We start from the raw sequence: 72089 nt of genomic DNA, 5'->3' as shown, positions 1-72089 counted from the left end.
AAGTTCTAAGCAATGTTGTGTGGCTAGTATGAACCAAACCTCTACTCCTACCGAGTGCATGACAATGCTGAGTAATGTAGTGGATGCCGAGTATCAGAAGGTCACCGAGTCAATTCATTGAACCCAAGTTATTTACTATTGGGCTGACTTAGTAATGTTTTGTACACCTGTGTTTTGGCTGACCTTGCAATTGTAAATATTGGAATGGTATATATGTAATATATGATATCATTTGCAGTATGGTATGTATGAAAAATAAAAGGAGAGTGATGTTTGCATGTGAAGAAGGTATTGCTATATTTTGAGAAAAGTGAAAGCGAATCAGCAGTAGAGTAAAAGGAATACAGAAAGGTCAACATGGGAGCAGAAAAGTTATATCTATCACATTAGGTGATCAATGCAAAAAGGATCTTATCAAAAAATAGTTGTAAGTAGATCCACTGCTTCATCCTAATAGGTGAATCAGTTTATAAATCCTTTAACAGGTTAGACTTAACAGTCTTTTTGTAAATCTCCTAACAAAGTGCATACTTCATTATCTGTTTGTAAATCCTCTAACAAGGTGGATCTAGCAGTCCTACTTGCTCCTAACAGGGTAGATCACTAAAAGTTATCATTATAAGCCTTAACAAGACAATTTCATACTATAGTAATGAATTTTTGTGGGTATCATACCCACCCTAGTTTTACTTTCTAATTAGAAGGTTTCTGGGTCAACAAATCATTGTGTTCAGGTGTTATGAATGATTGATCTTTCATTTATGCAGTAGATTAGATGAATGAATGATGAATGGTTAAAATGTTGAATTGCTTAAAAGTTTTATATGTTACTTATTCACCCCTCCTCTCTTAGTAACATATCTTATCTTGAATATTTCCAACAAGTAGTACATGTGTGATCATTTTTTGGGGCTTCTAATGGCAGTAATTAAGATGAAAGCTAATAGTATTTAGGAGTTTGGACATGGTAGCAATGTGTACATGGGTGATAATTGGCTCATTTCCCTTTGGGACAGAGGGAATAACAAAAAAAGAATGCTAAAGGACCAACAAAATTAGACATTATAGTGGTTGACCCATTAATGCATATCATGAAATGCATGGGTCGAACATTAGAAAAGGGTTATATAGTTCTACGCAAAATATGGAAACTTTATACGCATTGCATTAGAGGGGGATACCCTGCTTGGATTAGGTAATTTAATCACTACCATTCTATGTAGATACATGAAAGAAAATATAATTGCACTCAACTTATATTATTAATTCAAAACATACATTTGCACTTAGGTCCGCACCATCTTACATGCCATTACACCCAACTAGCAAAATTCCACGTGGATACTGTGACAAGGGTAGATGAAGCAAATAACACAATTGATAAGGAGGGATTTCTAACTTGTCTTGGCCTATCCACCAAGGTACTCAAGGCTTTCCTATAGCCTTCCTAAGGTCTTACCTTCACCTTACCACTAAGGGAATATTTCTCCTATTCCCTTACTTCACTAATCCACTCCCACCAATTTGTAACTCTTCACTAACTCCAAGGTTCAGCTTGATCCCTTGTCTTGAATTCCACCATAGCATGAACCAAGACATTCACCAGGCTTCTGTGACATGTAAGGCTTCCATTATTATGCACTTGATGATTTTCTAGGTTCTTGATGAGGTTTGAGTCATCAATTTGTATATGATCTTAAGAATCCTTGTTTATGAGAACTACTAGGGCTAGTAGCAATTAGGCCTCCCATGTAGTACCTCTCATGTTTGTAGTCTATACCTTGTCTATTTTTATTTTAGAGATACTTGATACTCTTATTGTTATTTGTACTTTGAGGTAACCCGAGGGTCAGATTTTATACTTTGATTAGGTACCATAAATGCTTTATTGCTATACTATTCAGTTTGCCATATTTACATGTTGATGCTATTTTGAGATGACAGTAGATCTGTAATGATATCTGGTTATATGGTTTATTAGACATATTTGTTGATTATGTTATGAGCTAGATTTTTTGCTATGGTTATTTAATTCATTCATATATCTTTACGCTTTCTGCAAAAATGAGTGGTGTAAATGGATTAATTAGTTATTTAATGCATTAATTGCTTCAACTATTATATTATATGCAACTGCACTTGATCGTGTGTTTAAGTGTGCATGATTTATATCCCTGGTAATGGCCTATGGATTTAGTGATTCAACTGTTCATATTTTACCAATTTCATCCCTTTATGGTCAACATATCCTTATTTTAATTTTTTAAATTAAACCTTTCAGTGATTAGTAAATATGAACTCATCTACATTATGTGATTAGACTAGTGAGTGTGCCTATGCATTTAGAGATTCACTCTATCATGAAAGTGTTAGTGATTTTCTATGATTTTGGATTTTAATCTTTTCAGATTTAATTTATGGCAACTTTGCCTTAGGTGAATTCCTATTATGGAGAATAACCTATTTTCATTCGAGTCAATTCAAAGTCTAGCTGCTATAGTTGGCTATTTACACTAATAAGCTATTCATTCAAAAAGTGAATAAGTATGGAAAGAGGAATTTAATTCCTCACTTTTCTATTTTGGATTATAGAATTTGGAGAGCATTTTCAAAAATCCTCCTCTAAAGGATTGGACTTTTGTTTGTTTTGGGAGCTATGAGGGTGGATTTTTCATGAGATTAGTCTTGTTAGATCTAGCTTGGGGAGACCTTGCTTTTCCATAACTTTCAGTAGATTCAGTGGGCTATTTATTTTATTCTACAAGTTTCAATTTTGGCCCCTTTTGCTGTCAGGTAGGGCCTTCCCATTTTATTATTTTCACTCCATTTTAGCTTCTATTTTTTGTAGCATTATGTTAGGAGGTTGAGAACTAGTGTTCCCCTCCATTTCTATTTGTTGGTTCTGCCCAATTGGTCAAGTATGAATGTTTTCCCTATTTTTGAGATGGGTGTTTGGGATTTTGATCCATTATGCTGGCCATTTTTGCATACAATGTCTAAATTCTTTTTATTTTTGATTTTTGGGATTTTTGCACCCAAAGGTCAAATGGGTTTTAATTTCAAATTTTTTGAGTTTTTGAGGTTTTTACCTCATTTTCCATACCACCCAATTTTCTCAGGTTTTCTTGGCATGAGTTGGGCCATAGACCTGGATTATCTATCTGGCTATTGGTCAGACCTTTATTGCACTTTTATGATGCATTGGGATACATGTCACATCTGTCCTCCCAAGTCTATTTTTGATTGAGTGACTTTCTATTTTGTGTTCTCATCCAGTCCTTGCATCATGATCTTCGTGATGGTGCTATGCCACACATGAGTATGTGTGCATACATTTATCGAGTGACTTGTGAGTCTTAGTATTTTGTGGTATTTCCATAAATAAGATCATTGGGGTTGTGTTGGGAAAGTGCATGCCTATGGGCACTCATCGTAGAATGAGCATGAATAGGGTAGGGTAGCATATGGAGGGGGCTTCCACCTCACAGCCTAGTGATCGTTGTGCCTATAGGGTTGGTGAAGAAAATTTAAATTAAGTGATAACTAAATGAAAATATTGGGTTGTAATAAATAACTTAAGATAATAAAATGGTTCAGGATGTGCTCATTCCATTGGGAAGTCTAAGCTACCAATATGAGCTTGGGCTTGTCGATGTCAAGTGACTCTCCATTGTGTCAGCCCCTATATAGTAGACCATTGAGTGTTTGACCAAGACCTCTAGTTTTTTCATTGTATGTGTCTTGGATTCAATGATCATACTACCTGGCATGTGTGTTAGCCATGGATGTTTGTTTTGCATGTGTTTGTGGTTGGATCATTATCTCCATTAGTATGGTCGATGTCAACCTATGGGTGCCACATGGTCAGGAGGTGTGGCTACCTTCACCACTACTAGGAACTAGTGTACAGAGATAGTTTTTCATTCTAGCATGACCATTGTTGGATGTTGTCACTTGGTACTTCAAGTTTCGAAGTATGCTTTCTTGTGATTTATGTTGTCATTGGAATGCTTGTATTTCATGTTTAGATGATGTTATTTACTGATGCATTTCTTTACTTTGATGATTAGCATGTGATAGGTGATGCTATCTACTTGTAAAATTATCTTGTGCTTTATTTCTAGCATGTTAGATTTCCTTATGCTTCTGTTGTAGCATGTGTTAGTAGTGATGTCCCTATTATTATAGTACCAATGTCTGATTAGTGGCTTGGGATGTTACATGTGGGGGATGGCTAGGGCCCACGATGGTCTTATGATGCCATTGATGGTTGGGAGGAACCACATACATAGTTTTGTTATTTTTCTCATTGTGATGTTATTTATGTTTAAATGTGATGTTGCTTTCAGTACTCTATGATATTTCCCTTCTATTCTTTTTCTTCATTGTATGATTAGATGGTTAGATGTTATTTCCAGCTTTCCATCTTTCATATATGGTTGAAGTGTTCATACCTTGAAATGTGGATCTTGTACTCCCTGGTATGGAGGAACTTTGTTACTTAGTTTTTTAATCTTCCTTCTCTATTTTTTATTGTTTGTTCTTGCATGCTTATTTGGGTTCTCATGTGAGATTGCACTTTCTTGCATGAGGATGCAATTCTTCATGTGACATGTTGGGTTTCTTTGTGTGGCTTGGCATTTTCTCACACAAAACCCTACACTAGTCTTGGGGTGTCTCGATAGTATGACCAAGGATTTCCTCACACAAAAATGCACTTCTTTTTGTGTCATGTGGCATATCTTTGCGTGAGAATCTATCATTCTATTTCCTCACACAAAAAATAGGGGCTACTTAGGCTTATTGGAGAAAGTTCAGAAGTTGGTTTTGGACACCCTTTTGGGTTTTATACCTTCTCGGTTCAAAATTGATTTCCTAAGGGGTTTAAAATATATCATTCATTATACTTAAGATATATTTTAATATATGTGACAAGTCTTTTGAGATAGGTTCTAGACCTCTATAGGCTAAGATAGAAATTCTAGGAAATTTCAGGGCTTTAGAAGTTTAGACTTAGCCAAATTTCAGGGCTTTAGGATTTCAAACTTAGCCAATTTTTAGGAGTTAGCATTTTTCTTTTAGCTTGTTTGATCTCTTATGTTTTGGTTAGTAGTGGCATTTGGAGATCCATTGGTGTTTGGATGATTGTCAGTCTTTTGTTGCGATCTTTGTGATTTGTGTATGTTATTGTCATGTGTACTTACACTTGTTTAAAAAAAAAATATCTTGCTAATATTTCAATCTTGTTCTAAGGATCTCTAAGTGGGGCATTACATCCTAATTGAGTTTTAGGTATTTAACTTCACAATCTTCCAAAAAAGTTGCCAAATAAACTTCAAGTTTGGATACCCTTTTTAGAGTGTTCCAAGATTCATCTAGTTTCAGATCACCAAGGTGTCTAGACACTGGCAAACCAAAATACACCTATTTTAAAGGGTTTTAAGGGTTTCTCAAAATAGTTCACAAGGTCAATCAAAACCCCTTCAAGATGACAACTCCAAGAATTTTCCCTTGGCCTAGTGTATTTTCACTAGTTTCTCCTTCCAACCAAACAGTTGGATTCATCATTTAAATCCATCAACCATGTTTTTTATCCATTATTTTGTTGATATTCACTTAGTGAGGTAGTCTTCTACTTGCCTAGGGATTTTATTTTAAAATGGAATACCAACTCCCAAAGATTCTAAAAATGCATATATACATAGTATGCACATTTATCTTCTTGATTCCAAAGGGCCATAGAGGTTTGAACATTGGAGCTCAAGAAAATGCCATTTTTCTTAGTCACTCAAATTATGATAATGAATTATACAGTTACAAAATTATTTTCAAGAACCTACCTAAACAAAAATTCAAGAACACAAATTAATACGCGAGAAAACTATATTATATCCTCTATCTAGCAATGTAAAACAAAAATCCCAATTAATGCATTAACATTTATATTCTACACATGCAAGATTATTGTAATAGGAAAATGCACTATGTTTACTATTTATTCCAATGTGATTCCATACAATCTCAATACCAAAATTTTACCTGTGAATGAGATGGCTTTTTATACCCTTTTGGCACATGTGGTACCTCCTGTATAGGTACAATAACTCAAAAGCTTCAATTTCTTTGGTTTTGCACAATGTTGAAAATGTTGTCAAGTGCAACTTTTACAAAATGTAAAGTTGCTTGAGCAACTTTTTACAACTTTGCACTTTGACCATTTATAGACCTTGAGATACTTGACATGAGTCTAGCAAGTTCCAAAACTAACTTCTATCACTAATTCCCAACTCTAGAGTTTTGGTCAAGGTTTAGTCAACCTTTGACTCACTCAACTAATTACAAGAAACTTGGGCATTCTAAAGACACTTCTTGACTCCCAACCTTGTCACACTTACCTACCTAATTACATGACTATAATCATACCCTTGGGGCTTTATACTTAGCCCTTATTCTCTGATGGTTGGCTAAAACCACCTAGAAGCCAAAACCATTTAGGATCTCAACTATGATCCTAGGTGCTCCTACACCATTCTCCCTCTACAAAAAAGAGACTAAGTAGGATCTATAGGTAATAAGTCCAAATTGATACCATACTTCTTGAAATTAGTTTCAGCCACCCAAGTAGCTTTTTCTGTAGGAAGATGCCTCCATTTGATGAGATGCTCCATGTAGATTTTGTTCCTAGTCCTTTTCTTCACCCTTGAATCCAATACCCTCTCAACTTGTGGCTTGTGTTGGGTTGGTAGACTAATGTGCCTAGTATTTTTTTTCCTCTTTTAGTTTAGGGCCTTTGTAAGCAACAAGATCTTTAACATTAAAAACCTTAGGCAAGTCTATCTTGTATGCATTTTAACCATAATTGACCAAGACCTTGCATGGTCCTATCCTCTTCATTTGAAGCTTAATTGGAACTTCCTTTTGCAATCTAGAGTTGTTTAGGTGCCCTAACAACCAATCTCCCACTTGAAATTGAATATATCTTCTTCCCTCATGTACCTTTCTTTCAACTTTTGATTTTCCTCTATGAGTATCTTCTTGACCTAATCATGAATCTTCTTCATGGATATGGAAAATTTTGCAACATGCCCATTTATTTCTCCATGTTCCTTAAACACTCTAATCTCACAAACTCCCTTGTATGAAGGCCATAGATAATTTGGAATGGGGTCTTGCAAGTGACTCTATTGGTACTATCATTATAAGAAAATTTAGCCAGTGTTATGACCTAATCCCATGACTATCCATACTCTTTGGTTAAGCATCTAAGTTCGTTCCCAAGCACTCTAATGATGACCCCTTTCTGGCCATCAATTTGGGGATGGTCTGATGAACTATGAGCCAAATTAGTGTCGAATCTCCTCCATAATGTTTTCAAAAAATGCTCCATGAACTTGACATCTCTATTTGATACAATGTTGATAGGTACACCATGAATTCTAACCAATTCCTTGAAGAAAAGGTGTGTTATGTAGCTAGCATCATGAGTTGTATTGGATGGTATGAAGTGTCTCATTTTACTAAATATGTCCACTACTACAAGCACCCTATCAAAATGAATTTTTGTCCTTGGTAAACCAACTATGAAATCTGTTCTTATGTATTCCCAAGGTTTATTAGGTGTTGGTAAGAGTTGATACAAGAAATCATTTGAAGAGGGTCCTTTAGCCTTTTGGAAAATAACACATTGCTCAACATATTTTATGACATCCCTTTGCATTTCTAGCCAATATTAGAGCCTACTAAAAATCTCTTAGGTTTTATTCAAATAAAAGTGACCACTCAAACTTCCAGTATACTTTTCTTGTATGAAAAGCTACCTCATAAAACCCCTTGGAAGACATAATTGATTATCTCTAAACAACAAACCATTTTTCAAGGTATAGTTGTTGGAAACTTAATATTGGAACAATTGTTGTTTGTCATTGATGTCAAACCTACTGATAGGACATATTGTTATATGATCTAAATGTCATATCTATTTGATTGATCAAGAGGATTTTAGAGATTTCTCGTAACAATAGTACCTAGAGGAAAGTTTGAGTTATGGAAAGGAAGCTATAATGGTCATTTGATTAGTTAGACTTTGATACGACAAAGTGATTATTTATATCATGGAAGTAAAGCTTAACCAAGAAATAAAGTAAAAGACCAAAGAGTGTTGAATGATGCTAGTGCCAATCGAGCCACAATAAGTGCTAAGAAAATCTAGCATTGACCGACCATCAATATCAACTGATTAAGCTAGTTGATGTCAAGCCAAAAGTTCTATAGTCACCAAGTGATTATGTGATGACTAAGTGTTAGAACTTAGTGATTGTAAAGTAATAGTATTTTGAAAGAATTTGAGGAACCATGATTTCCACCTGAATCAATTGATTTCTTGGGATATGAAAGCCATGTTGGAGATAAGATTGATGAGTTAGATCATTAAATTCAAGAAGAGGACTAGGTATCATACGTATGATCAAATTTTAAGGATGAGAATTTTCCAAAGGATGATCAAGAAGATGAATAGATACAATGAACATGTTGAACCAGATTATAAACCCTCAGATCTATAGTGATCATGGAAAATGGAAAAACAAGAATTACCTATTTTAGGAGGTATAGAGCTAAACTTTAAGACTATATGTACAGAGAAAGGTAGAACAAATATGAAAAAGGGTGAACACAAGTTTGTAAGAGTGAGTGCAAAGAAAAAGGGAATTGATTGCACATATACTATTTAAATTAATAAGTGAATCTGAGTAGATGTCTTAAGTTTTGTTGGAAGGGGAAGATTGACTACTTGAAGGGTTACCAAGTGAATCAAGAACAAAGATGATAGTGGGGATCTTATTAGTGAATCAACACATGAATTGAATAGTGATATGAACCTACAAAAGTGAGTTGTAATCATACAGATCAAAACCCTACTATTTTCTTTCTAATCATCGTAAACAATTTGTATCAAAATACTTTTAATCAGAGGTAGACCTAATATTTGTTTGAAGGACTTAATAATCTATGTAAATTCTTTAGCAAGGTCACATTCTAAATCTATGATCAAAGTCCTCTAACAAGGCCACTCCTAACAGGGTGATTAAATCCTTGAACTAGGTCATATTTAATAGTGTTGGCTCCTAACAAAGCTAATTTGAAAAAAGTTAAAAAGTGGTGACATGTTGCTACTAGTTTTTCCCAAATTGGGTTTCAATGTAAAATCTTAGTGTCAAACTTGTGTTCAACATTTCATATGTTTTACATTTTATGAAGTTTATATTTAGCACATTATGTTATGTTTAGGATAGTAATTTGTTTATCAATATAGTAGAGACCGAGCAATAATAGGATAAGAAGAACAATATATTTTTTGATGTTTAATTGTTCAAATGGTAATTATGGACCTTAAGTAACTAATTCACCTCCCCCCCCCCCCCCTCCCCTTGCTTCTTAATTATTCTGAAATTTTCTAACAATTGGTATTAGAGCTAAGTTCTTATAGAGAGAAGTTTGAAGGTACTTGAAGCTAAAAATAAAGATGAACAAGGATAACTTTCCTACATGGAAAACCTTGATGAGGTTGCATATATCTAGCATCAATGATGTTTCTATCAACTTTGTGGACAATTAGTATGTGAAGATAACAACTACTCTAACAAATAAACAACTAAAGAAAAGAAAGAACATAATCAACAAATGTTGGATATTTCCTTGGCCCTAATCTATGTCATGTTTGATGATTTTAAAGAATGTGATAGTGAAAAGAATATATTGGATAAACTAAAGACCATATATGTAGATGATGACAATGTCTTGAGAGCTAAATTAGAGAACCTAAGAGATAAATTTGATGGCATAAGAATGATGGAAGGTGAGAACATAGTGCAATATTGCACAAGAGTTAAAGAAGTTGGTAATGCTATTCATGGTGCAAATCAAGAAATCAAAGATGAAATAATGATAAGGAAGCTATTAAGGACTCTACTTCTTATATATTCCATTAAAGTTTATGCAATTCAAGAACTAAGATGTACTCAAGGAAACACTTTGACTTTGGAAGGTGTAATTGGTAGACTTATTTTGAGATGTCTAACTTTTATAACTAACACCTACTACTATTGAATATGTTTTTAAGTCACAACTAGTTCTTAGCAAAAAGAAAGGAAAATGTATAAAGAGTGATAGTCATAGGTTTGATGATGAACTTGAAACCCTTATTGCAAAAAGGTTTGGAAGAGGAATAAGTAAACTATCTTTTTTTTTCATGCAACAAGGTTGGTCATATTACTGCTAAGTTTCTTGAAAGAGAAGAAAAGGATGAGATAAAGAAGAGCAAGTACAAAGGAAGAAGAGATGACCAAGACTACAAGAGAAGCAAGGATGAAAAAGGTAAGAAATCCTGTTATATTGCTAAAGAAGAAATTGATAATGAATTTGAAAGTAATGTTGATGAAGTTGTCTATGTTGATATGAAAGAAGATTCTAATGAAGATGAGAAAACTATATTAATCTCATATGTATACAAAAATGATAGATGGATAATTGATAGTGGATGTTGACTAATGATAAAGATAAATTTGAGGATATTGCTCCATACAAAGGTGGATGTGTTAATTTTGGTAATGATATTCCATGTGTTGAAAAAGGTAAAAGTTCAATTCAATTCACTTACAAGATCAAATGTGATGATGTTTATTGGGTTGAAGGATTTAACTATAATCCGTTGAGTGTTTTGTAGTTGAACAAATCAAGTTACAAAGTTGAATTCCATCATAGGAAGGCCAAGATATATGATGCTAATGGTAAGTTGAATGGAAGTGGTGATCAAACATGAGGTAACTTGTTCTATCTAGATTTACCTAATTAGACATGTTTTTTTTTCACAACAAGAATATGTTTGGTTATGACACAAAAGGTTATGTCATGTGAACTTTGACAATTTGGTGAACCTTAATAAAATGAAGAAAGTAAGAGGATTACCAAAACTAAAGAAGCTTGACAATGCCATGTGTAAACAATTCCAATAGGAAAAAATGAACAACTCTAGTTTCAAGAGCAAAACATACACTTCTAGTGACATTTTTGAATTGGTTCATACTGACCTATGTGGACCTATTGATGTTCAAAGCTATTGTGGAGATAAGTATTTCATTCTATTTGTTGATAAATATTATAGAATGATGAATATGATGTTCCTTAAAGCTAAATATGATGTTTTTTCAATTATTAAAGTGGTATTTAGTGAGAGTTGAAAAAGAAACATGGAAGAGTCTCAAGTGTTTGAGATGTGACAAATGTTGTGAATTTATTTCAATTGAGTTCAATACATTCTGCAATGATAGAGGAATCAAAAGATGAATGTTAGCACTAAGGACCCCTTCTTAGAATGAGATAATTGAAAGAAGAAACAAATCAATAATGGGTTTTACAAGAACATTGATAACGGAGAAGAGTGTATCAAAGAAGTATTGGAGAGAAGCTATCAGTGTTGTTGTCTATACCTTGAATAGAGTACAAGTCAAGAATGGTACAAATGCTACACCTTTTGAACTATAGTATAGATATCCTCCTAATGTGAAATATTTCAAACTATTTAGAAGTAAATTCTATAAACTCAAAGATAATAAGAATGGAAAATTGATGCAAATATTGATGAAGGTATATTCGTAGGGTATTCCACCAAGAGCAAAGTTTACAAGTGTTTAAACTCTAATACTAACAAATTCATGGAAAGTTTAAATGTGAAAGTTGACGAGTTTGTAGAGAGGGGAACCTAGAGAGTACAACACATTTATATATATGTACAATGGTGCTCCTAGTACTTGAAATGAATAAGAAAATCAAGCTGCAATTTTCCAGTCGACTAGAATTGACGAAGTGCAACAATGTCAAGCATGCAAAATCTAGACCAAAACCTAAAGAAGAAAGAGATAATGAACTTGAAATTATTTTTCAACATGAACCTATTGAAGGACAAAGAAGGAGATGACTTGCGCTAGCCAAGTTTGCAAGAAGCCATCACAAACTTGGATAAATCATTGGTGATGTTGAATCAAGTGTTATGACAAGAATAAGACCTAGAGAAGATACATGTTTACTTTGTGAATTTGAGCTCAAATAAATAAAGGATTCTCTAGACAATGAAGATTGGATTCAGATAATGAATGAGGAAATTGAATAGATTTAGAAGAACAATAATTGGATCCCAATGACAAGACCTAAAGACAAAAATGTTATTGGAATAGAATGGGTTTTTTAGGAATAAACTCAATGAAAATGGTGAAGTTACAAGAGATAAGGATAGATTGGTATGCAAAGGATATGCTCAAGAAGAAGGAGTTGATTATGGAGATATGTTTGATCCTATGGAAAGACTTGAAGGAGTCAAAAGTCTTCTTGCATATTCAACCTACAAGAATTTCAAGGTATATCAAATGGATGTCAAATCTGTATTTCTAAATAGTATACTTGAGGAAGAAGTTTACATTGAACAACTTGAAGGATTTGTAGATCTAGACAAAAATAATATTGTATGTAAACTAAAAAAATCTCTTTAGGGTTTGAAACAAGCCCTAAGAGCATGGCATGAATGAGTACATACTTATTTGGTGAAGATTAGTTTTGAAAGAACAAATGATAACAATAATCTATATTTGAAGAATGGTAAGAAAAATGAAGTACTACTATTTGAAATATTTTTTGATGACATTATATTTTGAGGAAGAGAAGCATTATGCAAATCATTTGCTAATGAAATGAAGAAGGAATTTGAGATGTCTGTGTTTGGTGAAATCAAATTCTTTGTGGGATTGCAAGTATGTCAAATGAAGTTTGGTATTTTCATTACTCAATCCAAATACATCAAGGAGATACTAAAGACTTTTGGAATGGAAGATTCAAGATCAGTGAGCACACTTATCTCTATAGGGCATAAGCTATCTAAGAATGATGAATCTACTAATTTGAACTAGACACTATACATATCCATGATTGGAAACTTGTAATATGTTGTTCATAGTAGACCTGATATTGCATTAGCAAATGGGATAGTTGCTATATTTTCAACAAATCCAATGGAAAATCACATGATGGTAGTGAAAAGGATAATTAGATATTTGAAAGGTATAGAAGACTATGGATTGTATTACAAGAGATGTGATAGATTTGAACTAAAGGTACCCAATGACTCTAATTACATACGAAATATTCATACAAAAAAAGCTCTAGTGGAGGTGCATTATTTTTAGGAAATAGATTGGTGTAATGGACAAGCAAGAAACAAAATTATATTTTCCAATCAACAAATGAAGCCAAGTATATGGTAGTTGTAGTAAACTATTCAAACATTCTGTGGATCAACTAGTTACTAAAAAGAATGAAAGAAGAGATTATAGATCTAGTGGTTATCTATTGTGATAACATAAGTGCTATTACCATTTCAAAAAATCTAGTGATGAACACAAAGACAAAACAAATTGGTATCAAGTATCACTACTTGAGGGAACTAGTTCAAGAAAAAGAAGTGAAGTTAGAATATGTGCACACCAAAGAACAAATTTTTGACATATTCACTAAAGCCTTACCTAAAGAGGCTCATGAATATGCCAAAGGTAAATTAGGTGTGATTCCCTTAAACAAAGAAACTTAAAGAAAAAAGTCACATTGCATCAAATTCTCTAATTATAATATCTTATACACTGATGCAAAATAGTTCTACTTTGGGAAATGTCTAAGTTAGAAAATCAAGTACAACATAATAGATCAGTCATAGACAGAAGAAAAAAATCACCCAGACATGCAAATATCTACATAATTTAGATGTATGAAGTAAATAATACTAAGTGTCTTTGGCATTGTTGTCAAAGTGGGAGAGATATAATAAAGAAAGAAAACAAGAGGGAGATATATACTAAAGAGGGAGAGATGTATCCAAGAGGGAAAGTTATTTTCCTTAGAGAGAGAAAATCAATAAAGAGAATCTGAATAAAACTAAGGATATTGATCACTCATGATAGTGGCATCTTTTGGATTGTATGGTAACAAAGAGGCAGATTGTATTGTTGAACATATATGAATTGTAAGATACATTGAGGTGTTAGGATGTATTGAGTTATTGCCATCAATGCCAAAGAGGGACATGAAAATTAAAATTGGAACAAGTATTGTTTTGTCATTGATGTCAAACCTACTAGCAAGACATATTGTTATCTTATCCAAATGTCATAGCTATTTGATTGATTAAGAGGATTTAATAGATTTCTCATAAAAATAGCACCTAAAGGAAAGGTTGAGTTATGGAAAGGAAGATACAATGGACATTTGATTAGTTAGACTTTGATAAGATAAAGTGGTTGTTTATATCATGGAAGTAAAGATTAATTGAGCAATAAAGTAAAAGACCAAAGAGTGTCAAGTAATGCTAGTATCAACCGAACCATAGTAAGTACTGAATGAATCTAGTGTTGACTAAACATCAATAAAGATCAACTAAGCTAGTTAATACCGAGCCAAAATTTCTACAATGACCAAGTGATTATGTGATGATCGAGTGTTAAAACTTAGTGATTGTCAAGTAATGGTATTTTGAATAAATTTGAGGAATCATGATTTCCTACTAACTTAGTTGATTTCTTGGGATATGGAAACTATTTTGAAGATAATATTGATGAATTGGATCCTTAAATTGAAGGAAAGGATTAGGCATAATACCTATGATCAAATTTGAAGGATGATCAAGAAGATGAATATATACAATGCACTTATTGAACCAGATCATAAACCCTAAGATCTTAGATGATTTAGGAGAATGAAAAAAGAAAGAATTGCCTCAGTAAGGAGGTATAGAGCCAAACTTTAAGATTATTCACATAGAGAAAGGTGAAACCGAGACACACAAGGGTGAAGATAATTGTGTAAGAGTGAGTGCAGATCAAAAGGGAATTACTTACATAGATGCTGCTAAAATTGATAAGTAAATTTGAGTAGATGGCTTAAGTTTTTTTGGAATGAGAATATTGAATGTTGGAAGGGTTTCCAAGAGAATCAATAATAGATATGAAAATGGGGAGTTTATCAGTCAAAAAATAGATGAGTTGAACTGTAATCTGAACCTATAAAAGTGAGTTATAATCATGCAGATCAAAACCCTACTATTTTCTTTCTAATCATTGTAAATAATTTTTATCAAAATCCTTTTAATCAAAGTTTGACCTAATAGTCATTTTAAGGACTTAAAATCTAATGTAAATCCTTTAGCAAGGTGACATTCTAAATGGAATGATCAAAGTTCTTTGACAAGGTCACTCCTAATAGGGTGACTAAATCCTCTAACCAAGTCACATTTAACAATGTGTATTCTAACCCTTAACAGGGTTGGATCCTAATAGAGCTCACTTCAAAAGAGTAAAAAGTGGTAATATATTTATAGTGCTTTGTTTCCAAATTGTGTTTCCACATAAAATCCTAGCGTCAAACTTATGTTAAATGTTTTGTATATTTTACATTTGATGAATATTACATTCAACAAAGTATGTTATGTTTATGATACTAATTTGTTTATCAGTAGAGTAGAGACCAAGAAACAATATGATAAGAATACCAATGGATTTTTTGATGTTTAATTGTTCAAATGGTTCTTATGAACCTTGAGTAACTGATTCAACCCCCTCCCCCCATCTCAGTTATTCTAAACATTTCTAAAAATTTATCAAACTCACTATGAAAATTATTGTTAAATGATGAGGATGCCTTGTAAGCTTCTAAAAAATCTTCATCTCCTTCATAGAGGTCTTTGAATCCCTCTATAAAAATGGTTTTCAATTGAGTTTCTTGAATAGTTAAGAGCCTCTTGCTCAATGCATCTTCTACCTTGTTAGCTTGCTCCATTTTGTGCTTGATGGTGAAAGTGGATGCTTGTAAGAACTCCATTCACTTAATATGTCTTGAACTTAACTTCTCTTGTGTATTAATGAATCTTAAGTCCTAATTAATAGTATAGACCACAAAATCCTCAAGAAAAAGGTAGTACCTACACTTTCTAAGAGATATAAATTGTGCATATAACTCTAGGTCATAGGACAAATACTTGGTCTTAGCTTCATTCAACCTTTCAATGAAGATTTCCACAGGTTTTCCCTCTTTTCTTAGGACCACTCCTATAGCAATCTAACTTACATCAAACTCCACAATTCATAATTAATAAAAATTTGGAAAAACTAGGATGGGTTATGTAGCAACCTCTTTCATCAAATTCTTAAACCCTTCAATTGTTGCCTTAGTCCATACAAAATTGGTTTTGAGTCCTTCTCTAATAGTATCTAGTATGGGTGTACATATCTCACTAAATATTCACACAAACTTCCTATAGAATTGAGCTAATCCATGGAAGCTTCTAACTTTTGTTCCTATCTTAAGAATAGAAAAATTTAGGATGGCTTCTATTTTGCTTGGATCAATTTTCAAATCACCTTGGGAGACTACAAAACCTTGGTATACCAACTGTTGTTTCATGAACTTGCTCTTCTCAAGATTAATAGTAAGCTTCTTCTCTTGAAACCTTCTCAACACTATCTCAAGATGCTTCATGCAATCTTCTTTGTCTTACTAAACATGAGGATTCCATCTAGGCACACTATTACAAACTCACCTATATAGTCCTTCAAGGCTATATTAATCAATCTCATAATTTTACTTGGTGTATTTGTAAGACGAAAAGGAATAACAAGCCATTCATAAAGGCTATCTATGGTTTTAAATGAAATTTTCCATTCATCCTAATTTGGCGATAACCACTTTTAAGGTCTATCTTAGAGTTGTACCTAGCCCCACCTAGACAATCCAACAAATCCTCTATTTTAGGGATATGAAACCTCTATCTAATAGTGATAATATTTATGGCCCTAGAATTAGTACACATTCTCCACTTACCTCTTTTCTTGGGTGCTAAAACCATTATGACTGCACATGGGCTAACGTTGTTTCAAATAAGACCTTGATCCAATAATTCTTGCACTTGTTTAGCTATCTCTTTGTTTTAATCTGGAGTCATCTTATAGGTAACTTTATTAGGGAAAGATTCCCCTAGTACAAAGTCAATTTGATAGCTTATGGCTCTTTGAGGTGGTAAGGTAACTAGTGTTCCATCATAGATGATGTCTTGAAACCCCTCAAGTAACTGCTTCACTTCATTAAGAAAAGGGTAGACTATTTGGTGGTTTCTTCTTCCTTGGGTTTTAACACAATGGAAAACCCTATCCCTTCAGCATGGTTGATGTCATTCAAGAACTCCTTTCCACTCATCAAAAAGTTATGTATTGTTGCTACTTCATTATATTCCTCTTCCACTAAGGACTATATTTTTTACATCACTTCACTCTTCTTAAAAGTATTGTATTCTTCCTTCTTTGGTGTACAACATCTCTATCAATTTCCATGTTCTACCCAACAAAAGATGGCAAGAATCCATAGGCAGCACAACTTACAATATTTTGTCACTATACTCCCCTATGGAAAACTCAACCCAAGCTTGTTCATTCACTAGCACATTGTGTATGTTATTCAACCAAGTCACTCTATAAGGATGAGTATAAGGTTTCTTAACAAATTTTAGCTTCTCCACTGCTTCCTTTGAGATGATGTCATCACAAGAACCTAAGTGTATTATTACTTTGCAAACCTTTCCAAGGATCTTGTATTTTATCCTAAATCATTCCCTCCTTTTCTTAGGTTCCTATTTATTTGGTTCTCTAATAAAAAATCTTTTGAACAAAAAATTTCCTCCTTTCTCTAAAGCAAGGCTTACCTCTGAATGAATCATGTCATCTCCCTCTCCTTATGCATAGGTGATCATCTTCTCCCCATGGCATGATGAGGATTCTTTGTTGTGGCATCTATAATCTGGTCGCCTAAATTACCAAAGTTATAGCACTTCATGGTAGAAAAATGTGAATTCTTGCCAAAAATACCAAATCTCCCTCTTCCTCCACTATTACCTCTTCCTCTTTTGTAGCTAACCCTTCTGCTACTATCAGTACTCTTCTCATTGGGCTTAGAGTCTCCTTTTTTAGTGGATTCATTAATCCTTCCTCAATATCCACTCTATGGATACCTCTAGCATCTCTACCTCTATCTCTATCTCTTGAATTGGATTCTTGCCTCTTCTTGTTCTTCTGTTCCACTTTAAGAGCCAATTGAAAATACTTGTGAATAGTAGTGGTTTCTGATAGGCCAACACTAGGACAAATAATAATAAAGAATTAATAATTTTTGATAAATCTTAGCTAGTCTATACGTGTCAATCCAAGAGCGTAAGCTTACGAAAGGCATTCAAGAAATATGCTAACAACAAATGATAGTTGTGACCTGAGTGTTTATGAATGCAACTAGAACACATGAAATTGAATCTATAGGAAATCAAAATGGTTGTAGTGAAAAGAACTGTGACTTCCTGACACTACAAAGATAAAAAAAAAAACTATCTTGCTGAAATAATAATGACAATAATCTATAGAAAAATAATAATGAAATTATTCCTATATTATATTCTAATTACTAGTTTTCGTATCTAAAAATTACAAACTAATACAAACACTAAAATATGTTGTGATGATAATCTAAGGAAGAAATATAAATTCATACAAAATAGAATAACAGATTAATGACATACATCACCGTGTTTCACCATGGTTGGGCCCTTGCTCCTAGCTTGCACGATGGATAGAGAAAATGCTATTTCTACGATGTGATCATGCAAGAAAAAATATTCTCATTTTCTTCAAAATACTAGTGTTCAAATCTACATTACATAGTCTTCTTCCTATTGAAAACTATATTCTAATCTACCTCCCACACCGTATTTCATACTACTTATATATACGTAGTAGGCTTAACAACTTATTAATAGCTTTGTTATTCATGCCATCTAAAGAATGGCTATTACATAGAAAAATCTATAATAGAAATATGTGACTTGCAAAGAATAGATAAATTTGTTGTATAGGTTAAAAGCAATATTGTCTTCATCCACCATTTTTGAGCCATGTTAGGTTCAACTCCTTACGTAGCAATGATAATGGTCAGTTATGAGCCAAGGTTGTTGTCACGTATGAAGTCCTCTATCACCATACAAATAATGCCAAGAATAGGAAATTGTTTTGATCATTGCAACAAAATTGTATTATTTGTGGTTGTTGATTCATGGTTTGAAATTATTACTACACAATGGAATTTGGTCCATGTGAGAACTCATATATGTTTGCTAGCACTCAGCTTCCTCACACATACAGAATAATTAGAATAAATGGTATTTGATGGGTTATCATTAAATGTGTCTAATCTTAGGTATGGAAAACAACATGTGGATTGAATTGGTGAGCTCCAAACCTCCTACTCCTCCATTCATTAGATAGGATATGAATCTATTGGTCCATTCATTAGCTCATCATTCCCTCTTGACATTTCTCGATCCCAATAGTGATCCTTGTTAGTCATTGGTGGTTCTTCCTTATGTATGAGATATTCACAAGTTGATGGAGCTTTAGATTGGTAAAAGAGATACAAGAGGATGCATAGCAAGCAACAAGAAAAACCATGGCTTATTATAAACTTGTTTAAATAAATACAGTTTCATCTATTTATTCACATATTCTATCTAATAAATATATTAAATATTACTTATAAATATTTGATCATATGCAACATAAAAGGAGAAAATGGAATAGAAAATGCAATAGAAGATGGGGATTGAAATATGTTTGAAGGCTTATATGAAAGTTAAAATATAGTATAATTTGGGACATAAAATACTCTCTTCAGTGTCCATAGATTGATTTCTTCTTGAATTTCCCATCTCAAGCCTCCTAAGTATCTTGGATCTTAAACATAATTTTTGAAACTCCTCAATATAAGAGGCAATATCAATATCCTTCTATTTCAAGCTGTGTCTCTTCTTGTGGACTTGAATTTAATAGTATTCAATCAAATAAATTTATCTATTTTTTGCTACCATAGCCTTCCAATTGGTTATTGGTTTCTTATTTTCTTCTCCTTCTCTTCTTGGAGAAACTTCCGCCAAGTTAGGGTGGTCCCCTCAATCTTGTCTTTGTAACTTTTACCTTTTGAACCTTTGTGACTCCTTCACATTCAAAGTGATTCTTCATGCCCTCTATCCACTCCATTACTAATTTGGAATCCATATTTCCTATGAACAAGGGTATAAATTCAAGTGACTTTCCACTCATTTCTCTCAGGGCTTTGAGGAAATGCTCTTCTTAAATAGGAGGATTTGGTTTACGTTGTACATCTTCTTCATCTATCGCTTTTCCTTTATCTTCATTCACTTCTAGCTTCTCTTTAACTTGCTTTGTTGTCTCTACAAGTTTTTCAATTTTTTCTTTCATGGCCTCTTAGGACTCTTCTAAATAATATTTCTCTCCCTTTTCTCTATCAAATCCCTTGCTAGCTCTATATTTATCACCATGGTGCTCTCACCTATTGACTCACCTTCTAAGTTAGACATACACTTTGTTGATCTCTAAGCCTAATTTTTCGATTAGTGTCCAAACACTTAGTTATTTACTTGGCAATATTACAAGGTCATTACTATGACTGAGTTATCTAGTAAAGGTCGAGCATATAATGCTTATACCAAGTAGAGTAGTGATTTTTGAGTATTCAATAGCAATTGAGTAGATGTATACACTATAAAATATAGTTGGTGCAAAGCAATATAGCTAAGACTAATCATATTGAAAAGTTATAGAGTTCCAAGAAAGAAGGTATATAGAATTTGAGTAACAACATGAAGAATTATACATGATTGAGCGTTAGAGAATTCAAGTGTTGAGTAGTTCAATTTTGACATATAAGTTTGTAATGGCACTAATACACATGCAAACCATTTTGGCCAACTTTTATATGATAGTTAATATTTGTAGAGCCAGCTAAGGAGTTGATCATGCATCATTTTAGAAGTTAATGATCCCAACATGTACAATTTAACTAATCAAAAAATGGGATAGAAATGGAAAAATATGATCAAGTGTAAATCATTGATCAAGATATAGAACCTTTACAAAACATCTATTTAAGGAGGATTCTAACCCCATAATCATATGGAAAGAGAAGGGGAATTATCCTTATGCATGTAAGGATACATGTATGAATGTATGTGCATGTGAAGGAGTGAAGAAAAAGTCTAAAAGTAGACCAGACAGAGAGAGATTAGAGCAGTGATGGACTAAACAGAGTTATCCACTACAACATTTGGGGTCAAATTTCAATGAAAATTTGCAACGGTGGTGTAATTTGTGGTGATTTTCATTTTTTTTGCAATTTTCCCTGACATCATTTCAATATAGACATTGGCATCATAGTTGCAATGACCTCAGAAGCATAAACAAAAAAGAAAAAATGAAAACATGACATAAATCATTTTCTATTTGTTTTGATTTTGGAGAGCTACATGCAAAAATGGTGGAGAGCTCTGAATGAGGGTCAAGAGCTGTGAATATTGTTGTTCCCTTGTGATCAGTGCATTTGGTTGTTGTTCCCTCGTGATCTTTGCATTTTGTTGCCATGCCTTGCAATTTCATTGTTGTGTCATGCCCTTTCTATAAGATTTCATTGCCATGTCATGCCCTTGCTCTACAATTTTCCTGTAGGGCAAGAAGAGATATGTATGTAGATGTTATTTTATTTTACTTCTAAACATGCATGTCATTATATTTCCTTCTAAACATGTATCTCTTTATATATATGATGCAGGAGCATCCAGAGGTATAAGGGCAATACTGTGTAACCCAAAAAAATGTACTTAGACATAGTTTCTATTTCATGTGTTTTCATTTTTGGATACCCATTTGGGTTAAATAAAGGTTCCAACTCTCATAGTTCCACTATAAGTGTTCAAGGATAGAGTATTTGAACACCTTGGGATACACATAAATGCTAAAAAAATAGGAGTATGTAATTGAACTATTATTTTGGTGAACTAGGAGGTGTAAATTGGCCAGATGAATGTAATTGTAATTTAGAGCATTCCAGAAAAAGAATCAGGTCAAAAGGCCCCACGGTTTGAAAGTTATTGCAGTTTTTTGAGTTTTGGAGACCTCCTAAGAATGCTTCAAAGTCAGGTTAGGGGCATTAAATGACCTTGAAAAGGGCCAAAAAATGGGGGATGAGCGAAGCTCCTCCATAGGGCTATTGAGCGGTTCGAGAGCTTTCCGAAAATGTAAACGGTTCGTCAATCGGTGCTACAGTTCAAAAGTTATGCCTCCCAAAAGTTCAATTACCATTTTTGGATTCTTCTAGATTTGCACCAACTTCTAATGCAGCTTTTGGAGCTTTCTACTTGGTTGGTGGATGCCTACTAGCACTTTCTAGAATGTATCCCTACTCCTTAACCCTCCAAGATCTATTTAAGGACATTTCTGGCATTGTAAAAGGCAATTCGGAGTGGAGTTTGAGAGGAGGTACTGAAAGGAGAAATTATCTCTAGATTTATGTTATTGTAAGCCCTTAGGGCATGTTATGAAGTCTATTTTCTCTGTACTGAATGTACTAGCTTATTTTCACAGTTAATACAATTTGCCTTTTCCTATTGTGTCCATTCTGTGTTTGGGTTGTGTCCCCATCAATATATAGAGAGATCTTTTTTAAGGTGCTTATTACATATTATCTCACAATAGAAAAAATGATCCAGTTGCATACATATTCCATAATTCAAATAATAAAACAATAAAACTCACTCAACCCATACTAAGTGACTTACTTCAAGATCTTGCATAAAAATAATGTAGACCATGAAAAATGGGTAGAGTTCACAAGAAATTTTACAAAAATATATCATAGAAGATATTTTTAAAAGGAGACAAGCTATAACCCAATTAAATTGGTCTAGTTTCTAATTAGCTAGGTTGATTAAAAATTCATGTAGAAATGTCATCAGATTAGGTCAAATAAAATAAACAATTAGCTATTCCCAGCTAGTAGGATCAAATGCATTTTTTGAAGGTGATAAAATTGCATATGCAGATGCATCATTTATGTGCAAGGCATGAAGTGCATTCTCCAACTTATAACGAATAGTTGGATATGAATGCTCTATCTTTTGGCCAAATAATGGAAACCAATGAAGTAACCATGCATGTATTGGAGTCTCCTTGTGAGCATCCCAAGTATCTAGTTCCAATTTTAATTATGAGTGGCTTCATTTTAAAATGTGGTTTGAAGGTAATGGTGTAAGCATGGGTACTCTCTTTGTTCAAATCTCTTTTTTTACTTCTTATACATGGCTATATCATGAGAATTTTTGGATGTCATTATGTATTTGGATATGGCCTATTGGGACCCTTTATTTTTCAAAACTTTGTGTAGTACATAGGTTTTCCAAGTTAGTCTTCCAAGTGAGTGAGATACACATAAAGCTAATATAATCTTTAAAATTAATAGTATGATATTCTCTTTCTTATTGTCCAATTACTGATTCTAGTGTGGAGTAACAAAATACATAGAATGATATTACATTGTAAATAGGGTTGTATTTGATATTATGTTTAATCCATAATTATAGTTAGATACTATATTATTTGAATTTTGTTCCCTCTATTTTTTATTGAAATTTTATGTACCAAGATCTTATTTTGTGCATACTTTGATCATTATAAGTATATGATGATTAGTTGGTTTAGCATTTCATTAAATAGCATCAGAAAGACAAATTATTTATTTAAATGAACTCCTTTTTGAGTTCTTTATTCATATATGTGTAACCATTTTCCTTAGTGTTATCCTAAGATGATATGGGATTTTCTATGCATCATAAAAATATGGAGAAAGAAATTGAAAATCTCTAAAATATATAACAACAAAGAAATAATATAGTTGGGAGAAGCAAGGATTTAGGTTACTTGAAGATGGAGAAATAAATTTTGAATTGAAAATAATTTAAACAATCAACTATTCCCAACTAGCAGGATCAAATACAATTTTCAAGGTGAATTTTTTTTGTGTAGATGCATCACTTGCATGGTAGGAATGAAGTGCATTCCCCAACTTATAAAAAATGATTGGATATAAAGGCTCCATATGTTGGCCCAACAATGGAAGCCAAGAATGTAACCATGCACGTATTAACACAATATTCCTCCAAGGATCCAAAGTATTTATTGTTGTTGTTAATTTGGGCATCACTGTATGATCCAAAATGTTATGAAGTACTAAATCTGGTAGTAACTTCTCCCATGTCTCTAGCAAATGTAGCATAGGCTTAGGTTCCCTTGGATCCCATTAATTTGTAACAACTATTCTCACTACTGGAAGAATAATTTCAGTGAAGAGTTGAGTGAAAAGAGTTGAAGAAGAAAGTTCTATTTCTGTATAAATGCCATAGTCATGAGGCTAATTCCCTTGCAAAAGCTTCTGCCACAATGACATTACCTCTTAACCATGCAAATTATTTTGAAGTGGTTGCCAACCTTGAAACACTCTTATAAGCAATGACGAAGAAAATGTAGATGCAATACATGAAAAATTCCAAGGTGATGAGATGTTATTCCCAAGGTGATTATGAAAAATCCTAATATCTTAATATCTTAAATGTAGCAAATTGGAGGGTAAGGATCTTGTGAGAAGTGTTTTTTCTTTAGAGATCCTGCACACACAAAATTTTAAAGGAGAAAAAAGATAAAGAACATACACAAAAACCAACAAAATGTTTCAAATGAACAAATTTGAGAAACCAACATTTAAGATATTAGGATATGTTGGTTTAAGAAAATGCAGATGCTCTTTCCAAGGTGATCATGACAAAACAAGAAATAATGTAACTTTTGCTTTAGTTTGGTTGAACAAAGATGAAGTTCTGACACAATAATGACTCATGTTTAACACCATTCGCTCGCACATGGATAAACCAATAGATGGCTAAGTTGAAGGAAAAAAGAATTTGATTGAAATATGAACTAATGAGGAATCATGTGAAAAAATCCCTAAATGCTCAAAAAAACAAGAAGAAGAATAGAGGGAGTGACAAGGAGTTACAAACAAGAGGAATGAAGAGAAAGGGGATAAAGGACAAGGGGCATAGGTGTTTGATCCTTGATATCTTTCATTTCAACATTCAAGTTTTCAAGATTGGTCAAGACCCTCACTTACAACCTCTCATGTTAAGCACTTATCTGTACTGATGCAACACCATGTTCTTGCTTTTGAGCTAATAGTTCTTCAGGTGCATTTTCTTGTAGAACATTAATTTTGTAAAACTTTCTGCACTATTTCAAAACCAAATGTTCTTTCAAAACCATATGTGTAGCTATAAAAGTTAACTACAACATGTCCAATAGTTTTGTAGATATACACATTAATTACACCAAATTTTTCTTTCAAAACCATATGTACAGATATAAACATTAAGTACAACATGTCTAACATTTTTGCTGATATACACATTAATTACTCAAAAATTTTATTTCAAAACAATATGTGTAGATATAATCATTAAGTACAACATGTCCAATATTTTTGCAGATATACACATTTATTAAACCAAATGTTTCTTTCAAAACTATATGTGCAGATATAAACATTAAGTACATGTCCAATATTTTGTAGATATACATATTAATTACACCAAATGTTTCTTTCAAAACCATATATGTAGATATAAATATTAGGTACAACATGTCTAATATCTTTGAAGATATACACATTAATCACCCCAAATGTTTCTTTCAAAAACATATGTGCAGATATAAACATTAAGTACAACATGTCCAATACTTTTGTAGATATACACATTAATTACACTAAATGTTTCTTTCAAAACTATATGTGTAGATATAAACATTAAGTACAACCAACTCAATAAGGATACATAGATAAGTTGTTCTCATGAAGAAGGATCATGTCAGATAATACAAGGAAGTTTGATCAAAATAGGGGGACAATCACTAGATTGTTGTCTAGTTTTCAAAGAGAAGGCGATGATAAATATTATTGTCCTTACAAGCATTGTAATAAATTAAACCAAAATGAAGAAAAAAACTATTGTTATGAGCAGCCTCCCCATAATCCCATTATTGAGGGGAGAATCTTAAAAAGGATGCCACTGAGAAAAAAAACATTAGATGATGGAGAAACAGTACCACATGAAGAAAGAAGGTGTGTCATAATATTAAGAATAAAATCATGTAATACTTACTCTTAATACTTATGTGATCTAACATATTTCAAACTTCACATAGGTTTCTTGATAGATCAAAGGCAATTGAAGCAAGAAAACAAAAGCATGGGTGATTGAAGCTTGGCTTGGGTGGATATTCAAAACTTACAACACGAGTTGTAAGTGTAAGTAAATGAAAAATTATATGTAAATATTTATAAATTGTAAAAAAATTGTTCTTGATGAAATTGATTACCAAAAAATTCATGACACCAAGCATAAATGTAGGCCATGGAGTTAAAAATAATAATCTCTAAAGAGGACAAGAAATTAGGTTACACAAAAGGTTATATGGTGATGGTTGAATGAATGTGACCAATAAGTATGCAAGGATCTTTTGTTGGATCTATCAAAGAGATAAAGAAGTCAATTAATTTTTATTTAATACTTTAGCAATTATTGTATTTGATATTAAGCTCCAAAAATATAAGTTGTCATATTTGTTTAAAATTTTAAAGTGAATATATTTTTATGTATTAAAATGAATGATTAAGATTTCTCAATATCTGTCTTGTATTTATATGTATATATTGTTGATAAATGCTCTAATTATATACATTGGATTGTATCCTGCCAATCCTAATACATCAGCCAAGCACTATGGAGGTGGTGATTTGAATGTGGATCCTAGTACTTAAGGTATATATTTTTTATTCACTTTTTTTAATTTTTTAATTATCAATAGAATTAAACATTTTAAATTTAATTCAGTTTAGTAATAAATATTTAACTATAATATGTGATGGGATTAAGAAAACATCTTGTATTGCAATTTTAGGGGATGCAAAGGTTGTTCCTGATGAGCATGTTGAGGTCCAAGCCAATGAGAAAGATGATTTGGTTGGACAAGGTAAAGAGTGCTACAATGTTCTTTAAAAAATTTAAAGTCTCAATTTTTTTAAAATATAAACATTTTATTTATTATTGTAGAGCACTTTCCTTTGCAAAGGATGGTGAGTGCACGTCCACGGGTGAGAAAAAATATCAAAGACGACTTGGATATGACTTTACACCAATGCAGAGAAGGATAAAAAAAGAAAAAAAGAGAAAATAAATGATTCATGTGATCTAATGTAACTTGTTTGATAATGACTGATGTTTATCTATAGATGTTTTATTCATGTTCTATTGAATGTTCATGTGAATGTTCTAATGAACTTTATGTTTCAATATTAATGTGAATTTTCTAATGAAACTAATGTGTTAAGGAATGTTATCATGTGATAATTCATGAATTCTACATTTTATTAATATAATGAATACATTTTAGATGTTAGTGTGGAATTTAGAGGGGGGGGGGGGGAGGGAAAATGAGCTTCCACCTTCACATGGTTGGCCTTGATTAGTAGAGAATATTAAACTATTTTCAAAACTAAATGAAGCTTACCATTAACCTATGGTTACATGACAACTAATTGTTTGAATCTCTTAGTTTTAGGCAATGTAGAAGGACACCATAGTCAAACTCATTTATTTATGAAATTTAGTTGTAGTGTATGAAGTATTTGAAAGAATGTCTTTCTATTTGATTTCCTCAAATTATTCCTCTCTAAGATATTCTATTGTTTCTATTTATCTACTATCATGTTTAATTGCATTTGATAACTTTTGTTATAATTTGGGAGACATGAAGAATAATTTGAATAGTGGAAAAAAATAATATTAGATCATTCTAAAGTCTACATTGATTCATGAATTATTCTCATTATTTATTTTGAGTGTGCTGATATGTTGAATAATATTACAGGGAGGAAGCAGAGGATCCTAAAGTCTGGTCAAAGATTTTTCTTCAAAAAATTATCAAATTAACAAAGGAGGCCACCACAATACATCGTGTACTTGAACCTATGTTTCATTTTTTTGATAGTGGGAAACACTAGTCCCTTCAGAATGCACTCGCACTATGTGTTCTATATGACATGCAATGCTTAATGGAAAAATCAAGTAACATTTATATTTTAGTTCTTGTTTCCAAATGCCAGGTTCACCTTTTCATTTTAATATTTTATGACATTTCATTCTTTTCTATTGGTCAATTTGCAAGCCATTCTACTCATTTTCTATTGTCCATTGTCCATGCTCATTAAATATTTTGATCACAAGAATATGGTGCATCAACCTCAAATGAATATTAATATGAGAAAGAGGAATGTCCAAGAAAGAGATAAGAAAGGAAGACACGCATCCCCCATTCAAATACCAATAGGAAAAGTGGACACAACATCACAAAGACCAAGGAAAGGAGCTCTGGTGACACCATCAACAACAAGAAGAGGAACTCAAACTGTGATAGAAGCAACTAGAACCATCACAATAGGTTCTTGAATCACACAATTTTCTACATAATGTTTTGATTTATTAAGCATGATTTTAAGATCATACTTGCAATATGTTAGTATACATTATTTAGAGTCAAGTGATTCTTGGAAAACACTCCACAAAATCACATTCGTTGCTCGTTGATTTTAGGGGGTATTTATACAATGCTATGTATTAAATATTTTCTATTGAAATCAACTATTAGAAAAAAGAGTTTTTAAAAAGTTCATGACTTAAAATTAGATTCAATCTATTCTCAATTAAAACATGTATGATGAATAATGTAGTACACCTTACATAAAAAAGGAAAATATAATGATAGAAAAATGAAAATTTTATTAACATTATTTTAGGGATTCCTATTAATGCAATTGAATTATATTCTAAGTACATTGATTTTTTAATATATTTAGTCTTATATTGGAAAAATGGCATGGCTATCTTGTTCATTCACTAGAGTTGGTTCATAATATATTGGAGTTATATAGATGTGGAAGGATTTCAACACCTATTGTAAAAAATTTATACAAGATCATATTTTAATGTGTCATAAAGGAGCTTCTTAGTAATTTAATGTTGATTGTGTTTCCATCGAATACAATCACACCATACATTTTTTTGGTTATAACATTCACATTACTTGCTTGGTTCAATTAAGTGAAATAACTAACTCTACACTACTCTACTTCTCTGTTCTTTGTTCAATTGTTATCATGTAACAGAATATATCTACAATAAGGAAACTTTTGAAACATGTTCTTTTGGCTAATAGTTTATCATTCAAGAGCAAATCAAGAGAGTGTTATGATCAAAAAAACTACATTGACTTGTTCCTGAACATATGTATGAAAACAATTCTATAATGTTAGCATGAAATGTTTGTTCCTCAATACAGTGGTATATGTTGAACTCCAATACAACTAATAATAATAAGAAACATCTATTATAGAAAAAATTGATATATTAAATTTCTTTTTACTAATATAATAGAGCTTTTTTTATGTTGCTTTTTCTATTTACTTGGTTGTTTGACATTGAAATATAACAAGAATGTTTCTATGTGATCCATTGAATATATACACCATTTTAAAGAGAAGAATTGGTTAATATTATTCTTATAGATTACTATAATTTGAGAAAAATAATCTCATAATATGATAGAAATCATGATCATGTCTTTCATGACCTTCCTTTGCCAAAGATTGATTATCGCTAAAAACATATAAATATATACCATATCATTATTTGAATTTTTGTGTCTTCTATAGGGGCCATAACCTGAAGCTTGCATGCAACCTATGCTCTTGTGAAAACTATGAATACTTTTAAATCTCCACTATTAAAATTCTTGCAACCATAACGAATTTTATGAAATTTCAAAATATATAATATCTGCCACCAAATCATAACAAACATGCATGACTTCATTAATTTGATGCATTAAGAAATCATCCAAGACCCTTTAAGAAAATCCTCACAATTCGAAGCCATAAAAATATAATCTTTAAATAGTTGGAATCCTTATAAAATTCAGTAATAACACAACTCCTTATTATATGCAAAGTTTAATTCATACTTCCTCAACTAGCTCCTTCACCCACGCAAGATCTGGCTAATCAGCAACAACAAATAAAATATACTCCTACTTTGGTTGGTCTTTTCAAAATATGTTGAAGATCTTAGCCCTAATATCCTTTTCCATGTGTAACCTCATGAATCCAAAATTAACCCAAATTTCCAATAACCTCTCTAAGCTACATTGATCCCCACCAACACGGTTCTGTAGAGAGGACTTATCAACATTGTAATTAAATTCATCGCCTCAAATCAAGATTCCTCAAAGTAGCAATAACATCTCCAAGGTCACAAGAATAATCCATCTTAAGACCCTATAGAGACCCTAATGAAATAGAGGTAGCACTTGGAGAGGGACCCTATAGTAAAATGCATGACTCTCCCTCCATGCTCATCCACTTTACCAATCTCTTTTTTTAAAAAAAAAATTAGGAGGCCATCAGAATTGTGATGGCTTAATTTGAAAAAATGTCATTGCACCAACAATACTATCGTTGCATACCTATCTCCATTGCAATGGATAAATTTGTTGAATTTCTATCACACCCATGACACTATTGTCACATGTCATCATATGTGAGACAACCCTTTGAAATTGCAAGATGTCGTACTTGTGATAGTTTCTTGTCACAATTATGACATCATGATGATGAACTCTTGGCATTGCGTTCTTCTAAACTATGATGAATTTTGGTGTGACAATTAGGATAGACAAGTTTTTCATTGCAATGTCAACTCCAAAAGTTTGACACTCATTCCATGGGACCCAATTGTTGATACTATCACTTGGGCGATAGGCAATTGTCACAATTGTGACAGCCTATCATCACAATTTGGGTCCAAATGTAGTAGTGATCAGATTAGAATATTAGATAAGAGATACAACAAAGAGGAGACCCAATATCAGCTTGCCAAAAAAATTGGAGGTTAGGTACTAAATCAGTTATTGTAAATTGAGACATGGTAAATCTCATAACAGAGTGGTGTTAATAGATCTATGAAAAAATCGTAATAGAGCCCTTACTTCATTAAGAGTGTAAACTCCTGTAACAAGGTGAGGCCTAACAACCTATTAAGATTGTAATAGGGCATACCCCTCATAGGGTAGATCATATCTTATTATCAAACATTGTAACCCTATTAGGTTAACTTTATTGTTGCAATAGTGAAGATTTGTGGGTTTCATCCTCATCCCAGTTTTACCTTCATCATGAAGTGTTTTTGGGTAATCGAATCATTATGTTATGTGTTAAGCTTTTTATGGATGTGATGTATTTCATTTATTTTTTAGCATTACAATTTTAATGATAGATCTATGAGATGAATTAGGTGTGGATTTATGTTATTAGTTTGAAGTTAAAATTTAAGATCTTGATTCACCCAACACCACCCCCCCCTCCCCCCCCCCCCCCCACTAGTATCTTGTTTACCATATACTCATTCAAACAATTGGTATCAGATCCTAGTTCTCTTGTCAAGAAGCCTAATAAGTTGAGAGGATTAGATCATGGATATGGAAGTGTACAAGATGGGAAAAATTATTAAGAATTAGATTATTGAGATCCATATTGTATTACAACAATTGGAAGTAGTGAAAGAAGAGTTAAGGAAAACCCTAAATAGGAGAAAAGAGATAGCTATTCAACTCATGACACTCAATAAAAAGAGATTGGCATAGAAGTATTACTTCACAGTGAAAAGATCGGTAACAATGATGAAGCATTGACATAATTTCTAGAGAATAATAGTGCCCTAGTAAAGATTGGTAACAATGATGAAGCATTGACATAATTTGTAGAGAAGAATAGTGCCCTAGTAAAAGAAGCAAAAGATCTCAAGATAGAATAAGAAATACAACCAGTTACACTTTTTGAAGAAATCAAACAAAAGAAGAAAGAAATGGAAGACAAGCTCATGGATAAAGAAGACAAAAGACAAATGGCTAGTAGAGTTGAAGAGAGATAATTTGAAGTGCAGAAGCTTACAAATAATTAACTAGATATGATAAATCAATTAGTAATTGCAAATCTAGAAGCAAAGAGCAAGAATTTGGAGATTACAAATCTAAGGCTATAAAATGAGTGATTGAAAAATGAGTTAAGGAATGAAAAGTAACTCATGGAGAGATTGAACAAACCAAATGAAGCAATCAAGCACTTTGAAGAAATGATGAGGTCACCTAGAACAAAAGAAACCTCTAGACTTGGATACAAAAATCACTCTTCTTCTATTGAAGAAGGAGAATCATCCAAAAGTGGAGAAAAAAGGAATGAAAAATTGAAAGGAAAACCTACATGTCATCATCATGAGAAAATTGGTCACACAACCAACAATTACAGAAGTAGAAATTGTAAGAAAACTTGTAAACTTAAATCAAGTAGTAATTGTTTTAATTGCAAGAAAGAAGGACATCAATCACATGAATGTAGATCAAAGAACAATGACTCAACTATAATGGTATCTAAATTACAAGGTCATTGCTATAATTGTAAAAAGTATGGACATAGGTCTCATGAGTGCAAACTCAAGAAAAATTCAATCTAGTTACCTAAAAAACAAACTCATACAACAACGAAAGACAATTCCTACAATTGGGATTACAATATATGGTACAATTGTTACTATTGTGGATAATATGGACACATTCTAGAGAATTGCATCAAAACACATTTCAGAGGAAATTACAAGAAATAGTTAAATGGAGGGACAATATGGTTCAATTGTCTCAAAAATGGATAAATCAGTAGAAAATGCAAAACTAGAATACCAACACCAACACCAAGTAATAGGAGTGACAAACTTAAAGGAAATAAAAAATGGATAGAGATAGTAAGAGTTGGAGGCAATAGAGCAAATGAAACTATGATCACCTAATTTGATGGATTGGGTAACCACACCATGTCTCACAAAAGAAAGAAGGTATATAGAAAATGTATACTCAATATTATATTTTATATCAGTTCCTAGCATAGAAATGATAAAAAGTTAATATTTGCATAAGTAAAGATGCATTAAGAATTTTTAGAAAAGGAAAATCATTAACTACCGAGCATCAATGAATCAGTTTATATTGACCATGCCTTACAGTATAGACTAAGTGATCATGAAAGATGACATAATAGCCAATTGAATTGTTTATGTCCAAGTGAGTAACCTTGACCAAGCTAAACTGGAAATAGAGGTAGCTATCCTACACCAAGTACAAAGATATTGATTGTAGACCTAAAATGAAAGATTGAAGGTATCTATCAAATTTGGACATTCATTTTCATTCACCAAGTGATCAAAGAGCTTACAAGAAGATTTCAAGGTCATCAAAGTGATTTTAGCAACCAGAATAAAAGAATCACAATGGTTTATCAAAAAAAATTTGGGTCAAAGTAAGTATTAATCTCAATGCTGAGTTAAATATTCAATGAAGATATTTGTAAAAGATTATTTTTTTCAAACCCTAGTTCAAAATGGCATATAGAAGTGAAATGATGAAGGATAGCAATGTACAAATCATTAGAAATGATCAAAGTCCTCCATCTAACTTCAAAAATTTAGTAAACATTGAAAACACTATTGATGATATTGGAGCTTTATCATCAATTCCAACTAGAGTGTTAACTATTCAAAATTTAAGATAGTGTTATTTATGCAAAGTTGGAGAAAATAGAGATTTTAAGATTAGAGAAGCTTTTAAGATTCTATGAGTTGATGGAATCTTGAAGGATGAATGCAAATTCATTGCCAAGAAAGGGCTTACCCATGCCCTAGGATTTCTAAAGGTCTTTAGAGTCAAATGGATAAAGGTTGTGCTCAACCACATCCATGATACAAAAATATTGTTAGAAGGTGGGCCAATCAAGATCAACAAGGCTATCATCTATAGGGTAACTGGGTACCCTACCCTGGATCAAATGAATAGCATAAGAAGTGGAATGAAGAATAAAATTAAAAATTTGACCAAAGCAGAGTAAAATGGTCATGGTATGTCAATTGATGGAATTGAGGACCCACTAATTGAATTTTTTGTTTGTGTGATTGTACATAATTTTTATCAAACTAGTAGATTGAATAATGTACCTTGAATATCAGTGGATTTGGGTTACAAAATTGTAAAGAAGGATCATTCATATGATCTTGCCAAGCTGCAACTTCACCAACTTACACAAAACCTAGAGGCAGTGAGAAAAGCAAAGAACACCTCTTGTAAGTTTGGATCCCTACTAGTTTTTATATTTTTCTATGTAAATAATTATTTTCCAACCATTGGAATAGTTGCAAGGGACAAGAATAAAACAACTATGTTGCAGCTAAGTGATTTAATAAGTAGTTTGGGAGAAAATTTTGAAGCAATAATGGACAACTACTTTGAAGAATTCAAGGTTAAGATGAGGAACATAATGAGAATTCCAAATTTAATTGTAGACAAATGCTATGATGAAGTATGTTTCATTGTGGATATCAATTTTGTATATGCACACAAAGTTTTTCTGAGGGTAGCATGTTTAAGGTGTAGTAACTACAATAGTTATTGCACTTCTAATAGAAGATATAGATGCTACTGTCAAGAAATTTAGCACATATTAGACTGTAATTATAATGCGCTGCCCAGAGATCCTTGGAAAAAGGGTCAAAATATAAGCCATGATAAAAAAAAATTTAAACCAAACTATGTATGCAGTTCCTCCCAACCATAGTAGCATCATAAGACCATCATGGGTCCTAGCCATCCCCCACACATAACATCCCAAGCTACTAACCAAATCATTGGCACTATCATAACAGGATGTCACTATTAAAACATGCTACAACATAAGCATAAGGAAATCTAACATGCTAAAAGTAAACCATAAGATAATCCTATGAATATAGCTAACATCATCTATCATATGCTAATCAACAAAATAAGGAAATGCGTCAATAGATAACATCATCTAAACATGATATACAAGCATCCCAATGAAAGCATAAATCACAAGAAAGCATATTTTGGAACCTGAAGCACCAAGTGAAAACATCCAACAATGGTTGAACTAGGACAAAATACCATCTCTATACACTAGTCCCCAATAGTGGTATAGGTAGCTATGCCTCCCAACCACATAGAACCTATAGGCCCACTTTTGTCATATTGATGGAGATAATGATTAAACAATAAATACACACAAGAAAAAATCCATGGCTAACACACATGCCAGGTAGTATGATGACTAAAACCAAGACATAAACAATGTATGAACTATAGGTCCTGGTTAGACATTCAATAGGCTACTAAGTAGGGGCTAACATCATGGAGAGTTTCTTGGCATTGGAAAGCCCAAGGTTGGATCATGTGTCCTTAAACTTAAATGGGTGCTCACACATTATATCCTCAAACTTAATCGAGTGCTCACACATTTTATTATCTTAAGGTTTATTACCACTTGAAATTTTATTTAGTTATCACTTAAAATTTTTGCATGCCAACCCTTAGGAAATAGTCACCAGGTTACAGAAAAGAAGCACCCTTCATATGCTACCCAACCCTAGCCATGCTTATCCAATGATGAGTGCCTGTAGGCATGCAAACTCTCAACCCAACCCCAATGATCATAAGTTTTGGAAGTACCATGAAAGATTAGGACTCACAAGTCACTCAAAAAATGTATGCACATGTACTCATGTGTGGCACACCACCATCATGAAGATCACAACATAAGGATTGGATGAAAACACAAAGTTAAAAGTCACTCAACTAAAAATAGACTCAGGAGAATGGATGCAAAATGCATCCTAATGTAACAAAAATGTGCAAAAAAGGTCCGACGAACATCCAAATGGATAATCTAGGCCGATGACCAAACTCATGCCAAGAAAACTTGAGAAAACAAGGGGACATGCAAAGCAAGGTAAAAACCCCAAAAACTAGAAAACCTCAAAATTAAAACCCATTTTACCTTTGGTGAGAAAAACTCCAAAAATCCAAAAATAATTGAGTTCATACACCATATGCAAAACAACTAGCATAACAGTGCAAAACCCCAAATAACCATCCCAAAAATAGAAAAAATGTTCATACCCAACCAACTGGGGAGAACTAGCAAACAAAAATGGAGGGGAACACTAGTTCTAAGCCTCCTAATAATTGACTACCAAAAACAAAATTTGAAATAGAGTAGAAATGATAAAACAGGAGAGCCCTACCACATAGCCAAAAGAGCAAAAATTGAAAACAACTTTGTAAAATAAATAATTTGCCAAAATTGATGAAAGTGATGGTAAAGCAAGGTCTACTCGATCCATATCCAAGAAGACTAATTTACCAAAAATCTTGGGCTCATAGCTCCCAAAACAAACAAAAACACAATCCTCTAGAAGAGGATTTTCGTAAAAGCTCTCAAATTTCTATTTTCAAAAAGTGAGAAGTCCATAATAAAATCTAGTTTTCAATACTTATTCACTTTTCCAGTGAATAGTTGATTAGGGAAAAGAGCTAGTTATACTAGCTAGACTTTGAATTGACCCAAAAAAAATAGTTTATTCCTCATAACAAGAATTCACCTAAGGAAAAGCTGCCAAAAATTAAATTCAAGAAGATTTAAAGCCCAAAAACCCAAAATCACAAAAAATCACTTTAAAACTTTCGCAACAATGTGAACCTCTAAATGCATAGAAACACTTACTAGTATAATCACATAATGTAGATGATTTTGGATTTAATAATTAATAAAAGGTTTAATTTAAACAATTGAATAAGGATACATCGACTATACAGGGATGCCATTGGTTAAATATGAATAGTTGAATCACTAACTCTATGTGCCAATGCCAAGGATATAATTCCTACACACTAAAAAAATGACCAAGTGCAATTGCATATAATACATAGCCAGAGCAATAAATGCATTAAATAAGCAATTTAATCATTTATTCAATTATATCCAAAAATCCATTTACATCACTCACATTCACAGAAAGAGTAAAGATAATAGAATAAAGTAAATAACCATAACATAAAATCCATCACATAACATAATCAGAAAGTATGGCCAAATACCAGATAATCATATATCATCATAGATCTACTATCATGTGAAAATGGCATCAACATGTAAATATGATAAATTGAACAACATAGCAGTAAAGCATCTATGATACTGAATCAAAGTATAACATCCGATCCTTAGGTCATCACAAGGTACATAAAATAAGAGTATCAAGTATATCTCAAATCAAAATAGACAAGGTACATATTGAAAAAATGAGAGGCACCATAGTAATTGCTAAGATGATTGCTGAATTTGGTACACCCAAAGCAAGGAAGAAAATAAAGAGAAAAATAATGAGAAGGGTCAAGAAGGAAAAGAACTTTTTATTGTAAAGCCGAAGGTTACCAAGGAAAAAAAGGGTTGTTGTGATTGATCCTAAGGTACAAGCTAACCTAAAGAAGGACATGCAAGGAATGATGACACCTCATAGGCCAAAGGGAAAGGTTATCATCACCAAGAAATGGACAACACAACCCTATACTAAGAAACTAATAGGAAGTCCATCTAAGAAGAGGAAACTGGTTGAATTACAAGAAAAGTTGAGGAGAAAAATGATCCTAGCACAAGAGGAGGAAGAAGATGATGAAAAGACCAATTCAAATGAGACTATAATACTTCAAATAGTGAAGAGACTCCCTCCAATGACTGTGGATTAGGAATGTGCAAAACTAATAGAATCTTGAAGTATTTTGGGATTCAAAGACATTTTGTATGATTCTTTGAAAAATGATGATCAAGTTAAGCTTGAAGTTACAATGATAGACATGATGATCAAGTTAAGGTGCACACCCCTGGGATTGGGAATTGGAATTCCAATGGGATTATACAAAAGAGTGGATGCTAAATGGAAATGGGTATTATCTAGTGAGAAGAAAATAGAAGAGACAACATTAGCACAAGCTATGCCAAATTTAGGGAAGACTCATATGTCTATAGCCCTTAAGATTTTGTCAAGAAGTTTATGCTAAGAGATAGGGCATATAAAGTTTTGAAAAATAAAGCTCATGAAGTTGAGAAAGATAGTATTTAGATATGGAAAGAAGTATTTTTATTTCTTACTCCATCTGTGGAAGTGAGGGAAGGCCAAGATGCCATAGAGTTTGAAGATGAATACAAACAAGAAATGGCCAAGTTGACCATAGAGATTCAACAACTTGTTAGTCAACATGAATAGAAAGAGACTATCACAATTGAAGATGAAATTGAAACCCCTCCACCTAATCCAAATATATTGATGGAGGAAGAAATTCAAGGCTTAATAAAAGATTCAAGAAAACTCTGTACTAACTCAATTTCATTATAGACAGTTGAATATCCAAAACTTGAAAATAAGAAGACTGATGATGTTACTGTGACATTAGATACAAAGGATACAAATGTACAACAACTTGGTAAGGCTTTAATTGTACATAAACCATTAACTTGTATGCCAATTTTGAAAATGGAGGCAAATTTTGATAGACTCTTGAACTAAATTGGTAGAGGATGAAGAAAAAAGAAAAGAGCAAGAGGCTACTCAAGCTCTTATTAAATTTTTGAGTGCAAAGGATACAAAACCTACAATTGTGACACCTATGCAATAAGTGATTTCTTAAAAAGTGTAGCAACCAAAACTAAGACCAAGTGAAAAGGGAAAATAATGGAAATTATCAATATTAAGTGATACACCCTCATGATCTCACAATGTGACTCAATTAGGTGGAGAAGATGGTGAGTTAGTGAGATTTGATGAGCTAACTACATTGTCTATGTATGATTTGAATAATCTTACACTAGAGAAGATGCAAGAGCTCCAAACCTTGTTGATCTATAAGGAAAAATGAATAAAAACTAAGAAGAGAGCATAAGAGAAGACATGTACTACATATTGTCAAATAAATTTTTATAGAAGCATTTGGGTCAAAGATTTAAACAATCAACATACAATTTTGGATCAGCTAGCCTATTTAGTTAATAAAATTTAGATAGAAGACATAGACACAAATGAAAGATTATTACAATGGTTTGAAAGAAGAATAAAGTACAAAGTGCTATACAAACTCTCCAAGGAACTTGTACATAGACAAGCTAAGCTTTCTACATCAATCACCAAGCTAGAAACAATTTTGAAAATTATTAATTCATTATATTTGAGATTGTGTGATATAGATTTCTTTATAGAAGATACTACAAACTCATTAGAACTATCACATGAACATTAGATTGAATGTTATTACATTAGGCAACAATCCAAGTTCAAACTCATCATCTTATAGTGAACTAACATTCAATCAAAAGAGGTTAGCCAAGCTCATGACTAAAGATATAGAGATCAGGTATAAGTTGACGTTGATACAAATTCAGTTAGTGCCACATGTAGATATTATTCAGAAGGTGATCTTTGTTGCTAAAGACATTTTGAAGAGACACATTTTTCATATATTGTAGTATTTATTGATCTAACTATCAAGCTAGAGAATTAGTTTCAAAATTTGGAATGAGTATAGGAAAGATGGAATAAAGGCTATGCCAATATTGTGGCAAATCATTAATAATTCTTTGATAAATATAAAATTTCCCCAGTAGCCCCAAGTTCTATCAGTGACAAAAAATGGGGATATGAAATAAAAATGGGATATGAAAGAATAAAAGGGGATATAAGGGAATAAGACAATGAGAAGCAATGAACAGATTAAAGATCAGATGTCAGATCTTATAGGGACAAATTATGGTCTCAAGGAGAGCATGACAAAGTTTTTTTGCCACTAATGTCAAAGGGGGAGATTGTTGATCTCTAAGCCTATGTTGTTGATTAGTGTCCAAACACTTAGTCATTTACTAGGCAATACTACAAGGTCATTACTAAGATTGAGTTATCTTGTAAAGGCCAAGCATACAATGCTTATACCAAGTAGAATAGTGATTTTTGAGTATTTAGTACTAACCGAGCATATGTAAGCACTAAGAAATATAGTTGGTATCAAGCAATATAGTTGAGACCAAGCATATTGACAAGTTATTAAGTGCTAAGCAAGAATGTATATAGAAATCGAGTAACAACATGAAGAAGTATACATGACCAAGCATCAGAGCATTCAAGTGTCAAGTTGTTCATTTTTGAAATATAAGTTAGTAATGGCACAAAAACATGTGTAATTTTTTTTGGATGATTCTTCTATGATATTTAATATTTGTAGAGTCAGCCAAGGAGTTGATCATGCATCATTTTAGAATGTAATGATCCTAAGCATGCAATTCAACCAATCATAAATGGGATAGAAATGGTAAAAGATGATGAAGTGTAAGTCATCAATCAAGAACTAGAACCTTCGTAGAACATCTAGTTAAGGAGGATTCTAACCCTATAATTGTATGGAAAGAGAAGGAAAATTATCCTTATGCATATGAGGAGATGCATATAGATGTATGTGGATATGAAGGAGTGAAGATAGATTTTAAAAGCATAATAGATAGAGAGTGTAGTGAAGGACTTAATAGGGTTATTAGCTTAGGAGATTAGATCAAACATTGAAGAAAGAGGAGGCCCAAGATCAACTTACAAAGAAAACCAAGGGTTGGGTACTGAATCAGTTATTGCTAATTGAGGTAGGGTAAATCTCTTAACAAAGTGGTCTTTACACATAAATAATAGATCACACATAAATGAACACAAGGCACCAAGATTTCTAGTTGCATCATCAATAAGTGTAACATAATAATGAGAGCCACCAAGGGAAGATACCTGAGCTAGTCTCCATACATTTGTACGCACAAGCTCTAATTTCTCCTTTTTGTTTTCCTTCCCAGTCTTTACAAAACTCACTCTCTTGTGTTTTCCATACACACAACTTTCACAGAAGTCCATATTAACACATTTTAGACTTGGTAAAACTTTCTTTGAATGAAGTATTTTCATACTTTTCTCACTCATGTGCCCAAGTCTGTTGTGCCACAGTGTTGTATTAGAATCTATAGTAGCTATTTTTTCCCCCTACTCAACTGCAACAATTATTCCTAAACATATATTTTTCTCTGAAACAATCAAAGTAGAAGGAACAATATGACCTATACAAAGATATAAGGTGCCTACTTTCACACCTTTTGCTACTACAAGGGAACCTTTTGAAACCTTCCAATTTTTATCATTAAAAGTAACTACACAACCCTCATCACCAAGTTTCCCTGCTGAAATTAAATTCGTACTTAGCCTTGGAACATGTCTTACCTCATATAGTAGCCAATGATTCCCATTCTACAACTTAATCTTAATTTTTCCCTTTCCAACAATTTGACAAGGTTCATTATCCCTAAATAAAGAAGCCCAAAATCCCCTTTCACATACCCAATGAAATAACCTCTATGAGGTGTAGCATGAAATGAAGCACTAGAATCTAAAACCCATGAATCATCAACACTTTTTAAAGATAGAAGCAAAGCATCCTCTTTGGATTTGTTACTTACCACATTTGCCTCCTTGTCTCCATCTGATTTATCTCCTTCATTTTTTGTTTGATTTCAGCAATCTTTATTTTTGTGCCCTGGTTTCCCATAGTATCAATAGTCATTTGGCCTCTCGATCGAGACTGTTAGAGTAAATAATTAATTATTAATTATTTATTCTATTACTTAAGCTTACTTAGGTTAATGCATATTTAGTATTTAATGCATGTAGTGGTTGTTGTTGACAACTCGGGAGTTTTCTCCTTTTTTAGCATATTCCACTTTTTGAGGATATGTGCTGAGTTGTCATTTTTGTCCTCTACCTCCTTCTAGCTTGTTCTACAAGCTTCCATGAGGCCTTTTTAAATGGTCTCTCTCTCATTGTAAATCAATCCATTCACATAGCAATCTCATTTTCCTATTGTGAAATATTTCCTCTTGCATTGTTTGCTTCATGCTCTTGCTCTTTCGATTTCTCTTCAGCAAGCTATTTGCATGTAGGTGATCTTGGCGACTGCGGAGTTGGATTTCATCAACTCCTACATGGTATCAGAGCCTCCCTGCTGCTTCTTGTTTGAAGAATTTTTGAAGCCGTGATTTGAAGTCACAAACCCTAGTTTGTTTGTGCATTTTTTTCAAATCAGGGCTAGAGCAAATTTTTGGAGCACTTTCAGCGGAAACGGACATCACCATTGGATCCGGAAGGCCATTTACAGTCAAAATTCATATAAAACTTTCCATTTTTGGAGACAGAGCTTTGGAAGGCAAATTTTTTTTGTCTCAGGGTCTGGCCGTACCATCGTACGGACGCGCGACAGTGCAAATATATAAAAAAAAATTTTTAAACGGGCACCACCACAGCAGCGCCAACGCGCCACCGCGGGGCCACCCGATCACCGCCCACGCGCCTCCGACAGGCCGCTCCTCTCGGGCGCTCCCACCGCGGCGCCACTCGAAACTCCTGCCGCGCGGTCAGACTCCACCGCCTCCGCTCTCCGCAGCCGCAGCGGAGCCTCCGCCACCGCCGGGGAAGCGTCAGGCCCGCCGACGACAATCGCGCCGCCGGGTTTTCCTCCCGGGCGCCACCACCGCCGGCGGATCTTCCTCCGACATCTTTTCTCGGCGGTGACATCACTTTTTGACTGGTGATGTCTTTTTCCGGTAATCGGATTTTTTTCCGGCGACTGGTTTATGACGGGCATACGGCCGTCAAATTTATGCCCCTATCTGTAATTTTCCAGCAAGTGTTTTTTGGAGCAGCAGTCGGTTTTTTGGCTATAACTTGAGCATACGGAGGTCTTTTTTCGATCCGAAAGAAGCGTCGGAAAGCTGACTTAGAGACGAACACATTGGTGCTAGTTTTGCATGATTTTGAGTTCGTTTGAGCTTCCATTTTTGGTGTCAAAGTAGAGGCTTTTTCTGCATCAACAAATCCAGGTTCCTTTCCAGTTTTTTGCTTTCCTTAGTTGTTTTTTTGTGGTATTTGGGAGATATTTTTGTACATTTGTGGGAGGGTGTCTTTCTTTTCTGTAATTTACTTCAGTTAAGACCCTTCTACTTCCGTCTTCTTCTTTCTCTCAATGGTGGATCCATCTATATCCCGTCTCACACCACACAACTACCACACATGGAAAGCACAAATGACTAGACTTCTAATGTCAAGAGGTCTATGGTCTTGTTTGGATGAGCATCAGCCTAATCTCCAATGACCTTATGAGATTCTACAACATAGGAACAAGATGGATGAAGCCATGGGGCTTATTGCACTCAACATTTCAGACAGCTTGTTGTTTCACCTGGATGGTTTGACTACTCCACGGGCTTATTGGCTAAGATTTTAGACTTTGTTTGGACAAGTGAATGAGTTTCGGGCACTTCAGCTGGATGCAGAATTGACTTCTTTGACACCTGATCACTTTCCCACCATTGAGGACTTCTTGATGAAGTTCAAATCTCTACGTACACTTTTGCAGGGATGTGGGAAGAACAAAATAGATGATGAGTGTATCTTTTTGGTACTCTCAAAGTTAAAGGGACAGTATCAGATCTTCTCTTCCACTTTCTACTCCACTATGGATGCCTTGGGTGATAGACATAGGATGCCTTCATTTGAGATATTTTGTAATCGGTTAACCCGTGAACAATCGAAGATTACTCAAATGGATTCACTTTCAAGTTCTCAGTCACAGGCATTGCTTTCCAAGGTTACACAGGAACAGAAGTTGAAGCAGCTATCAGATCCCTCTTCTACTAGTTCATCATCTTCTAACAAGAAGGAGAAAAAGAAGACCGCAACTCCTACCTGTTCCTATTGTGGGAAAGGATCTCATGATGAGGCACGTTGTTTTTAGAAGAGATGTGATGGCTATGAGAAACAGATTGCTGATTTGCATGCTCTCCTTCAGAAGAGCACTATTTCCTCTCCATCCTCTTCTACCTCACAAGGGTCTTCTTTTCAGGCTTCTTCCACCTCTTCAACATCTACATCAGATCTTGGAAAGGGTCATGCATTACAGGCTTCCATTGCATCTTCTTCACAGGTTCCTTGGATACTGGATTTAGGTGCTTCTCACCATATGACATCTTCTCAAGGTGTCTTCTCCACTCTTGAGGCTTCTCCTATTCCTCACATTCTCATGGGGAATAACACTGCATTACCAGTCTGTGGGAAAGGTTCAGTTCCCATCCAAGATGGTATATTCAATGATGTATTGTATGTTCCATCTTTGTCTGCCAACCTTCTCTCAATTTCTCAGATTACATGCAGTGGATCAGGGAAGACAGTTGAGTTCACTACTGATTCAGTCTTCATTCGAGATCGTGCTACAGGAGATCTTATTGCTACAGGGGCAGTTGATCCTTCCACTCATCTCTATACCTTCTCACACTTTGGTCCACCATCTCCATTGTTGGAGCACACTACTTCACTTTCACAGGAGCATCGTGTGGTGCAGTCAGGACACTTGAACCTTTGTATTGTTCCTGAGATCCCTATTTTGACTACCACACCACAACCAGATGAGGGCTTTTCCTCTCTACAAGATTCTCCTTCCACTCTACCTGATCTTCCAGCTTCATTTATTGAGACTCCAGGTACAGTTGTTGCAGATACTTCAGTGGACATTCATGACAATGTCATCACACCTGCCTTGGGGATTCCCTTTTCGGTTCCTCATACATTCTCTTCTGGACATCAGCTAGGCTTTCCAATTGCTCCTCTCATGCAGGGATTTCCTTGTTTCGTGCCTTTGTTCCTTCCAAATTGGAGTTTCATTGGTTCGATCATTTCTACAGGAGCTCCATCATTATGGGGGGGGCTTGGTGTCTATTCTCATGGGGGGGCTGGTTGTACTTATGGTTTTGAGAGAGTCTCTTGAAACATTTCTGGTGGAAGTTGTCCTTGGGGGGATTGGTTGAGGCCTTCCTTCCTTCACTTCATGTTTTTTTTGTTGTTCTTACCTCTTTTTTGGGGGAGGGTTTTTCCCATGTGGTTTTCTCTCTTTCCTCGCTTACAGAGGTTGCATTCTTCTTGCATTGTACATGGGTACCTAACATGGCCTCGTTGCCGGGACCCATTTTGCATTTCATCTTAGTTTTGTGAGCTTAAGGAATTTCCCTAAGTTGCACTTAAGGGGGGGTGTTAGAGTAAATAATTAATTATTAATTATTTATTCTATTACTTAAGCTTACTTAGGTTAATGCATATTTAGTATTTAATGCATGTAGCGGTTGTTGTTGACAACTCGGGAGTTTTCTCCTTTTTTAGCATATTCCACTTTTTGAGGATATGTGCTGAGTTGTCATTTTTGTCCTCTACCTCCTTCCAGCTTGTTCTACAAGCTTCCATGAGGCCTTTTTAAACAGTCTCTCTCTCATTGTAAATCAATCCATTCACATAGCAATCTCATTTTCCTATTGTGAAATATTTCCTCTTGCATTGTTTGCTTCATGCTCTTGCTCTTTTGGTTTCTCTTCAGCAAGCTATTTGCATGTAGGTGATCTTGGTGACTGCGGAGTTGGATTTCATCAACTCCTACAGAGACCTCTTCCCCTTTTACTTTCCTCTTGATTTCCCATGATTTTTAGAGTTACTTCCTCTCTCAGTTGTTCTACCCATGCTTTGTGCATTCAAAGCACTTCCTGATGTAGATCCACCTAAGGATTTCCTATGAGTTTCCTCACTCAAAACAACACTCATCACATCATCATATTTTAGGGTATTAGATCCAAGAATAGAATTTCTCATAGCCATTACCAAGCCATTCCAGCTTTTAGGCAAAGAACACAAAATCAAGAGAGCCCTAATTTCTTCATCAAAATTGATACCCATAGAAGATAACTGACTAGTAATAGTATTAAACTCATTTAAATGATCTATAATAGATCCACCCTCTGCCATTTTCATATTAAATAAATGCTTCATGAGAAATACCTTGTTTGAAGCGAAGGGCTTTTCATATAGTGTCACTAGGTTTTTTATCAACTCTTCTGTTGTCTTCACTTTTATAATATTAAATGCAATTTATGGTGCCAAGCATAATTGAATGCTTCCAAGTACCTTTTTGTCCAAAAGATCCCATTCAGCATCTAGCATAGATCCCTGATTCTTGGCTTTGCCTTCCAATGGCTTCCATAAATCCTTCTGATACAGATAGTCTTCCATTTGCATCTTTCATAACTGGAAGTTTTTCCCATTAAACCTATCAACCCTCAGCTTACCCTCATCTACCATTGCTCCCACTCAACTGTGAAACTTTCTTGTAGAGGATAACTAAAAAATAACTAGGCTCTATTAACACTTGTTAGGATAAACCATGGACAAAAATAAAAACTACATGCAAATATAACCAATAACAAAAAATAATAGATCACATAGAAATAACACAAGGCACCAAGATTTAATGTGGTTCACCCAATCCCTGGGCTACATCCACCAAATAGACAGTCTGATCTTATTACAATCTTATTATAATCTGTAATCCCTTACAGCTCAATACTACTGCAAGAACCAATTTCAAATCATAACATAATGAAAATACCTAACCATAAACCCTTTTATACAATTATTAAACCACTTAAGGATTATAACATGTTGTCCATAAATTAGCCATAACTTTAGTGGAAAATCTATGAATGGTACCCAAAAAAAAAATTGAACCCCGCTAATTATCAAGTATGTACAGTACTTTCTTGATCAGTCACCATAATCTAACACCTTTAACAAGGTGAGATCTAATAGTCTCTTAAGATTTTAATAGGGGAAGCCCCTCACAAGGTAGACCATATCTTATGATCAAACATTGTAACCCTAATAGGTTAACTTTATTGTTACAATAGTGAAGTTTTGTGTGTTTCATCCCCACCCCAATTTTACCTTCATCTTGAAGTGTTTCTAGGTAACCAAATCATTGTGTTAGGTATTGAAATTTTTATGGATTTGATGTATTTCATTTATGTTTCCGCATTCCAATTTGAATGATAAATCTATGAGATGAATTAGGTATGGATTTATGTTATTGGTTTTTAAGTTAAAATTTTATGATCCTTATTCATGCCACTTGTCCCTTAGTATCTTGCTTCCCATATACTCATTCCAACAACACTTAGTAGAAATCTTTAACTAGGCTTTGATACCAATTTGATGAGGAGGGATTTATTACTTATCTTGGCCTATCCACCAAGGCACTCAAGACTGTCCTATAGCCTTCCTAGGGTCTTATCTTCACCCTACCATAAGGGAATGCTTCTCTTATTCCCCTACTTCACCAATCAACTCCCACCAATTTGTAACTCTTCACTAACTCCAGGGTTAAGCTTCACCCCTTGTCTTGAATCCCACCATAGGATGAACCAAGACATTCACCATGCTTCCATGGCATGTAGGACTTCCATTCTTATGCACTTGATGATTTTCAAGGTGCTTGATGAGGTTTGAGTTGTCGGTTTGTAGACGATCTCAAGAATCCTTGTTTAGGAGGGCTAGTAGGGCTAGTAGCAATTAGACCTCCTAATTAAGTTTTAGGTCTCTAACTTCACAATAAGCTTAAGGTTCAGATACCCTTTTCAGAGTATTCAAAGATTCATCTAGTTTAAGGTCACCAAGGTATCTGTACACTTCAAAATCAAATGATGCAAGAGTATCCTAGGTTGCATTTCTATGCTATATGTTTTCTTGTTTCTTAGTTGTTGCTGAGTTCCTTGTTTCTACCAAGCTCTTAGTTACTATTGAGTTGTTTGTATGTATCAAGTTTGTAGTTGATGATGAGTTCATAGTTGATGTCGAGCTCATAGTTGATTTCATGTTCATGGTTGATGTTGAGTTCATGGTGGACGTTGAGTGCTTGTTGGTGTCAAGTTTGTATATGTGTTGAGCATTGCCAAGTGCTAGTGTTTTCCTTGGTCCTTCTTTGACCAAGCTTTTTGTGTGCAGTTCTGGTTTGGACCAACCTTGCACATTAATTTTGTGATTTTTATTTAATATTTTTTGAGTGTTAACTTGTGGCTTGGTTATGCATTTAAAGTAAGGGTTTATTTAGTTGGTAATTTGTAATAGAATGACTTGTGGCTATGTATGTATTTAAAGGGGTCTTGGGTAGAGTTTTAGGTATTAGGGATTCAATTAGGAAGAGTAAGAAGAAGAGTTATAATGCAAAGATCATCATTGAATATGAAAGTTTATATTGTAAGGTTGGTTGTAACCCATAAAGCCTTACAATTGGGCATGTATATTGGTAATTTGATGAATCAATAAAGTGTTTTTCTATGCTATCTCCTTTCATTTTGGTTCTCTATGTTGTGTTTCCACTATGTTTACTATTTGGCATCAAAAATGTAAAAGAGAGTGATACAAAATTTGTAGATCTACTTGAGGACAATATTTTATATGAAAAAGTTTGAGGATTAAAGAGAGAACATGAAATTCCCTCAATAATGATGTTTGAAGTGATTGAACAAAAGAAGAAACTTGAAGAAGACAAGGTTGTATCAGAATTGAAGAAAGGTCATTTGATGCACAAAAGCTTACAAGCACTCAATTAGACATGATGAATAAATTGATGCTTGCAAATCAGGAGTTGAATAGGAAGGACACAAAAATAGAAAATTTGAGATCACAAACTAATTTACTAAGGAATGAATTGAGGATTGAGAAATAACTTGTGGAAAGGTTGAATAACCTAATGAAGCAACAAAGTAACTTCAAGAATTAATGCAATCACCTAGGTCATCTGACAACACTTTTGGACAGGAACATGTAAAGAAACATTCATCTAGTGAAGAAGGAGAATCATCCAAGACTGGAGAGTTGAGGAATGAAAATTCAAAAGGAAAGCCTACATGCTATCATTGTGGTAAACTTGGTCATAGTGAAAACATATGTCAAAGAAAAAATGGTATGCAAAACCCTAAACCTAAGTTTACTAGTTTTTTTTTTTTACTACAAGAAGTAAGGACATCAAATACTTGAGTGTAGATTAAGAATGAAGAGTACATATACTGCACCTGGATTTGAAGGTTATTGTTACAATTGTCAAAAGTTTGGACATAGATCATATGAATGTAGATCACAATAAAAACCTACTTGACAAACATGAATGCACCTAATAAGGTTTGTTCAAACTATCACAAGATTGGACATGTGAATAAGAATTGCAGCAAGTAAGCACCAGTACCAAATAATGAACACAAAAAGGGTAAATGAAAAGTGGATGTTGAAAAAATAAAGAAGGAAATGAATCAAACCTAGAAGAAAATGGTGGAAGCTTGAAGCAGTGGAACAAATGAAGTCAAGGTCACCCTATACAATGGAGAAGATGATCACTCCACCTCAAACTGATCAAGAAAGGCATACAAGGAACTACATATTTAATGATCTATTTTACATCAATTGCTAACATAAAATATGTTAAAGTTCACATATGAATAAGTAAAGATACACAAGAATAAATCTATGAAAAAAATAGTGCAAACAAATCATTTACATAGTTAGCATCAAACATCAGTAAAATTCCCTATATTGACCAAGCATTGTAATATGGATTGAAAACTTTAGTTGAGTAGATTAAATAGTGTACTATGTATGTAAATCAATTAAGTCTAGAAAATTATCATGAAGGATCATGAATATGATCTTGCTAAGTTGAATATATGATAGTTGGTAGAAAACCTAGCATCAATAAGGAAAGCAAAGAATTTGATGTATAAGTTTGGATCATTGATTATGTGTGTTTTCTTTTATGTTCATAATTGTTTTCATGTCATTGAGAACATTTTTTGGCAGCAAGACAAACCTATCACAAGAAAAATTAGTGAATATATAAATCATTTAGGAGAAAACAACGAAATTTCATGGACATGTATTTTGAGGAGTTCAAACAAAGAATGTAGAAAAGGATGAGGATCCCAGTAGAGCTAGTGATGAACACTATAATCATGAATGATTTCTTGTAGACATAGATAAAACATTCGTATACAAATTGAAGCCTAGAAAAGCATGGCTCAAAGTATTTATTATGAAATTGATAGAAACATTATGAGTAAAAATGTTGATGCACTGCTTAAGGAAGAGATTGATGCAGAAGCAAAATCCTTTGGAAAGTATGAACAAGATAAGGTAAGAATTAAAATGGATATCAAATAGCTTCCAAAGAGAAGAAAAGAAATAAAATGATTGAAGAACTAGAGAAAAAAACTAGGTACTCATAGCAAAGGAAAGGACACTTTGAATATTACACAAGATCTTGGTGAAGATGAAAAAGATAGCGGTGATGAGGAAGAGGAAGAAGAAGAAGAGGATAAGGATAAAACCCTAGTAGTAGTTATTCCACCAAAAAAGAAGGCTAAGACTATGAAAATCACAAAGCCAAGGACAAAGGAGGTTGCAAGGAAGTTAATAGTGGCACCCCTCTCTCCTTTAGCACTGACTAAGACAAGATCCATCGCAACAAAAACTAGTGCCAAGCTATCAACAAAGAAAGGGTAGTGAAGATTACTAGACTGAGAAAATCTAGAACTGAAAAGAAGAAAACTCAAACCCCTATGAGCTAGACAAAGAGAAGATGACTGGTAAAGAAGAAAGTGGATGAAGGTTATGATGCAAAGAGTACTAAATTAGATGAAATGAGATGTCATTGAACCACAGTACCTAACATACCAAAGAATATTGATGAGGTATGTGCAAATATTAGAAGCTCAACAATCTTATGAGGTATTTGATATATAAAATATGATACATTGAATAATGGTGAAAAAGATAAAGTAGAGGAGGTGATGATTGATATCATGTCAAATAAAAAATTGGCTCCTACTGAATTGGAGAAGAAGATTCCAATTGATTTGTACAATAGGTTAGAGAGGAAGTGGCAACATGCATCTAAAGTAGAAAAACAAATAAGAGAAGGCACATTATCCAACATCATGCCTGGGTTGTCAAAAGATTAAAAGTCAACATTTTTGGACAAGTATAGGAACTAATTTATTCCTAAGTTTAGAATTTTTATGATTCTTCAGAATAAAAATGGAGCTGTAATAAAACAAAATGAGTTACTATGGAAAAATATTTTTGGTCTATCCACTAAAGGAGTGGAATAGGAGAAAATAGTTGAGACTATGACCACCGAAGATGATCACAATGATGAAGAGAGTTTATGAGTGTTGCACCCTCAAGGAAAAATTTCACCTATTCATGCCACCACACTTGACAAACCATTTAGAGATAAAAATAATCCCTTAGATGCAAAGGAAGAAGAGGAAGAGGTGGACAAATCAACAAATAGAACTAGTGTAGAAACTTCTATAAAAGGTTAAGAAGGATCAAATGTTTCTAGACCTCATAGTGAGGGTAGCTAGGAAGCAAGACGAAAAAAAAAAAAAATATTGTGTTGAGTGCTACAATTTCTATCTCTAGTATTGAATTTTAGACAAAGACCAAGTGGTGACACCCCATCACCTACTCCTACAAAGAAAATTTTGAGTAGTGACACATATCCCCTAGCAAAGGCAAAGCAATAATGGATAATTCTCTAGATATTTTTTGTTAGTCTAAATGAAGTCATCAAGATGCCCAAGTGGGACTTGAAAAATCTCACTTTGGAGCAAACAATCATGTTACAAGAGATTTTGGTAAAGAAGAAGAAACAAGAAGAAATAAGAAGAGAAGAACAACAAAAGAAAGTATTGTATGATATAAAGGATATGTTTGTCGATGCATTTGAGGTACATAGTATTTATGGGAAAGACCCAATTATTTCCTATCTTGCATGGATTGTTGAAAAAATAAAAGTAGAAGATATTGAAGCTAATGAGAATTTAATGGCATGGTTAGTGAAGAAATTTGAAAATGAGGTCATAGAGAAAATCTTTACAATCATTGCTGAGCATAAGATTAAACTAAAGGCCCATGTACATAATGAAAAATAGGTTGTACATAAGATAGAAAAAACTTGTATAATATTTTATGTCATATACCAATGTTCACAAATAATTTTTAGGAAAACATACGGCTGACTTAGGCTGAAATGAAGCAAATAGGAAGCTCTATTTCACATTCAACTAAATCTAGTACAAAGCACTATAATAGACTATTATTTGCACAAGGTAAATTGGTCAAGTTACAAACAACTAATAATAGCATGCAGGCCACATTAGTCTCAATCTAGTCAATGTTGATACCTAATCTGGAGGATATGCAACATGAACTAAAATCAACAAAGGATCTAATTTAGGCATATTATAATATTTCAATTGATGACAATTTGATTGACCCGACTGCACAATCAGAGCTGAATATTCATGTATTAGAATCAACAAGAACCCCTTCATATCATGCTCTTTCTATGATAAACCAAGTGCATAAACCATTCATTGAAAAATACAATTTGATTCCACCCACTCAACCTCAACCAAAGCCATGAGTGACAAAAACAAGGGGGAATGTAATACTAATGATTACATATTAGATGGGATAGTGATGAGATCAAGAAGTTCAATCAAGAATCTAGAGTCATAATTCAAAAGTCAGACAAGGTATGGCAAAGACACAATCAGACTATTCAAAGTCATGCAAACATATGTATTGTTATATTGTTCATTATTTGTTCAATCGACAAAAGTAAAGTTTCGAAGTTCTATATGAACTGTGGCATAGGCTTAGGGGGAGTAATTATTTTTATTTTTATTGAAAAGATGTAATCTTGACAAAGCCTTTTTTCCACTAATGTCAAAGGGGTAGATAGTTGGTATCTCTAAATCCTATTGTTTATTAGTGTTAAACACTTAGTCATAGATGAAGTAGAGTCGGTTGGTCATCACTATGATCGAGCTACTCTATATTGGTCGAGTCATTTAAAGACTTATAAATAAACATGTATATGCCAAGCTATATAGGAGTTGATCAATTCTTTGGTTGTCGAGTATTTTCAATATAAGTCAAACCTAGTGATTACAGATTAGTTAGAGCACATTGACACCAAGTTACACAGAAGGTGCCAAGTATAGCAGAGACCAAGATACAATAGTAAAGTACAATAGTAGACCAAGATACTAATAGTCTTAACAACCTTTAACAAGGAAAAACCCTCATAGGGTAGATCATCAAAATTGATCAAAATTCTAACTCTAATAGGTTAACTTTGTTACTATAGTAGTGAAGATGTGTGGGTGTCATCCCTACCCTAGTTTTACCTTCACCTTGGAGGGTTTTTGGGTAACCAAATCTTTTTGTTATGTGTTTATATTCATGAATCCAATTTATAGAGAGATCTGCATGTTACAATATTTAATTTTCCAAGTTATGTTATGCATGAATTAGATAGTAGATGGAAAATGTGGTGGGCACACTAAAGTTGTTTTAAGGGATAAAAGTTTTACAAATCTCGATTCAAAACCCCCTCCCCCTTAGTATCTTATTTTCAAATTAACTCTTCCAACAACATACATATATACATACATACATGTGTGTGTAGTTATGGAATTTTAAAGGAATGACACACATGGATTTAATGGATCTAATGGTTAATGATCTAAGATCAAGAGAACTCCTTTTAAGGAAGATAGTGATCTTAATATGGTTAATAGTATATGATCAAGAAAGTCCCTTTTTGGGGAAGAGAGTGATCTTAATATGACTCTTTAGGATCAGATATATTCAATTGAAGGTAGCATATGCATATGTGATAAGGGCCCTAAATAGAGGATATGTCTTTCAAGTGCAACCTTATGTTAGAAATAGATAATACTAAGGTGGGGGGAGGGGGGGTGGGGGGGAAGGGGGGCGTGAATTAGTATTCTACAAACATTTGGCCACAAGTAGATATTATTAATTATTTTACAATATGCATATGAAAGTAAACCAATAATGTTGAAAAATAAATAAAACCATACACAAAGAGAACTCATAACACCATATTTTGGTAACTAGGGAAACTTTGGCCAAGGGAAAACCCTGATGGGGATAGCACCCACTAAATGACTGACTAAATAAAAGAATCATGTTAAAGATATTGACCCTATTAGGAGTCTATGAATTACATATAGTGTCTTAGTCCTTATTAGAGGACTAGACCTTGTTAATAGCCTTAAATCTATTAGGAGTTGCTTCAACCCTATTAGGAGTTGGTAGTATAATTAAAATTTCCTAACATGCAATTATACAATATAGTGCCTTTATCCAAAATGAGATAGATACAAAACCTCTTTATTGGTGACTATTGTACTTCACATAGGTTTGATCTTACATCATAATTCACATAATAGATCTCTTATACAAGTTCTCATATCACATACTCAATTTGCATATACATAATATACTTCACATGTAATGATTCTTTACTTATACTATTTTCTTCCATAAAAACTCTTGTATAGTCGGCTTGACATATTCACACGTTATGCTAAAATAAGGTAAACATATAGGATGTCATCCCTACACAATTAAGTAATTATTTCATGACTGAAATAATGTAATGTCCCATTTTAGGACATCTTCAGGTTTTTCTCTTATCTGAATCCATTCTATAATATTTTCTAATTTTCTATCTGATTTACCTCCTTATTCTCCAAAGCTTTCATATATATTTCATATCTCTTTCTCCTCCTCCATAGTTTATTTGATATATATATATATATATATATATAATTTGTTATAAGAGTCACATCCTTTCATTAATAATTATATTAATAATATTATTGTATTAATTAGTAAGCTTAGTTATATTATGTCATAAAGTATATTAATAATTATATTATTAACATATAAAATATATATTATATTACAATAAATTTATTAATATAGCACTTGTATTAAAATATATCATTAATATAAGTCTAATAAAATTTATTATTAATATAATTCTAATATATCATGTTAGTGCTATAAATATTATTAATCAGATATATCATAGTATTGATATATATATTATTTATATTCAATAGTATGTTATTTCAAATGTGTATATATATGTATGATAGTATATAATAATTTATATTTTTAACTTATATACTTTATTAATCATTTTAATATTATAAACTTTATATATTGGAACTATTTATTATTTAATTATATATGTCCAAAAATGGGGATATCACAGCCATCCCCTCTCGAATTTGCTTGTCCTCAAGCAAAATCTTTCACATACAAACTCCTTCATAGATAAAAACATATTTGTATAGCAAAGTCCTAAAATATTTATGAAATATACATCTCAATGAATGAAAACACAAATAAAACACGATGTAGACAAATGAAGACACGGAGAAAACACGATGCAAACACATAAGACACACATCATGCATTTCCTTAATTGTGAACGTGCAACCAAAAAAATCATTAGTACACATTATATATAAATCAATCCCCTAATAGGGTTTTTATGGTCTCAATCTATTTATTAATTCATCCTTTTATAAATATGGTAGGAGGAACCATAATAGGGTGCCCTGTTACCCAACCAGTGGGCCGCACCATTCTCCCTCATTATCGTTACTTCTCTTCGACCATTATTTCCAAGAAGGTGCCTTTGTATGACATACCCTGAGATGTCCCATCATCGAGGCCTTACCTAGTACCTGTAGGCTTTATATGGTACCTTGCATGATGTCCCCCAATCCATTCCACCGTAGGCCTTATCTCGACTTGGAGAATCATGATCCTAAGGTGATTACATCAACTATTTTCCAATAAGAAGTCTTTTAAACCATAATCTTTGAAATATCAGATACATAACCTTATCATTCAATTATAGGAGGAGAAACCATAATGGGGTGCCCTGTTACCCAATTAGTGGGCCTCACCGTTCTCCCTCATTATTGTTACCTCTCTCCGGCCATCATCTCTAAGATAGCGCCTTTGTATGATGTACCCTGAGATGTCCCATCACTAAGGCCTTACCCGGTACCCGTAGGCTTTATCCAATACCTCACGTGATGTCGCCCAGCCCATTCCACCACAGGCCTTACCTTATCTTAGAAGATGATAACCCTTAAATCAGTTTAACAAAATTATTTGTGATAACAATTGAAAACTAATATCACTTAAAATTCAATATGAGAATTTTGAAAACTTAATTCTAATCAATCATTACTTGAATGTAATCATCTTATCTGATAATAATTTAACTATAACCCTACCACCTTAGGGGTTCAATCACTCCATTATAACTAATCAATTATAAGTATTGATAATAGATATTCAAATATTTAATATTTGTTAGAAGAAATAATCCTTTGTTTCCTACTTATAGGAAAATTTTGGTATAATAGTTATTGGAAAAAATGATTTGGAAACTAATTCCAATTAAGATTCAATATCCACATTGTAGAACTTAATCATAGACAAAACATTATTGACTACTAATTATAATAAGATATTGAATAATATACATCAATGCAATTATATCATTCCATTTAATGGTACTCTATAGAAACAACTAAGTAGGACATGGATATTTACCTTTAATCATGTAGCTCACTTACCTTTTTCATTTTTTATGCCACTAGGAGTATCTCTATTCATACTGATTGGATGATGTTCCTCGAGCTTTTACTCTCATTCATTGATAGTTTCCTTTGGTAAAAGTCCATTTAGTATTTTTACTTACCATTACCCGATTTGTATTCTTACCTTTACCCATCTTTTTCATTATTTCTGGAAGTTGAAAGGTATATCTCATCAATATGATAGTCTTTTACATCATCAAATGCCATGTTAACTTAGCAAAACATATTTTGGTTTAGGGTTTCTTTTATCTCCATTCAATATCCTTTATTGTTGATGTAAATGTTGGTGTTCATGCCATTTTAAATCAATGATAATCATGTTATTTTATGTTAATAGATATTTTTCCAATTTGCAAATGATCCAAATCATATCTTCGGATCCCTGTAAAATATGCTAGTTGTGAGTGGCCTTGAGCATTCATCGAACACAATTATGATCAAAACATTATTGGCCATATGTCTTGGCATATACGGTAGCGATGCAATCATCATATCCTTTGTAGACTGCAATCCATATCATCAATATTGATAGAGGGTCAAGGTAGGGGTTTGACAGCACCCTCATGCTTCCATGAGATTGGAATACAGATTCTTTGTTGAACTCTAATATTCCTCTATCCAAATAAATTTCATATTGATGGGGAGCCTGATGTTGATCCTTCCCATTCATTCTATCGGTGCATCCATTGAACTTAGTTGTACGAAGCCCTACTTCCACATCGGTTCATTATAAATCTAACTCTCAGCAATGTGTATTTGATACCATTTCGCAACTAGTATGCGAGATACTCATGTACCCTGTGGAGATAATGTTTCCTTGTCTTCATATATACACTATGTCAGTATTTTATTTGATTGACATCATCAGATCAATGCTCATGGTGATTTTGAATGATATCGTAATCAATGCAGGTTTTCAACATTTTTTTTCTCTCAATATCCTTTCTCTTGTCATCCCAATCTCCAAGAATACATAGTCGCACATCTGCCTGTGATGAATTCCTCATATACTATTGCCAATCATGTGAACATTGTGTATAATGCAATAGCATCCATTTTCCATATTTTGTGTCCTCATTACATTAACTCTCTTGCATAAATATTGTGTCAAGAAATCTATTCAGATGCTCTTACTAAAGACAACACTACGTGTGGCACTCCCCAGTTGTAACTGAATAGCCCAAGTTTAGTACTCTACTTCTAATATCAATGTGAAATTTGAAGTACTTGTACCTCCTTATTGGAACTATGCTTTGGTCAACGTAATTCAGTCTTTGTAATGTTATTCAAGATTTTTAAAATATGTTTCAGCATTTTTAAGTTTGTTTGAATCTTTGTAGATGTACTTGCTTTCATGCTTGTCTTAATGCTTTCGGGCTCTGTCCTCATTCCACATTTGCACTTGCGAATGTAACATTTACTATCATTTTTCTTCGTACTTGTTGTGACTTTCACCAATGGAATTTCATCACTTTCTATTAATGGCGATGAGGAATCCCATTTATTTGGCTTTTTCATACTACTCATCTCAGGTGACAGATATCATGTATCACTTTGAAGCTTTGGTGTCAGAACTAGGGCAATTATCAAATCCAAATTTAGTGGAACATATATCAAATGTGCAGACATTCTTTGTATTATCAATTGTTCATTGGTCTCTTGACTGGTTCTACAGATAAATAATTTCATAGATGTCTCTTCCATTCTTCTCTCATGCTTCTTATTGACAATCTATAGTTTACCATATACTTTCTAGTATATTTTTTTTAAATTAATTTTTTCCCACAGGTTGGTAGGAAAGATGCTCTGATACCACTTGTAATGTCTCGTTTTAGGACATCTTCAGATTTTTCTCTTATCTGAATCCATTCTATAATATTTTCTAATTTTCTATCTGATTTACCTCATTATTCTTCAAAGCTTTCATATATATTTCATATCTCTTTTTCCTCCTCCATAGTTTATTTGATATATATATATATACTTTTTTATAAGAGTCACATCCTTTCATTAATAATTATATTAATAATATTATTGTTTTAATTAGTAAGGTTAGTTATATTATGTCATTAAGTATATTAATAATTGTATATGAGCAATGTTAATATGCTAATAGAAACCAAATTTAAATAAAGCTTCTACAAACTAAACAAAATTCATAAACTTCAAGATAGACTAAGATGAGCTCTCAATTGAGAATATGAGCCATTAATGGGCTCTCTCAATGAGAAGCTCTCTTGTTGAGTAGCTTTGTCTAAATAGATAGGATGTATGCTCAAGCTTTATGCTTCAAAAAGGGCTTCAAATGGAGTTGGAATTTGGGTGTGAGTGTATGGTTTTGATGTAAAATGGCTTCTTAAAATGGCATTATGACTTTACTTCATGGATTGTGTTGTTTTGCAAAGGGGAAGGATCCAATTTATAGGCAAAAGGCTTGAGGGATTGAGGGCTAAGATGCAAGGATGGGAAAAAGCTCATGGAGGGCTCATATTGCATGAGAGGAGAGCACATGGATTGTGCTTCCTTATAGCCAATCAAGGAGTGACACATGTCACAGGGTGAGCGGATGGAGGAAAGGGGAAGGATGAGTCAACAAAGGACGCTCAAGGGATAAAATCTTCATAAAGACCCTCATAATGGCTTGTAAGAGTAATAAAAGGGCTTGGAAGAGTCATTTATGGCCTAGTGGGCTTCATAAAGTTTTATGGTTGAGATATTTTGAGGGAGATGAGAGCAATTTCGACTTGGGCTTGATTAGGAGGGTTTTAAGCTTGCTTAGGATTGTGCAAATGATTAGAGGATGGATTAGGATGGTTTAGGATTAGCTTAGGGATAGGCAAGTGGATGGCATTTAATGAGGGTGGGTGAAAGAGGAGATATTTGTTAACTTTGGCTTGGGTTAGTAAGTCTTAACCCATGTTTAGGGAATGTGACAAGGTTAGGAGGGGATCAGGATTAGGTTTAAAGACATCTTGTAGAAGAGTCTAGACTTTGGATGAGGATAAAGACTTTCTAGAATAGTCTAGAACTTCCTAGGATGAGGATGAAGACTTTCTAGAAGAGTCTAGAACTTCTTAGGATGAGGATAAATTAGATTTTTAGGAAATAAATAAAGTTTTATTTATTTCAAAGGTTTGGGTTGAGGATATATTTATTAAAACTTTTTTAATAAACACGAGGATTAATATTTAATCTTAATTAAATATTTTGAGTTGGGATTAGGGGTAGGAAATGATGGGATTAGCCTTTAATCAAAATTAAAGAAGGATTAGAAGATTTTGGAAGAGGTTAGTGGTCTTAAGGAAATTGGCCAAGTTTTGGCCAAAAAATAAATTTTTTATTTATTTTGGGTTTTTTGGTCAATTTATTAATTAAATAATTAATAAATAAGGAAATAATGTTTAAATAAGATTTAAACATTTTTGGGAGGGATTCCTTAATTAAATATTCTTAATTAAGATAAAGGGATTTAATGGCATAAAAATAAATTAATTAATTAAATAATTAATTAATTAATAAATGATGATGTCATCAAGAACATTTTTTCAAAAAATAAAAATATTATTTTCTAAAGGATTTTTAGGTGTCTACAATAATTATATTATTAACATATCAAATATATATATTATATTATAATACATTTATTAATATAGCACTTGTATTAAAATATATCATTAATATATATATATATATATATATATATATATATATATATATATATATATATATATATGTATGTATGTATGTATATACATAGTGATATCGTTATCAATCATGTTAGTGCTATAAATATTATTAATCATATATGTCATAGTATTGATATATATATTATTTATATTCAATAGTATGTTATTTTAAATGTGTGTATATATGTATGATAATATATAATAATTTATATTTTTAACTTATATACTTTATTAATCATTTTAATATTATAAACTTTATATATTGGACCTATTTATTATTTAATTATATATGTCCAAAAACGGGTATATCACAAATAATTCCTTAACACTTTATTCTTCTATTTCTGATGTACTCTATTCTACTATGTATAATGTCTTTACTGGTGTTTAATGCATAACTTCTTTTGCACTATCTATACTGATCTATGTGCAATTAGGTACATCATCATGACATTATATTCTACATGTCCTTAACTACACATGTGCCAAATATTTTTGTAGCCTTTGCAATACCAAAAACTATCTATGTATTGCTAGTGAAATTGTCTAACACTTAAACAATTTTATATAGAATCTCCAACTGTATATTATGCCATCTCATCCTAAGAGATACATTTCCATAAATGACAACCCTAACTCATCCCACATAGCCATATTTCCAAAAATCTCCCCCTTTGGCATTGATGGCAACATATGGGAAAATTGGCTAAGTCTCAAAATGTTATACAAAAGAACTTTTCCAAATTGGCCTTCAAAACTTTACAAAAATTTCAAAATTACAAAAATTTGTGGATCACTACATTTATGACCATATTTCCTTATATCTCCTAATACAATATAATACTAAGTAACATTGCTCCCCCTTGGTATATAACTATTTTATTTCTATACATATTGTTACTTTATACAATTTTCCTTGTATACTTCTCTCCCTTTGACATCAATGGCAAAGGTGTCAAAACTTATTTACATGTCAAAATTGTGACTCATTACCTCTTCTTAGGATATCAAGTGAGAAATACACTCACCAAAACTGACTACAAGATCTTCATTTTCTTCTCCCATGAGTCCTTTACTCCTTCTAAACTATTGAGAAGAGTACATAACCCATAAGATGCTATCTCCACTACATTCAAGTCCAAGTAAACAAAATTGTCAAAGGATGTCTTGACTGATAAACATTCCTCCAATTGAAGTTCAATTAGGCTTAATGTTATAGATAGGTATTCTCTTAGAAGTTAGATCCTCTTTGTTATCCTTGTCTTCATGCCTTCCAACAGACTTATCTCATCATAAGTCTTCCTAACTTGTGCTTCAATTTCTTCAATCTGCACACTAGGTTGACTTCACTAATTTACCAATGATTTTACTTCTACACACTTTTCTTTTAGCTCATTATCAATTTGTTTTGTAAATATAAGAGACATTGCACACTTTTCATACACAACTTTTCCTTCAAGATCACACTTCCTTAATGCCTTGATGCATGCATAAAGAGTCAATATTTTTTTTTAGATAGTTTCAAACATTTATGCATCATTCTGGGCTTGAGTTTGTGTTGCTACAACCATTGAAAAACTTGTGAATTCGGCACCAAATGCTTGATCACATCTTTGGCTCTATCCTTAGGGTTTGGATCAAGTGACTTCATAGTCATGACTCCCTATAATTTGCCAGTTACTTCCATATGATTTTTTTGTAAACTCTTGACCTGTTTATTCTTATTGATAATATTTTTGACGGATGATATCAACTCAGTTTGATCATCATCATCTGACCAGCTAGTGCAACTAAGATGAGAGATGTGCTGAGTGCACTTGCCTTCTCATACTCCTCTACTTTCTTCTTCTTTTCTTCTTCTCTTCCCTTTTCCTCATCCTCTTTCTTGTTCTCATCTTCCTTTCTTTTTATTTCTTCATCATTTTTCTTCTCCTCCTCCTCTTCTTCCTTATTTTTCTTTTCTCCTTTTGAATCATGTACGTAAGTATGTACATACCAATTTCTATAGGAGTTGAGTAAGTGTGTGGTCATCAATTATTTTCTATAAAAGTCGAGCTCAACACCTACTAAGCAGTTCGAGCATATAAGTAATGAGTTACATAGTACGTGCCCAACATAATACAGATAAGGCAAAAACAATGTCGAGTATCAAAAAATAGTAATTGTTGAGCAATGTAGAGTATGCATAAAAGTTAGAAATGATACTGATTTTGAGGTAAATCATTTTTAAGCCAATATGGAAGGAACATTTAATATTTGTAGAGATCATTATAGAGAGTTTTACATGCTTATGACATGGATCATAGATCCCTATATTTTTTTATCAATGATTCAGATGAAAAGGAAATCTATGGAAGTATCAAGAAAATACTTTACAAAACTCCTTAAATAGAGAAGATTTTAACCTAGATCCTATGAAATGGAGAAGAGAGTGTATGAAAAGTGATGCAAACAATGTGATAGACAAGGTGTAATATGAAAATAGTGAAGTGAAGGATTGAGATTAAATTAGAAGTCAATGGAAGAGTTTATTATCTCTTAATAAAGAAAGTGACCTATTTAGAGTAGTGAAGGGGAATAAAATTGTTTATCAAATCAGAAGAAAGGACCAGTTTGCAAAAAGAAGACTCAAAATCAGCTTACAAATCATATTGAGAGTTAGGTACTAAATTAGTTTTAATTAACTTAAATCAAGGTAAATCTCTTAATAGATCTTTACAAATATCCTAACAGAGTCCTTACTTAATTGCAAGTGTTAAGTCCTCAAACAAGGTGAGACCTAGTAGATTCAAATGCTTTTAACAAAGAAGGTCCCTTATAGGGTAGATTATATATTATGATCAAACATTGTAACCCTAATAGGTTAAATTTATTACTACAAGAGTGAAGATTTGTGGGTTTCATCCCCACCCAAGTTTTATCTTCACTTTGGAGGGTTTCTCGGTAACAAATATTATCTTATGTGTTTATTTTCATGAATGCGATAGTTTACATGTTACATTGATGCAGGAGCATCCAGAGGTATAAGGGCAATCCTGTGTCACCCAAAAAATGTACATAGACATAGTTTCTATTTCATGTGTTTTCATTTTTGGACACCCATTTGGGTCAAATAAAGGTTCCAACTCTCATAGTTCCACTATTAGTGTGCTAGTAAATCCTTAAAAAATAGGAGTATGTAATTGGGCCATAATTTTGGTAAACTAGAATGTGTGAATTGGCTAGATGAATGTAATTGTGATTTAGAGCATTTCAAAAAAAGAATTAGGTCAAATGGCCCCACGGTTTGAAAGTTATTGCAGTTTTTCAAGTTTTGGAGACCTCCTAAGAATGCTTCAATGTCAGGTTAGGGGCATTAAATGACCTCAAAAAGGGCTAAAAAATGGGGGATGAGAGAAGCTTGACGAGAGGGGTATAGAGGACTTTGAGAGCATTCCAAAAATGTAAACGGTTCATCAATCAGAGCTACAGTTGAAAAGTTATGCCTCCCGAAAGTTTGGTTACCGTTTTTGAATTCTTCTAGATTTGCACCAACTTCTAACGTAGCTTCTAGAGCCTTTTATTTGGTCAGTGGATGCCTACTAGCACTTTCTAGAATGTATTCCTAGTCCTTAACCCTCCAAGGTCTATTTAAGAAGATTCCTGGCATTGTAAAAGGTAGTTCGGAGTGGAGTTTGAGAGGAGCTACTAATAGGAGAAATTATCTCCACATTTATGCTATTGTAAGCTCTTAGGGCATGTTTTGAAGTTTATTTTCTCTGTACTGAATGTACTAGCTTATTTTTCAGTTAATACAATTTCCCTTCTTCTTTTGTGTCCATTCTATTCTTGGGTTGTGTCCCCATCAAGTGGTATTAGAGCTAGTTTTCTTGAGTGTGTAGATAGAGCACCGACTGTGTGGTTGTGGGTTCGAGTTAGAAGATGCCTCCACAAAAAGAGCATGGAAAAAGGGCCAGAGCTATTAATTCTAAGGAGGTTAGAGCCCTCCAAAGGCAGGTACAGGCATTGCAAGAGGAGCTCTATAGAGGAGCAAATGTTGCCGCAGGTGACGACAGTGAGGATGACAATGAAGAAGAAGAAATGGGACCAGAAGGGGAATTTGATGGGGAAGTTTTGAATCATGTAGAGGAAAGGCTTTTTAGGGCCATTACTAAGTTTGGGAAAAGACCTACAATTGAAGTGGGTGTATTTTCAGGAAATCTGAAACTAGATGAGTTGATCGATTGGATCAATGAACTAGAAGAATACTTTGAGTATGAGGATATCAGAGACCTAGATATGGTTAAGTTTGCAAAGGCCAAAATGAAAGGCCATGCAAAAATTTGGTTGCAAGAGGTTCAATTGGAAAGAAACAAAAGAGGGAAGGAGAAGATCACAAGATGGGATCGCATGGTCAACAAATTGAAGAAGCAATTAATTCCTGTAGACTACGAGCTTGATTTGTTTAAGAAGATGCATGGGTTAAAGCAAGCAAGAAGATCAGTCGGAGAATATACAGAGGAATTTTATTGACTCTTGATTAGAGCGGGGCATGCATAAGCAAATAAGGAGAAGGTTGCTCGTTATATTAGTGGGTTGTGACTTAGGATCCAGGAGGAATTAAGTCTGGTAAGAATGACTAGCATTGAAGAGGCATACCAGTTTTCCCTATGAGTTGAAGAGAAGCTGAATAAAAGGTTTGAAGGAAGACAAAGAGGGCATGGTCAAGGAGGAAGGGGAAGCGGTAGATCATTTGGAGGTCGCAATGAAACCCAAAAGAAAAATGAAGATGTGGGTACTAGCAGGAACCAGAGGAATGAGGGTTTTAATCGCTCCCATGATCAAGGCTTTGGAAATCAAAGAGGAAGAGGTAGAGGACATAGACAAGGAAGAGGAGGCTTCTGTGGTACCTATTTCCATTACAATGAAGACGGTCATCGTGCCTTTGAATGCCCTCAATGACAAGGAAGGACAGATAGGAGAGCTGAGGGCCAAGCTAGGGTTGCCCATGTGGATGAGGATGCACAATCATCACATTTAGAGGATGCAAAAAGAGGAGAGACCTTGGTAAATGAAAGATTCCTACTAAGTGGTGAGATTGAACCAGGACAATAGAGGAGTTTGTTCCATACCAGATGTAAGTGTGAGGATAAATGTTGTGACGTGATCATTGATGGTGGTAACACTGATAAATTGGTATCAGAAGAGATGGTCTCTAAGTTGAAGCTCAAGAGGTAGAAACATCCCTAGCTCTATCGGATTGCTTGGGTAAAAGATGATCATAAGGTCCTAGTAAGTGAACAATGTTTAGTAAAATTCAAAATTGGGAGTTACCATGATGAAGTTCTCTGTGATGTTATTCCGATGGATGTTTACCATCTATTGTTGGGTAGACCATGGCAGTTTGATAGACATGTAGTACATGATGGACATGCAAACACATACTCTTTGACAAAGGATGGAGATCCCCACAAATTGAAGCCCATGAAAAAGGAAGGTGAAAAGTTATGTAGCAGTGCTAGGATTTGTCTTGTTCATGAAAGCAAGTTTTTAGATGTCATGAAACATCAGCATATGTGGTATGCTTTGATTCCTAGAAAAGAAAAAGAAGGTAGTAGTGAAATACCACTTGAAGTTTCAAATTTACTAGGGGAATTTGAAATTATTATCTCTGATAATGTTCAAAATGGATTGCCACCAGTAAGGCAAAATAGTCATCAGATAGATCTGATTCCAAGAGCTAGTTTTCCTAACAAGGCTACTCATAGGATGACTCCTATTGAAATAGAGGAGCTAAATAGACAGGTTCAGGAGCTGTTGAGGAAGGGCTTGATTCAAAAGAGCCTGAGTCCATGTGCAATACCTTCAGTACTCACAGCAAAGAAGGATGGAGAGTGGAGGATGTGTATAGATTCTCGAGCTATAAATAGGATAACCATCAAGTATTGGTTTCTTTTGCCAAGGATGGATGATCTTATGGACTGCTTGAGTGGAGCTCAGTACTTCACAAAGATAGATCTCAAGAGTGGCTATCATTAGATACAAATTCGAGAAGGAGATGAGTGGAAAATAGCCTTCAACACCAAGGAGGGTCTTTATGAGTAGTTAGTCATGCCCTTTGGATTGACGAACGCCCCAAGCACCTTCATGCAATTCATGAATGAGGTACTTCAGAAGTTCTTGGGAAAATTTGTTATTGTCTATTTGGACGATATTTTAATTTTCAGCAAGACATTGGAAGAACATTTACTGCAGATTCATAGTGTCCTTGAAAGGCTAAGGGAAGAGAAATTGTTAATTAATCTAAAGAAGTGTATCTTTGCAAAAAGGGAGTTAGTCTATTTGGGGTTTTTTATATCACTCGAAGGTCTCAAAATGGATCTGAAGAAGGTAAAAGCCACCTTGGAATGGCCTACTCCAAGGACTGCTACTAAGGTAAGATCATTTCATGGTTTCGTTAGTTTTTACAGGAAGTTTATTAAGAATTTCAGTGGCATATGTGCACCCCTAACTGATACAATAAGAGGGGATAGAAAAGAGTTCAAATGGACTGCAGCAGCTATGAGAAGTTTTGAATTGTTGAAGAAGAAGGTAACATAACAAATTGTGTTGGCACTTCTAAATTTTAGAAAGGTTTTCCAGGTGGATTGTGATGCCAGTGGTAGTGCTATTGGGGCTGTATTAAGCCAAGAAGGTAAGCCTATTGCATATTGTAGTGAAAAATTAAATGATGCAAAGAAGAAGTATTATGTTTATGATCAAGAGTTATATGCAATAGTTCAAGCCTTAAAGAAATGGAGTCATTATTTATTGCCAAAGTAATTTGTTTTGTATACTGATCATTAGGCATTATAGTACCTAAATAGCCAAGGTAAATTGAATTAGAGGCATATGAAGTCGGTAGAGTTCTTGCAGAGTTATACATTTTTGTTGAAGCATAAAAGTGGAAAATCTAACAGGGTTGCAGATGCACTAAGTAGGAGATAGTTGTTGCTTACAGTAATGCAGGTTGAAGTACTTGGGTTTGATGAACTCAAGAATTTGTACGCCGAGGATCCTAGTTTTGATGAAGCATGGAAATCTTGTAAAGAAACTATTGTTGTAGATAGAACCAAGTGGTTAGACTATTTGATTCAGGATGGCATGTTGTTCAAAGGTAGTCAATTGTGCATTCGAAGGAGTTCCATGAGGGAAAATTTGATTGAGGAGAAACACAGTGGAGGAATGGCAGGACATTTTGGTCAAGATAAGACCATTACCATTCTTAGAGAACATTATTTTTGGCCTCAAATTTTATAGGATGTGAAGAAGTTTGTATAGAGTTGCCAGGTATGTCAAGTTGCTAAGGGGTTTAGTCACAATACTGGCCTATATCAGCAATTTCTTGTTCCATCCAGGCCATGGGAGGACATAAGTATGGATTTTGTTCTTGGATTTCCAAGGACACAAAGGGGTAATGACTTAGTATTCGTGGTGGTTGATAGGTTCTCCAAAATGGCACATTTCATTCCATGCCACAAAACTCATGATGTTGTCCATATCGCAGACTTGTTTTTCAAAGAGGTGGTAAGACTACATGGTCTTCCAAGGAGCATAGTTTCTGATAGTGATACTAAATTTGTGGGGTATTTCTGGAGGACATTGTGGAAAAAGTTAAGAACCGACTTGAAATTCAGTTCCACGTATCACCCAAAAACTAATGGCCAAACAAAAGTGGTAAACAGAAGTCTGGGCAATTTGTTGAGATATTTAGTTGGGGATAAACTCAAGGGATGGGATTTGATTCTATCATAAGAAGAGTTTTCTTACAATAACTCTATAAATAGGAGTACTGGAAAATCACCATTCCAAATTGTATATGGGAATAGCCCAAGGACTGCACTAGAATTGAGGAAGATAGAGCAAGGGGAGAGGACAAGTGCTGAAGTGAAAGAATTTTCTAAACATATCAAGCGTCTACATGAGGAGGTTCAGCCACACATTACCAAGATGAATCAAGAGTATAAAGCTAGGGCTGATCAAAGGAGAAGACATAAGGAATTCCAAGTAGGGGATCTAGTCGTGGTGCACTTACGAAAATAAAGATTTCCAGCCAGTACTTACAACAAGTTGAAAATGAAAAAATTTGGCCCCTGCAAAGTTTTGAAGAAACATGACTCAAGAAATGCATATGAGGTGGAGCTACCAGATGGTATTCACATTTTTCCCATTTTCAACATTGCAGATTTAATAGAGTATCATGATGTTGGTGCAGATGAGGAGCTAGTGTTAGAGGCATGTTCGGTTCCTGCTTCTAAGAAGAAGGAGATAGAAGACATTCTAGATCATCATGTGGGTAGGAGTACCAGAAACAGGCAGTATGAAGAGTAGTTGGTCAAATGGAAAGGACGACCGATCGAGGACTCAACTTGGATTTCAGCAGCTGAGGTTTCCCATTTGGGATTTCCTCTACCATTCATAAAGTGATAGGGTCACTTTTCAATCTACCTTGTGTGTCTAATGTAGGAGCATCCAGAGGTATAAGGGAAATCTTGTGTCACCCAAAAAATGTACTTAGACATATTTTTTGTTTCATGTGTTTTCATTTTTGGACACCCATTTGGGTCAAATAAAAGTTCCAACTCTCACAGTTCCACTATCAGTGTGCTAGAAAATCTTGAAAAAAATAGGAGTATGTAATTGGGCCATCATTTTGGTAAACTAGAATGTGTGAATTGGCCAGATGAATGTAATTGTGATTTAGAGCATTCCAGAAAAAGAATTAGGTCAAAAGGCCCCATGGTTTGAAAGTTATTGCAGTTTTTTAGGTTTTGGAGACCTCCTAAGAATGCTTCAAAGTTAGGTTAGGGGCATTAAATGACCTTGAAAAGTCCCAAAAAATGGAGGATGAGAAAAGCTCTTCCATAGGGCTATAGATCACTTTGAGAGCTTTCCAAAAATGTAAACGGTTCGTCAATCGAAGCTACGGTTCAAAAGTTATGCCTCCCAAAAGTTTGGTTACCGTTTCTAGATTCTTCTAGATATACACCAACTTCTAACGCAGCTTTTGGAGCCTTCGATTTGGTCGGTGGATGCCTACTAGCACTTTCTAGAATGTATTCCTAGTCCTTAACCCTCCGAGGTCTATTTAAGGAGATTCTTGGCATTGTAAAAGGCAGTTCGGAGTGGAGTTTGAGAGGTACTAATAGGAGAAATTATCTGCACATTTATGCTATTGTAACCCTTAGGGCATGTTTTGAAGTTTATTTTCTTTATACTGAATGTACTAGCTTATTTTTTAGTTAATACATTTTCCCTTCTTCTGTTGTGTCCATTTTGTTCTTGGGTTGTGTCCCCATCATACAATAAGTTTACTCTTACATGTTTTACATGCACAAGATAACAAGTCAATGTGTGAATGAATTATTGAGACATAAAAGCACTTAAGATTTTGATTCACCCCCTCCTCTTAGTATCTTGTTATTCTTTTTATACTTCCATCAATCAACAAATGTTAAATCTTTCCACAAAAAAAGAGTAGAGAATATTCTTGTTGATGCTCTCCAATATATATCTTAAATATTAAAATCCTTTTTTTCTTTGAAATATTATATAAGATTTATATTTTAAAAATTTAGTCTCAAACTAATACATTAACTCCCCCTAATCACTTTTACAATTGGGAGGGGAGATTTTAGAAAGTAAAATATAAAAATAAAAAACTATTATGAAGGGGGGATGGGACACTACATGGTCCTCACCCCCACCTCACATCTCCACTCGCCCAAGATTGGGTGTAGGTCCTTAGTGAAATGAGTGCAGGATCAAACAAAATTAATGTCAAGAAAAGACATTTAGTATATTTACATTGTCCTTCACTCCACCCACTCCTTTTTTCTTACCTAAGTGCCCACTTCCCCTACCTCCATGCTTGGACACACTTCTTTACACCTTTCTACTGGAATACTTTAGAATAACTAAGAGGGGGTTGAATTAGTTATCCAAGGTCCAAATGCATAAATAAAAATTTTCACAGCTTAGTGAACCCATAAAATATGTGTACTCATTCATGCATCCATAAGATTATGCAATCACTTAAAACTTGTAAGTTACTATTAAATCAACTTGGAGAAATGTAAAGCATAAAACATAATAGATATATCAACACACTTGACATAATGATTTACATGGAAACCAAATTTGGGAAAAACCACCAGTAACATGCTACTCTTTTCACTCTTATAAAGTGATATCCTATGAAAGGCCAACCCTGTTAAAGGTTACAATGCATGCTATTAAATGTGACCCAATTAAAGGATTTCAATCACCCTATTAGGAGTGAGCCTTGTTAGAGTACTTTAGACCATTCACCTAGTACTTTAGATTTGGTTAAAAGATTTACAAATTACTATTAGGTCAACCTTAATCCAAAGGATTTTCCCTAGACTAATACAATTGCTAGAGAGTAACAATAAGGCTACGATTCGATACAACTTACAACTCCACTTACAAATTACAAATCTTTGTTCAATCCTTAATTATACTTGGACTTCATACTTTGTAGCTCTGATAACTTGTTCACCCTTCAAGCATTTATCTCCTTAAGCCTTCTTGCTTAACATGCTATTGTAGACTCTTCTCCTAGGTCACTAGATGTAGCAAAACCCTTGACTCCTTTTCTCCCTTCAGTTCTCGTAGTAAGACAATACCAAAAAGAAAACTTGTATTGAAATCTTTCCCTCTATCTTTAGCTTCCATCTTCTAATTAGGTTACAAAATTATTTCTTATAACTCCCTCTTATTATATCTCCCTCTAACTAGGTAGATTAGGATTTCTCCCTCTTTCTTATATTCTTCTCTATCTCCCTCATCATACTTGTGTCCTCTTCTAATCAACAATATCATCAATTAGCTCCTTCGAAGATCAATAACACTCTCCATCTCTTTGACAATAATATCTTGATATTTTCCTCTTGATCAGTAATCATAGTGTTGATCAACAATATCTCCCTAAACATTTGTCCTAGTTTGATCAGCAAAATTTCTCCCTCTTTGACAACAATGCCAAAGACATATACCAAAAACTTGTCATCTTAACATGATGATATAGGTTTTATTAGGTTCTTTTAGTTTCTCCATTTGTCACCCTTCTTGTGATTGATTTGAAGTTTTAGCTCTTTGATTACTTTAGGTAGCTCCTAAAGTAGGATCCTTTGCATCAATGTTTAAGATATGAATATTAACTTGTTTGATGTAGGACATTCCTCTTGTTACTTAGATAGCCTTTGATAGGGGTATCATCCCTAATTTACCTCTTAGATACTCATGAGCATCCTTAGGTAATAGTTTTGTGAATATATCAACAATTTTTTCTTTTGTGTTGACATATTCCATCTTTACCTCTTTATCTTGAGTTAACTCTCTCAAATAATGATAGTTGATTGCAACGTGCTTTTTCACTATGTGCATCACTAGATTCTTTGATATATTGATAGCACTAGTATTATCACAATAAAGTATGATTGGTTCTATGATTTATTCCTGCATACCTTTGAGTAGTTATTTGATCCACATAATGTTTATACAATTTGCAACAACAAAAACATATTTATTTTTAGTAGTAGATTGTGAGGTGCAGTTTTGTTTCTTGCTAGTCCATGTAACTAGTCTCTTTCCTAAGAAAAATACTCCTCTATTGGTGCTCTTTTATTTCATCAATGTTTCTAGCCTAATCAACATCAATGTAGGCTCTCAATTCAAATTTTTTATTTCTCTTGTAGTATAGGCCAAACTCTTACATCCACTATCAATGATCCATCTATCATTCTTGTTCACACAAGTCACAAGTGCAGTTGCCTCATCTTCATCAAATTTTTCCTTCATTGTAACACACACCACGTCATCATCATGTTCATCAGAATC

This window comes from Cupressus sempervirens, chromosome 4, assembly GCF_028749045.1.
Source record: "Cupressus sempervirens isolate cs-2001-9-10 chromosome 4, ASM2874904v1, whole genome shotgun sequence".
Taxonomy (NCBI): Eukaryota; Viridiplantae; Streptophyta; class Pinopsida; order Cupressales; family Cupressaceae; genus Cupressus; species Cupressus sempervirens.
This window is presented reverse-complemented; position numbering follows the sequence as displayed.